The sequence below is a fragment of the Nicotiana tabacum genome, chromosome 7 (assembly GCF_000715075.1).
Source record: "Nicotiana tabacum cultivar K326 chromosome 7, ASM71507v2, whole genome shotgun sequence".
NCBI lineage: Eukaryota > Viridiplantae > Streptophyta > Magnoliopsida > Solanales > Solanaceae > Nicotiana > Nicotiana tabacum.
The window spans coordinates 166147431-166219519 of record NC_134086.1 but is presented as its reverse complement, the minus strand read 5'-3'; the positions used below and the strand labels follow the sequence as shown (position 1 = coordinate 166219519).

Genomic DNA, 72089 nt, shown 5'->3' with positions numbered 1-72089 from the left:
AAGCAATGTAAGTATTGCTAGCTTCTAAGAGTAGAGTATCTTTGGAAGCTCGTTCATTACATAATGTACAATCGGAATCGTGCAAAAGAAGAAAAGGGATAGCCTCACATACCTTGTATATACTTCCCCAATCACAAGCTATGAAATTGTCACAACTCCTTAGTCTACAATAAGAGAAACGATACTATCGTTATCATTTAAGCGTCATAACTATTATGTATCGACCACAACCTATTTTACGTTGAAATGGACATCACCTCCCCTATATATATGACTTCGCACCATTCAAAACAATCACCAAACAGCCCAAACAACATCAATAATAAATATATTGAGCCTCCCAAAATAGTCCACGCACAACCTAATTACACCATACATACGACGACTACCGTAGTCGTGTTAAACGACCCGGAAATGTTACGAATAACTATCAGCCCACAACCCTACATATATATGGAATTTCTTCACACCCTTCCACCTCCAAAACTCCACAAAATAGTAGTAAAACACGCAGCCCAATAGCAACACAAAACAGTCCACAAAACAGTCCGCTACAAGTGAATAACTCGAACTCACGGCTTCCGATCACCGTCCCGTGAGTTCTTACATGTATAGAACGAATTACCATGAATTCACAGCAGAGAAAAATATATGAAAAATGGCAGTAACGTACCTTACTTGTTGGATAACTCAGCCCTTCCCTTGGTTCTTCAAACTCTAGGTTTTACCTTCAAATAGAACTTGAAAGAGAGGGAAAATCGATTAGGGTTTGTGTGGGATTTTTGGGGAGGAGTTGCAGGGGTTAACTTTGGTTTTGAGGGTCTGAAATATGGATGAAATAACTGAATTCATAACCCCTTAAAAGTCCTCTCTTGGCCGACTTAGGTCTTTTAATTTTGTCCTATCATTTTGGCAAGTAGGTGATGCACCTACTTGTCATCTACCAATCTGCGCAGCTTGCGAAAATATGAATATCTCTATACTCCGAGATCGTATTGACAAACGGTTTAATGCGTTGGAAACTAGACTCATAGATATTTAATTTGATGGGTAGATCACCCCGTAATTCCTTGTAAATTAGGAGAAAAGCTTAGAAACATGTAACCTACTGTTTAAGTAAAATTATGAACCTAAGTTGCGACAACGTTTGTCGTCTTTTGTTTCATAACTCGTTTGATTCAAGACTTATGATACTGATATTATATTATTCAAATACCTTAATACATGACCTCTTGAGTGTATTAAGAACCTCTAGGTTTACCTGAAAATACGAGTTACAACATCCTTGATTCGTTTAACTTCTAATACTTATTAATCACCCTTATACACCCTTGTATCACTTAAGACCAATAGGATTAACTTCTTATCATCTCAAAGGTAATTCCTTCTTGGATTTATGTTAACTAATATATGGCATGAACTAACGCGTGTGGATATAGGTTGTAACAGAAATACATGGAATACAACGAGATACATTGAAATACAATGGAAAAAAAAGACAATGAATACAATGAAATACATGGAAATACAACGAGATACATTGAAATATATTAACAGAAAATTCAAGTTGCTCAGCCCTAAACTCTGTCGTCTTTGTTCAAGAACAAACCCTAATTTCCGGCGGATCCGCCATCGAGCAATGGTGGTAGAATAAGGATTCTGTTAAAGCTTGAATCTTGTATTGAAGATGACGGAAGTTGAGAACCTCGAGTTTATCCAATATTAGAACTCTTCTTTCTCCAGAAAATGAACCTCGAGAAGATGACGACGTCGAGCAATGGTGGCAGAATAAGGATTCTTCTTTCTCCAATATTAACATACCTATAGCTTTACTAATTTAAGACTTGCCGCAGTTAATTAAAATGACGACTAATTCTGAAGAAACCAAATTGAGCATGAAGCTTTTGATCGACACCAAGGCTCCTAGTGCTATCTGTCCAAATTGTCGAAACCATATCCCAAAAGACATCAAAGAGCATTATTGTCGCACCTCCTTTTTACAACCCCGCGAAGGGCGTAGGAGTTTTTTCCAATTAAAGGACAATCGAAACAGGATTTATTTATTTATTTCAGAGTCGCCACTTGGGAGATTTAGGGTGTCCCAAGTCACCAATTTTAATCCCGAATCGAGGAAAAGAATGACTCCATATTACAGTCCGCGAACCAGAAATCCGGATAAGGAATTCTGTTAACCCGGGAGAAGGTGTTCGGCATTCCCGAGTTCCGTGGTTCTAGCACGGTCGCTAAATTGTCATATTTGGCTTATTTATCTGATTTTAATACAATTATGAACCGATGTGCCAATTTTAACTCTTTACCACTTTATTATTATTATTATTTTTTTAAAAAAAAAAATTGTGAACATTGTTTAAAACATGTCTTTGGATTACGTCACATGAAATGCACCCGCAATCCGGAACACATTTTTATTCAATGTTTTAGGATTTAGATTTGGGTCGCATGAAATGCGCATCCGAGTTTAAGAAGGTAAAATTAATTAAATCGCGCCTAAAGAGTCTAGCGTATCATTATTTTGGGTAGGGCCGTGAAATTTGCTAAAACGGCTCCTCCCTAATTCTAAGCGATTAAATGTACATTTATTGAGGGCCCCGCAATCTATACATTTCATTAAGCGAGGCTCATCTCATTTATTTGGACAAATCTTAAAACGACTACATTTTTCTATAAAAATGAGTCTCTAAAATAAAGAAAGAAAATCCTAATTTATTACTAGCTTTTTATTATTTTAAGAAGACATGACATGCTAATTGCTTGATTAATACAAATATTGATGAAAAAGGAATTTCACTCTTAATTTCGAAATTATAAATAAAATAAAAATTCAACAACTAATATTCAAAATAAACAAATATAGCTAGATTAAAACTCAGCATTGTTATTTTTTTTAAAAAAAAATTATTGAGATTAATTATTCACAATCATTTGAAACTAGATTTAACCATAATTACTAAAGCTTATTAGAAAGTTTATTAGACTTAAACGTTCTCTTAATCTTGCTTAAGCTCAAGTCAAGCCTTAATGCCTAATTTACGATGTTTAATTTAAATTCGTGTCTTAGCTAAATTTAGCTACTTGTTCATGATCAACCTATAATCTTGAAGCCGTCATAACTAGTGAATTAACCTATTTTGCCGAACTGATTTATTACAGACTAACTTATGATATTATTTTCTTATTTCAGTTATTTTTAGTAATTCATGAGATAGCTTAAATACAATCAACAAAAGGAACAAAGAAATAAAAACGAAATTAAAACTTCAAATTTTCATTAATCATATGTATTCACGCTTCATATTTCGGATTACAATAAACAGCTTTTCAGTTATGTACCTGATATTGGAAGCAAAAGAAAATGAATATGAGAATCAGCAGCAGCAGTAAAATCAATACAACACAGCAACAATAGCCCAGCAACAGTAACAACCCAGTAACAGACCGGTGGAGTAGTAATCCAAAAAAAAAACAACAAATAATTCTGATTTCAAACAACAAAAGAAAACAGAATATTTTTTTTAGTTTTTTTTTTTATATTTGAAAGCTTAAATATTTTTCGGAATTTTCTATCTCTTAAATGTTCAGCCCTTTTCTCTCTCTTATTTTTCAGATTTGTTTCTCTCTCCCGTTTTTTTTTCTGTCTGTGTATTTCTCCTCTCCTCCCTTTTTATTCTGATTTCAAGACTTCTTATAACCCCTCTCATAAAATCTTTCCATTAATTAAAATCAACTCATTTTCTCTACCAAACCCATTATCTTCCCACTCATTCTCATTACATTAAATAACATATCACACCACCCCATTTCATTTTGTCCCCCATGCCTTATTTAAAATAATGCAAGATTCCCCTTTAAATTAAATCTTGTCCCCCTTTTATATTAAATAATCATATCACAACCCACCCCATTTCATTTTGTCCCCCATGCTTCAAATAAACAATTACAAAATGTACAATTCCTAAACTACCCCTTCCGACCTTACTGAAATTACCAAACTACCCCTGAACGTATTACAAATTTACCAAACTACCCATCAGCTATAACACATCAATTAATCAAACTTAACCAAAATATAGACAATATGATCAATTTCTAACAATGTTCAAACAACAATATGAACACGGATGAACATCATAACAACAATATCACATGAACATGATTTTAACAACATTTCAACAACAAATCACATGAACACAAATTGAACAACCAAGAACAACTAAAATTTGATTGAACAATATTTTAGCAACAAACAATCCTATTTTCGGATTCAACAACAACAACAAACAAAGTATGAAGATTTCTAAATTCAATCATATTGAACTTAAAATCAACTCTAGCAACATTACAACAAACAATTCTTATATTAAACTTTAAACAAGATTATGAGAACAATTCAAGCAATAATCATAAATGGTAAACAAGAAATCAAACTATACAAAATTCGGGTTCAAGATCAATCAAACAAAGTATGAACATGAATGAATCTATTTTAAGACAACAAACATGACGGATTAAACGATTAAAACAATATATTCCTTTAATACAACTAAATTCTTTAAACAAATAACAAGATCAACGAAGAAACAATTATGAACTTAAACTTGAACTTAACAATATTAACAATTTCTAACAATACATAAACACATGAAACAAATTGAAGAAATAGTTGATTAAATTTCAATTTGAATCTAACAAACATCAAACTAACAAATACTTACTTAAACAATAATACAAACATGAAATAAACATGAAAACAACTAATTAAACTTCTATTTTGAAATCTGAAAATTAATTTTAACAAAGCACATGAACATGAACAAACTAGAAAAATAATTTCAACGATGAACAACGAACAAAACAAGAATTGAATTCTTTAACGATTTTGGATCCGGAAAATATCAAACAAAAATATGGACAAAAATAAAACTCAAAAACAACTAACCGGAGATGAATCAACGACGAACTTTGATTGTAAACAAATCTGTCCGAGAACGAATCTCGCACCAAGATAACTTGACGTCGAAGACGACTACGAACGGACGACCAAAGAAGGTGGTCGTTTGGCATCGTTTAAAACGAAGAATGGCAGCCCGCCACAAGCAGAAGGCAGCAACAGCAACACTGCTGGAGCAGCAGCACGAAACAGTGGCAGCAGCGGTGTCGGAGAAGATGCAACGGCAGCCATGGGAGCTCGAGTTCGAGCTCGATGAAGCTCGTCCATGGCTGGACGCGGCGGGCAGCAGTTGTGGTGGTTTGTTTGGACGACACAGCAGCAACATGAAGGATGAAAAACGCAGCAGCAGCAGTGTTGGAGAAGAAGAAAACGCAACAGCAGGAGGAGAAGCAACTACGGGCAACAATGGTGGCGTAGAAGTTGCTCGACGAACTTGAAAAACGCAGCCATGGCAGCGAGGGGATGTCGTGGGGGTGAAAGTGGTTGTGTTGTGTGTGTGTTGACGTGAGGGGGGCAGGGGTGTGAGAGGGGAAGGTCTGCCATGGGAGGAAGGGATGTGAGCTTGAGGAAGAAGAAGAAGATAGGAGGGGGGGGGGGATGGTTTAGATTTTTAGGGTTTTCTTCTCTTATTTTTTTTTGTTTTGTTTTTGTTTTGTAAAAATGAAAGACAAATGGGGTTTGAGTCTTTTGGGTTATGGACTGGGTCGACCCAGTTCGAAATGGACTGGGTCGTAGGGAAGATTGGGCCAATTTTTGGGCCGTGGCTTGAAATTGAAGAAGAGGCCTAATTCCGACTTTCTTTATATTTTTGCTTTCTTTTCTTCTTTTATTTCTCTAAAACTAAATTATAAAAATACTTAAACTATTATTAATAATTAAATTAAGTTATAAAAGCGCAAATTAACTCCCAATAACAATTAACGCACAATTAAGTATTAATTAAGCATAAAATTGTATATTTGGACATTAAATGCTAAAAATGCAAACGATGTTTATTTTTGTAATTTTTTAATTTTTGTAAAACAAATTTAATTACTAAAAACTATAGAATTAAATCCTACATGCAAAATGCGACATATTTTTGTATTTTTTATTAATTTATCAAATAAACACGCACAGACAAATACAAATAATTATTCAAAATATCACAAAATATCACAAAATTGCACACCAAAGAAAAATCATTTTATTTTTTGATTTTTTGGGAGTAATTCTCATATAGGGCAAAAATCACGTGCTTACAGCTGCCCCTCTTTGCCCGGAGACACGAAGAGTTTTCGTGCAAAGATAAAGCGAGCGATTTTTGCCCATCCGAGTACTCCGTGTGAAGCATTTTTTGAAAAAGATTTGACCGAACCTTTGCTTCAAAGGTTTCCTACATATCCTGGGCTAAACAGGAATCAGGTCAATGTAGTTCGGGAAGTTTTTGGTAGCTGGGACTACCGTGGGACTGCGATGTTACTGTTGTTGCATGCTGTTATCACTGCTTACCGATCTCCTTGTTACACCGTGCTTAAAAGAAAACAAGAAGCTAGGCTAGACTAAAATTTGTTCTTGTTGCCTTGCTTTCTTGTCGGCTTGTGTTTCCTCCGGTGCTTTTCTTCCGATGCTTTTCTTCCTTTTGACACATGGACTTGAGTTTATGCTGGGACCTCTTGTTGCAACCTTCTGCTTCCCGGTGCTGGGGATTTTATTGTTTACTGCTGGGGATTCCTGTTGTAACCTTCCGCCTTCTGGTGGGGTTACTGATTCCAAACTCTGTAATACAAGACTAAAAAGTTGCTTCAATGAAAAATTATGAAATGTATGCCCGCATTATACTGGTGGGCGACCTAGAGCTGAAAGTATTCCCGCATTTTACTGGAGGGCGACCTAGAACATGAATGTATTCCCGCATTTTACTGGTGGACGACCTAGAACTGAAATGTATTCCCACATTTTACTGGTGGGCGACCTAGAACTGAAATGTATTCCCGCATTTTACTGGTGGGCGACCTAGAACAGAAAGTATTCCCGCATTTTACTGGTGGGCGACCTAGAACTGAAATGTATTCCCGCATTTTACTGGTGGGCGACCTAGAACTTAAAAGTATTCCCGCATTCTACTGGTGGGCGACCTAGAACTTAAAAGTATTCCCGCATTCTACTGGTGGGCGACCTAGAACTGAAATGTATTCCCGCATTTTACTGGTGGGCGACCTAGAACAGAAAGTATTCCCGCATTTTACTGGTGGGCGACCTAGAACTGAAATGTATTCCCGCATTTTACTGGTGGGCGACCTAGAACTGAAATGTATTCCCGCATTCTACTGGTGGGCGACCTAGAACTGAAATGTATTCCCGCATTTTACTGGTGGGCGACCTAGAACTGAAATGTATTCCCGCATTCTACTGGTGGGCGACCTAGAACTGAAATGTATTCCCGCATTTTACTGGTGGGCGACCTAGAACTGAAATGTATTCCCGCATTTTACTGGTGGGCGACCTAGAACTGAAATGTATTCCCGCATTCTACTGGTGGGCGACCTAGAACTGAAATGTATTCCCGCATTTTACTGGTGGGCGACCTAGAACTGAAATGTATTCCCGCATTCTACTGGTGGGCGACCTAGAACTGAAATGTATTCCCGCATTTTACTGGTGGGCGACCTAGAACTGAAAGTAAAAGGACAGAAATGTATGCCTCTATTATATGGGCGGGCTCCCAACTTCAATGCTAACTTAGGAGGAAATGCGTCTCCTATGGGTAAACTAAACTAGGAGGAAATGCGTCTCCTATGGGTAAAAGTAAATTTAGGAGGAAATACGTCTCCTATGGGCAAACTAAACTTAGGAGGAAATGCGTCTCCTATGGGTAAACTAAACTTAGGAGGAAATGCGTCTCCTATGGGTAAAACTAAACTTAGCAGGAAATGCGTCTCCTGTGGGTAAAACTAAACTTAGGAGGAAATGCGTCTCATGTGGGTAAAAGTAAATTTAGGAGGAAATGCGTCTCCTATGGGTAAACTAAACTTAGGAGGAAATGCGTCTCCTATGGGTAAACTAAACTTAGGAGGAAATGCGTCTCCTATGGGTAAAAGTAAATTTAGGAGGAAATGCGTCTCCTATGGGTAAACTAAACTTAGGAGGAAATGCGTCTCCTATGGGTAAACTAAACTTAGGAGGAAATGCGTCTCCTATGGGTAAACTAAACTTAGGAGGAAATGCGTCTCCTATGGGTAAAACTAAACTTAGGAGGAAATGCGTCTCCTATGGGTGAAACTAACTTAGGAAGTGCGTCTCCTATTGGCAGAACTAGACTTAGGAAGTGCGTCTCCTATTGGCAAAGGCGTGGAATGTATTCCCTTGTTATACAGGTGGGCGCCTAAAATATGCAATGGACAGACAAGAAAAGTATTCCTTTTGTTATTCAGGTGGGCGCCTGGCTTCAACAACTTTGAAAATAAAATCCTATTCGAGGGCGGATGAACCCAAAATATCCTATTCGAGGGCGGATGAACCCAAAATATCCTATTTGAGGGCGGATGAACCCAAAATATCCTATTCGAGGGCGGATGAACCCAAAATATCCTATTCGAGGGCGGATGAACCCAAAATATCCTATTCAAGGGCGGATGAACCGAAAATATCCTATTTGAGGGCGGATGAACCCAAAATATCCTTAAGACTTGAAAATGTCTTACCTCGAATACTTGCTGGGGATAACACTGTTGGGGAATTATTTACTTACCTGTTGGGGGGGTAAAATGTTATCAGTTGGGGATAACGCTGTCGAGGATAACACTGTTGGGGGATTCTGATTCTTTCAGAACTAGTGCTTCACTGAGCTCAAGTTTCATCCCTTTGCTGGGGAACAACTTCCTCCATAGAACTTATTATGTTGGGGGCAACACTGGTTCTAAGACCACTTCCCTTGAGACTGACGTTATCTTTATTCTTTCCCGCATGGGTACCTGATTTCCAGAAAATTTTCTAAGCGGAAGGAAAATTTTCTGCCCCAGTTTGATAATATCCCTTACGGCATGCATTTCTGGCATCAATGCCATTTCCTTTACCTGTTTCAAATCAAACAAAATTTATTAGTTTAAAACATGGTGGTTGGTTGTGATACCCCTACTGGGATGACTTTTCCCTTTCTCCTTCCTTGCTCTGCGTTCCACAGCTTGTTGGGGATGATATTATGTGCTGGGGATAATCCCTTCCTGCTGGGGATATCCGTCTTCTTTTGTGACATAACTCGGAAGCTGACATTTCCCCGACCTTTTAGTCCTAGTATGAATTTCCCAAATCATGCTCATTGCTCTCCTTGATTTGCCCACTGGCTTTGGCCTTGAGGTTTATAACTTTGGTTTTGGCAAGGATATCCCTTTTGACACTCGTCAATCCTTTTGTCAATTCCCTTTTGCTGGGGATATTTTCTTGACACTGGCCTCGCGCTTGTTCCTCGCTGACTACACCATTTGGATGCACTAGTCAGATCTCATTTTGTATAATTGGGAAGCTGATGACATATTTTGAAGTCAATTCACACTTGTTATGACCAGACAGACTCTATTGGGGAGTTTTTCTATGAAAGGAGAAAGATAAAAGAAACAAAATAAAAGACAAAGGAAATGATGACTCTTTTACAAAAGAAACTATAAATAAAAACCTATCAAACGCAGATACCGACTCTAATGGCCATGACATACGTATGTGGCCTATCCTCTACCGTCAATCATCTTTCAAGATCTTCAATTGGCGATTCCCCATTGGATTCTTAATCTTATTCGACTTGTAGTGCCCAAAGGGTTTTCACTATCAAGTCTCTCTCATTTTTTGTTCTTCTCTCAGCTTTCATCGCCTTATGGTGCCTGTGAAGGTTTTCACCGATATGACTCTCTCATTTGTATCACTTTCCAGCTGGGGATTTGGAGTGTTGTCGGTATGACTCTCTCTGCTGGAGATTAGAGTCCTTTCTGCTGTGGAACAGAATGTTATGTTCGCCGGTAAGACTCTCATTTGTCTGATTTGGCATCTTTTGAAGACTGGTCAGAAGGTCTTTCTTTGGACCGTAATGTGGGTTTTGGATAGGGCTAGAAAAAAAGGGTATTAAAGGCTCAAAAATGCATTAATTCTGGGTTATTAGTTACAACTTTCGGAACTAGATTTATTTACCACAAACGCAACTTTTTCCCCAGTTTCTTGCTTGGGGATATTTTACTTGATTGATTTATATTTTTTCAAAATTATGACCGAGCCGTGAAGCGCCTACGTATCCTCTTTGAGGAATCAGGTCAAACGTAGTTCCCAATTCCTCTTTTTTCATTTGACTTTCTTTTTTTTTTTTATCACTTTTCTTTTCTTTTCTTTTTCGTTTTGTTGTTTTCTTTTCTTCTTTTTTTTTCTTTCTTTTTTCTTCCTTTTTTTTTCATGTTTTCATACCATGCTCGCGTTTTCTAGTCGTTTTTACTGATTCCGAACGAGGGGTATGAAAGAAAAATAAGTAAGGCTCAAAAAGGGGTAACGAAGGATAAAGTGTTTAGGTAGCAGAACAAAATGCCTTCGTCATTCCAGTCTTCAAAACATGCCAAATGCAAACAACACAACAAACAATAGATTTATAGTCTCTTCCGACGGTGCTGGGCTTGACAATTATGTTAAACAATTGCTTTTCCCTTTGTTATTTCTAAAACATCGTTGAGCGACACTCTCATTATCATGAATGACCCTCACGCCAATTTGGCGAATCTTGATTTTAACGGTTTTCTTTGTGTTTAACTTGCCCCAGTTCCACATGACTCGGGCTTCAAATAATCCCAAACCATTCTTATTTCCTTTAAATGGTCTGATCGCCTTTCCAGGGTTTTACGATTAACTTTTAAGGTTTGGCCCAAACTGTGTGCGCATGTCATGTCACTAGAATCGGCACTGAACAAAAATGATAAAAGGCCTAAACAAAGAGATGACTGGAAATAAAGAAAGACCGTATTTTGTATTAGACTACCGGTGAAATGGTTTAAATAACAAAACAAACAAAACAATCCAGAACAAAATCCTAAAACAAACTGGACAAGACAATATCCGACTTATAACCCTAATAATCCGAACAACATAAATGTCAACAAAATAAGCCACCACAAGCTTCTCTCTTGTTAACCAAGGAACAGAGCGTCCTTCCACTTTATGAAGACTGGCATCTTAGCCACTGAGCTTTGCATCGATACTACCAAGACCATTACCAGCTTCAATATCATCAACATCCGTCGGCAAGTTCTCGAGGGGGCTCGAGTGCACCATGTCACTGTTATTAATCACAACCCGCCCTTCTTGGATCATTTTCTCTACTTCCCTTCTCCAACTATGACAACTCTCAATGTTGTGCCCTATGACATTGGAGTGGTAGGCGCATCGCGTTGCCGGATCAAAGCTCCTTGCAAGTGGATTTGGAGTACATGCGGGGAGTGGCTCAATCAAGCCAGCATGCTTTAGCCTTTCAAACAGACTTGCATAAGATACTCCGATAGGGGTGAGAGCCTTTCCTTGTTTCAACAACCTTTCGTTCCTAAATGCTTGATTGGGCCGGAAACCTGATCCAGGGGGCTTCCGGTAGGCTTGTGAGGGTGGATAGGCCTTCTGTGGAGCTGGGTATTTGGAAAGTGAAGCCCATCTTTGGGAACCTCGTGGAGAGAAGTAGCATCGGGGAGGGGAGTAGCGTGGGCGAGTGATGGAGCTACTTGGGTAGCTAGGAAAACTGTCATAAGTGGGTTGGGATGGAGAGTATGGGGGATGGGTAATGCCAGAGTTTGAAAAGCTTGGCGGTGGTGGGGGTGGTGCTTTCCCAGTTATCCATGCTTGATACATGTCTGCCACATGTTGTCTCAGCATTTTCACTTCTTCTACCAACCCGTTGTTCTGTTCGACCAATTGTTGTCGGTCATCAGTACCGACCCATCCTGTTCTGAGGTTCTGTGTCATTTGCTTTGCAGGGAGGAGTTACCACAACCAACCACTTTTCTATATATGAACACAGCAAAGGGAAGCCAGCATGTTAGTGTCAGGGCATTTGACAGATAATCATATATTAGAGATGCAATGCACCTAAGCAGTTAAACTGTTCTATCAGAAATGCGACGCACTTGCGCTTTCCTTTATTTTTCTTTCTTCCTTTTTTTTTTCTTTCAGTGGTGGTCGAATCTTATAGAGATTGCCTACGTATCATGACCCCGCATGAATCAGACCTTGCGTAGTTCGGACCAATAAAAGATAAGCAATACTAATCATTTTTTTTTCAATTTTCATATTGGGTTTCAAAGGTTTAAAAATGACCTACAAACTTGAAAATCAAACGACCCACATATTATAATCAAAAGTTTTACAAACTCCAAAACAAACGGCCAGCTTCCTTTCTCCGTTTGACAAATGCAACCAAACGGTTATTTTTGCAAATGTAACCCCTTCCAAATTTTGAGGCCGGAGAGGATTATTTTATGACACTTTACACACTTGTCCGTTCTTTTACGAAAATAGCCTTTCGACAACTAAAAGATACTCTGAGGCTATTTCGACAAGAACGGTTTAAGACGCGGCCGAAGCTGGCTCGGCTTATTATGACAAAATTCAAACGGTATTCACCTAACCGCCGACTATTTTTTTTTTTTTTTCAAATTACAATAAAAACCTGGTGTTGCAAACACGGCCCTTCAGCGCCTCGGGGACGAAGATTTTTAAGGATGTGTGGGTCAACTAGACCAAAATCCTAAACATGACCCAAAAGGTGGTTGTTTATGCAAAGTCGGCCTTCTGGCGTCCCATTCGGGAACATTCGGCTATGTCTTGATAAAACAACGTCACCCGACTTCTTTATGACTCTTAAAATTTGACATATTTTTTTTGGCTATTTTGTTTTAGCAAAAAGTGGAGGCTGGACACTGCCCGACTTATTTATGAAAAAAAAATTAAAATTTTGACATGTTTTTTATTGGTTTTTGGCTATTTTAGCAAAAATGGGGGTTGGACCCAACGAGGGTTGCCTACGTATCTCACATCCGGTGAGAATCAAACTGGCGTAGTTCGGGTATCGTGAATAAGTAAATGAACTAATATTTTTTTTATTGGAACTGTGAAAGAACTGCTCAAAGGAAGTATATATATATATATTTTTTTGATTGATTTCTTTTTGAAAGAAAAACTCGTAAAAATTCCTTTTCTTTTGATTTGAACTTTGAGAATTTCAAAAGTAAAAGGAAGTTTTTTTTTCGAATTTCCATTTGTCTTTTTTTTTATTCTAAAGAAAAAAAATATTTTTGGAATTTTACTTTTGATAAAAGAAATGCTTCTAAAAAATATTTTTTTGAATTTTGAATTTTCTTTTCAATTTTGAAAGAGGAATCAAAATATTTTCGGATTTTTTTCTTAAAAGAAAACATTTTTATTATTTTTGTTTTATCAACAATGGAAAATAAAGATATTTATATTATTTTTTGCAAGACATATTTTTTGGAATTTTATTTTGAATTTTCTTGGCAAGACAAATACTCTTTGCAACAAATAAAGATATATATATCTTTTGGAAATAAAAAAAACTTTTCGGATTTATATATATATATATATTTGCGACAAATAATGAAAGACCTTTTTTTTTTTTTGCATTTTCATAAGCAAATAAAATAAAATAAAAACCATTTTAAAAATAAGACTCTTTTTTTTATTTTCATTTTCTATTTTTCCTTTGCTTTTAATAAAACAAACTAATAAAACATTTTTTTTTCATTTTCTCAAAATTTCGGCAGAGTTTTGATAGTTATTTGGGCATTGGTTTTTTTTTCAAAAATAAACAGTCAATTCCCTAACCGCTATTTTTTTTTCAATTTTAAAATATTATTCATGATATTCAAAAGTCAGTCAACACACAAATCCGGATCAAATAAATGCGCAAGTAGCAGCAAGTAAGATGCATCAGGATGGTCATTTTTTTGGTACACCTGTCCTAGACAGACCCAACCCCTGTGTTGAGTCTCCAAAGTCAAATGCACGTGATGCAAACAATCGCTCCTACTAGGGATCCGGCATGAAGCTGAGTTATTCTAAGTGAAAAAACCTGAGGCATATTGATCTAGCCCTGGCTTACCCAAACGGACAGTTTGAGCCGAAGCGGGGGCAACGTACCGGGAGCACGAAAGTCTACCCGGCCTAGTTACTTGTCCCAACTTCGTCTTATTTGGTATGACTTTAACAGAAAGGTGGGCCACGCGCACGTGTGCACCATAAATTTAGAAGACTCAGAAAGAAGGGGGTTTCGTAGCAGTTGTATATATTCATAATTCAAATAATATTAAAGCGGTAAAAGTGTCATTTAGCACATTGGGCATATATCATGTAAAAAAAATCAGATAATAAATAAAGCCAACTATAACAATTATTTTAAGCTCGAATTCTTGAACCCTGAACCAGTGGTTCTGGGTCTAGTCCCCAGCAGAGTCGCCAAAGCTGTCGCACCTCCTTTTTACAACCCCGCGAAGGGCGTAGGAGTTTTTTCCAATTAAAGGACAATCGAAACAGGATTTATTTATTTATTTCAGAGTCGCCACTTGGGAGATTTAGGGTGTCCCAAGTCACCAATTTTAATCCCGAATCGAGGAAAAGAATGACTCCATATTACAGTCCGCGAACCAGAAATCCGGATAAGGAATTCTGTTAACCCGGGAGAAGGTGTTAGGCATTCCCGAGTACCGTGGTTCTAGCACGGTCGCTAAATTGTCATATTTGGCTTATTTATCTGATTTTAATACAATTATGAACCGATGTGCCAATTTTAACTCTTTACCACTTTATTATTATTATTATTTTTTTTAAAAAAAATTGTGAACATTGTTTAAAACATGTCTTTGGATTACGTCACATGAAATGCACCCGCAATCCGGAACACATTTTTATTCAATGTTTTAGGATTTAGATTTGGGTCGCATGAAATGCGCATCCGAGTTTAAGAAGGTAAAATTAATTAAATCGCGCCTAAAGAGTCTAGCGTATCATTATTTTGGGTAGGGCCGTGAAATTTGCTAAAACGGCTCCTCCCTAATTCTAAGCGATTAAATGTACATTTATTGAGGGCCCCGCAATCTATACATTTCATTAAGCGAGGCTCATCTCATTTATTTGGACAAATCTTAAAACGACTACATTTTTCTATAAAAATGAGTCTCTAAAATAAAGAAAGAAAATCCTAATTTATTACTAGCTTTTTATTATTTTAAGAAGACATGACATGCTAATTGCTTGATTAATACAAATATTGATGAAAAAGGAATTTCACTCTTAATTTCGAAATTATAAATAAAATAAAAATTCAACAACTAATATTCAAAATAAACAAATATAGCTAGATTAAAACTCAGCATTGTTATTTTTTTAAAAAAAATTATTGAGATTAATTATTCACAATCATTTGAAACTAGATTTAACCATAATTACTAAAGCTTATTAGAAAGTTTATTAGACTTAAACGTTCTCTTAATCTTGCTTAAGCTCAAGTCAAGCCTTAATGCCTAATTTACGATGTTTAATTTAAATTCGTGTCTTAGCTAAATTTAGCTACTTGTTCATGATCAACCTATAATCTTGAAGCCTTCATAACTAGTGAATTAACCTATTTTGCCGAACTGATTTATTACAGACTAACTTATGATATTATTTTCTTATTTCAGTTATTTTTAGTAATTCATGAGATAGCTTAAATACAATCAACAAAAGGAACAAAGAAATAAAAACGAAATTAAAACTTCAAATTTTCATTCTTCATATGTATTCACGCTTCATATTTCGGATTACAATAAACATCTTTTCAGTTGTGTACCTGATATTGGAAGCAAAAGAAAATGAATATGAGAATCAGCAGCAGCAGTAAAATCAATACAACACAGCAACAATAGCCCAGCAACAGTAACAACCCAGTAACAGACCGGTGGAGTAGTAATCCAAAAAAAAAAAACTTCCAGCTTTTATGAAACAACAATTAATTCTGATTTCAAACAACAAAAGAAAACAGAATATTTTTTTTTAGTTTTTTTTATATTTGAAAGCTTAAATATTTTTCGGAATTTTCTATCTCTTAAATGTTCAACCCTTTTCTCTCTCTTATTTTTCAGATTTGTTTCTCTCTCCCGTTTTTTTTTCTGCCTGTGTATTTCTCCTCTCCTCCCTTTTTATTCTGATTTCAAGACTTCTTATAACCCCTCTCATAAAATCTTTCCATTAATTAAAATCAACCCATTTTCTCTACCAAACCCATTATCTTCCCACTCATTCTCATTACATTAAATAACATATCACACCACCCCATTTCATTTTGTCCCCCATGGCTTATTTAAAATAATGCAAGATTCCCCTTTAAATTAAATCTTGTCCCCCTTTATATTAAATAATCATATCACAACCCACCCCATTTCATTTTGTCCCCCATGCTTCAAATAAACAATTACAAAATGTACAATTCCTAAACTACCCCTTCCGACCTTACTGAAATTACCAAACTACCCCTGAACGTATTACAAATTTACCAAACTACCCATCAGCTATAACACATCAATTAATCAAACTTAACCAAAATATAGACAATATGATCAATTTCTAACAATGTTCAAACAACAATATGAACACGGATGAACATCATAACAACAATATCACATGAACATGATTTTAACAACATTTCAACAACAAATCACATGAACACAAATTGAACAACCAAGAACAACTAAAATTTGATTGAACAATATTTTAGCAACAAACAATCCTATTTTCGGATTCAACAACAACAACAAACAAAGTATGAAGATTTCTAAATTCAATCATATTGAACTTAAAATCAACTCTAGCAACATTACAACAAACAATTCTTATATTAAACTTTAAACAAGATTATGAGAACAATTCAAGCAATAATCATAAATGGTAAACAAGAAATCAAACTATACAAAATTCGGATTCAAGATCATCCAAACAAAGTATGAACATGAATGAATCTATTTTAAGACAACAAACATGACGGATTAAACGATTAAAACAATATATTCTTTTAATACAACTAAATTCTTTAAACAAATAACAAGATCGACGAAGAAACAATTATGAACTTAAACTTGAACTTAACAATATTAACAATTTCTAACAATACATAAACACATGAAACAAATTGAAGAAATAGTTGATTAAATTTCAATTTGAATCTAACAAACATCAAACTAACAAATACTTACTTAAACAATAATACAAACATGAAATAAACATGAAAACAACTAATTAAACTTCTATTTTGAAATCTGAAAATTAATTTTAACAAAGCACATGAACATGAACAAACTAGAAAAATAATTTCAACGATGAACAACGAACAAAACAAGAATTGAATTCTTTAACGATTTTGGATCCGGAAAATATCAAACAAAAATATGGACAAAAATAAAACTCAAAAACAACTAACCGGAGATGAATCAACGACGAACTTTGATTGTAAACAAATCTGTCCGAGAACGAATCTCGCACCAAGATAACTTGACGTCGAAGACGACTACGAACGGACGACCAAAGAAGGTGGTCGTTTGGCATCGTTTAAAACGAAGAATGGCAGCCCGCCACAAGCAGAAGGCAGCAGCAGCAACACTGCTGGAGCAGCAGCACGAAACAGTGGCAGCAGCGGTGTCGGAGAAGATGCAACGGCAGCCATGGGAGCTCGAGTTCGAGCTCGATGAAGCTCGTCCATGGCTGGACGCGGCGGGCAGCAGTTGTGGTGGTTTGTTTGGACGACACAGCAGCAACATGAAGGATGAAAAACGCAGCAGCAGCAGTGTTGGAGAAGAAGAAAACGCAACAGCAGGAGGAGAAGCAACTACGGGCAACAATGGTGGCGTAGAAGTTGCTCGACGAACTTGAAAAACGCAGCCATGGCAGCGAGGGGATGTCGTGGGGGTGAGAGTGGTTGTGTTGTGTGTGTGTTGACGTGAGGGGGGCAGGGGTGTGAGGGAGGAAGGTCTGCCATGGGAGGAAGGGATGTGAGCTTGAGGAAGAAGAAGAAGATAGGAGAGGGGGGGGCGGATGGTTTAGATTTTTAGGGTTTTCTTCTCTTATTTTTTTTTGTTTTGTTTTTGTTTTGTAAAAATGATAGACAAATGGGGTTTGAGTCTTTTGGGTTATGGACTGGGTCGACCCAGTTCGAAATGGACTGGGTCGTAGGGAAGATTGGGCCAATTTTTGGGCCTGTGGCTTGAAATTGAAGAAGAGGCCTAATTCTGACTTTCTTTATATTTTTGCTTTATTTTCTTCTTTTATTTCTCTAAAACTAAATTATAAAAATACTTAAACTATTATTAAGAATTAAATTAAGTTATAAAAGCGCAAATTAACTCCCAATAACAATTAACGCACAATTAAGTATTAATTAAGCATAAAATTGTATATTTGGACATTAAATGCTAAAAATGCAAACGATGTTTATTTTTGTAATTTTTTAATTTTTGTAAAACAAATTTAATTACTAAAAACTATAGAATTAAATCCTACATGCAAAATGCGACATATTTTTGTATTTTTTATTAATTTATCAAATAAACACGCACAGACAAATACAAATAATTATTCAAAATATCACAAAATTGCACACCAAAGAAAAATAATTTTATTTTTTGATTTTTTGGGAGTAATTCTCATATAGGGCAAAAATCACGTGCTTACAGCTGCCCCTCTTTGCCCGGAGACACGAAGATTTTTCGTGCAAAGATAAAGCGAGCGATTTTTGCCCATCCGAGTACTCCGTGTGAAGCATTTTTTGAAAAAGATTTGACCGAACCTTTGCTTCAAAGGTTTCCTACATATCCTGGGCTAAACAGGAATCAGGTCAATGTAGTTCGGGAAGTTTTTGGTAGCTGGGACTACCGTGGGACTGCGATGTTACTGTTGTTGCATGCTGTTATCACTGCTTACCGATCTCCTTGTTACACCGTGCTTAAAAGAAAACAAGAAGCTAGGCTAGACTAAAATTTGTTCTTGTTGCCTTGCTTTCTTGTCGGCTTGTGTTTCCTCCGGTGCTTTTCTTCCGATGCTTTTCTTCCTTTTGACACATGGACTTGAGTTTATGCTGGGACCTCTTGTTGCAACCTTCTGCTTCCCGGTGCTGGGGATTTTATTGTTTACTGCTGGGGATTCCTGTTGTAACCTTCCGCCTTCTGGTGGGGTTACTGATTCCAAACTCTGTAATACAAGACTAAAAAGTTGCTTCAATGCAAAATTATGAAATGTATGCCCGCATTATACTGGTGGGCGACCTAGAGCTGAAAGTATTCCCGCATTTTACTGGTGGGCGACCTAGAACATGAATGTATTCCCGCATTTTACTGGTGGACGACCTAGAACTGAAATGTATTCCCATATTTTACTGGTGGGCGACCTAGAACTGAAATGTATTCCCGCATTTTACTGGTGGGCGACCTAGAACAGAAAGTATTCCCGCATTTTACTGGTGGGCGACCTAGAACTGAAATGTATTCCCGCATTATACTGGTGGGCGACCTAGAACTTAAAAGTATTCCCGTATTCTACTGGTGGTCGACCTAGAACTGAAATGTATTCCCGCATTTTACTGGTGGGCGACCTAGAACTGAAATGTATTCCCGTATTTTACTGGTGGGCGACCTAGAACAGAAAGTATTCCCGCATTTTACTGGTGGGCGACCTAGAACTGAAATGTATTCCCGCATTTTACTGGTGGGCGACCTAGAACAGAAAGTATTCCCGCATTATACTGGTGGGCGACCTAGAACTTAAAAGTATTCCCGCATTCTACTGGTGGGCGACCTAGAACTGAAATGTATTCCCGCATTTTACTGGTGGGCGACCTAGAACAGAAAGTATTCCCGCATTTTACTGGTGGGCGACCTAGAACTGAAATGTATTCCCGCATTCTACTGGTGGGCGACCTAGAACTGAAATGTATTCCCGCATTTTACTGGTGGGCGACCTAGAACTGAAATGTATTCCCGCATTCTACTGGTGGGCGACCTAGAACTGAAATGTATTCCCGCATTTTACTGGTGGGCGACCTAGAACTGAAATGTATTCCCGCATTTTACTGGTGGGCGACCTAGAACTGAAATGTATTCCCGCATTCTACTGGTGGGCGACCTAGAACTGAAATGTATTCCCGCATTTTACTGGTGGGCGACCTAGAACTGAAATGTATTCCCGCATTCTACTGGTGGGCGACCTAGAACTGAAATGTATTCCCGCATTTTACTGGTGGGCGACCTAGAACTAAAAGTAAAAGGACAGAAATGTATGCCTCTATTATATGGGCGGGCTCCCAACTTCAATGCTAACTTAGGAGGAAATGCGTCTCCTATGGGTAAACTAAACTAGGAGGAAATGCGTCTCCTATGGGTAAAAGTAAATTTAGGAGGAAATACGTCTCCTATGGGCAAACTAAACTTAGGAGGAAATGCGTCTCCTATGGGTAAACTAAACTTAGGAGGAAATGCGTCTCCTGTGGGTAAAACTAAACTTAGGAGGAAATGCGTCTCCTGTGGGTAAAAGTAAATTTAGGAGGAAATGTATCTCCTATGGGTAAACTAAACTTAGGAGGAAATGCGTCTCCTATGGGTAAACTAAACTTAGGAGGAAATGCGTCTCCTATGGGTAAACTAAACTTAGGAGGAAATGCGTCTCCTATGGGTAAAAGTAAATTTAGGAGGAAATGCGTCTCCTATGGGTAAACTAAACTTAGGAGGAAATGCGTCTCCTATGGGTAAACTAAACTTAGGAGGAAATGCGTCTCCTATGGGTAAAACTAAACTTAGGAGGAAATGCGTCTCCTATGGGTGAAACTAACTTAGGAAGTGCGTCTCCTATTGGCAGAACTAGACTTAGGAAGTGCGTCTCCTATTGGCAAAGGCGTGGAATGTATTCCCTTGTTATACTGGTGGGCGCCTAAAATATGCAATGGACAGACAAGAAAAGTATTCCTTTTGTTATTCAGGTGGGCGTCTGGCTTCAACAACAACTTTGAAAATAAAATCCTATTCGAGGGCGGATGAACCCAAAATATCCTATTCGAGGGCGGATGAACCCAAAATATCCTATTCGAGGGCGGATGAACCCAAAATATCCTATTCGAGGGCGGATGAACCCAAAATATCCTATTCGAGGGCAGATGAACCCAAAATATCCTGTTCGAGGGCGGATGAACCCAAAATATCCTATTCAAGGGCGGATAAACCCAAAATATCCTATTTGAGGGCGGATGAAGTAATCCCAAAAACAAAAGCTTTAAGCTTTAAATGAAATAACAACCATTAATACTAATTTCAAACAACAAAAGAAAACAGAATATATTTTTTTAGTTTTTTTTTTTTATATTTGAAAGCTTAAATATTTTTCGGAATTTTCTATCTCTTAAATGTTCAACCCTTTTCTCTCTCTTATTTTTCAGATTTGTTTCTCTCTCCCGTTTTTTTTTCTGCCTGTGTATTTCTCCTCTCCTCCCTTTTTATTCTGATTTCAAGACTTCTTATAACCCCTCTCATAAAATCTTTCCATTAATTAAAATCAACCCATTTTCTCTACCAAACCCATTATCTTCCCACTCATTCTCATTACATTAAATAACATATCACACCACCCCATTTCATTTTGTCCCCCATGCCTTATTTAAAATAATGCAAGATTCCCCTTTAAATTAAATCTTGTCCCCCCTTTATATTAAATAATCATATCACAACCCACCCCATTTCATTTTGTCCCCCATGCTTCAAATAAACAATTACAAAATGTACAATTCCTAAACTACCCCTTCCGACCTTACTGAAATTACCAAACTACCCCTGAACGTATTACAAATTTACCAAACTACCCATCAGCTATAACACATCAATTAATCAAACTTAACCAAAATATAGACAATATGATCAATTTCTAACAATGTTCAAACAACAATATGAACACGGATGAACATCATAACAACAATATCACATGAACATGATTTTAACAACATTTCAACAACAAATCACATGAACACAAATTGAACAACCAAGAACAACTAAAATTTGATTGAACAATATTTTAGCAACAAACAATCCTATTTTCGGATTCAACAACAACAACAAACAAAGTATGAAGATTTCTAAATTCAATCATATTGAACTTAAAATCAACTCTAGCAACATTACAACAAACAATTCTTATATTAAACTTTAAACAAGATTATGAGAACAATTCAAGCAATAATCATAAATGGTAAACAAGAAATCAAACTATACAAAATTCGGATTCAAGATCATCCAAACAAAGTATGAACATGAATGAATCTATTTTAAGACAACAAACATGACGGATTAAACGATTAAAACAATATATTCTTTTAATACAACTAAATTCTTTAAACAAATAACAAGATCGACGAAGAAACAATTATGAACTTAAACTTGAACTTAACAATATTAACAATTTCTAACAATACATAAACACATGAAACAAATTGAAGAAATAGTTGATTAAATTTCAATTTGAATCTAACAAACATCAAACTAACAAATACTTACTTAAACAATAATACAAACATGAAATAAACATGAAAACAACTAATTAAACTTCTATTTTGAAATCTGAAAATTAATTTTAACAAAGCACATGAACATGAACAAACTAGAAAAATAATTTCAACGATGAACAACGAACAAAACAAGAATTGAATTCTTTAACGATTTTGGATCCGGAAAATATCAAACAAAAATATGGACAAAAATAAAACTCAAAAACAACTAACCGGAGATGAATCAACGACGAACTTTGATTGTAAACAAATCTGTCCGAGAACGAATCTCGCACCAAGATAACTTGACGTCGAAGACGACTACGAACGGACGACCAAAGAAGGTGGTCGTTTGGCATCGTTTAAAACGAAGAATGGCAGCCCGCCACAAGCAGAAGGCAGCAGCAGCAACACTGCTGGAGCAGCAGCACGAAACAGTGGCAGCAGCGGTGTCGGAGAAGATGCAACGGCAGCCATGGGAGCTCGAGTTCGAGCTCGATGAAGCTCGTCCATGGCTGGACGCGGCGGGCAGCAGTTGTGGTGGTTTGTTTGGACGACACAGCAGCAACATGAAGGATGAAAAACGCAGCAGCAGCAGTGTTGGAGAAGAAGAAAACGCAACAGCAGGAGGAGAAGCAACTACGGGCAACAATGGTGGCGTAGAAGTTGCTCGACGAACTTGAAAAACGCAGCCATGGCAGCGAGGGGATGTCGTGGGGGTGAGAGTGGTTGTGTTGTGTGTGTGTTGACGTGAGGGGGGCAGGGGTGTGAGGGAGGAAGGTCTGCCATGGGAGGAAGGGATGTGAGCTTGAGGAAGAAGAAGAAGATAGGAGAGGGGGGGGGGGGGCGGATGGTTTAGATTTTTAGGGTTTTCTTCTCTTATTTTTTTTTTGTTTTGTTTTTGTTTTGTAAAAATGATAGACAAATGGGGTTTGAGTCTTTTGGGTTATGGACTGGGTCGACCCAGTTCGAAATGGACTGGGTCGTAGGGAAGATTGGGCCAATTTTTGGGCCTGTGGCTTGAAATTGAAGAAGAGGCCTAATTCTGACTTTCTTTATATTTTTGCTTTATTTTCTTCTTTTATTTCTCTAAAACTAAATTATAAAAATACTTAAACTATTATTAAGAATTAAATTAAGTTATAAAAGCGCAAATTAACTCCCAATAACAATTAACGCACAATTAAGTATTAATTAAGCATAAAATTGTATATTTGGACATTAAATGCTAAAAATGCAAACGATGTTTATTTTTGTAATTTTTTAATTTTTGTAAAACAAATTTAATTACTAAAAACTATAGAATTAAATCCTACATGCAAAATGCGACATATTTTTGTATTTTTTATTAATTTATCAAATAAACACGCACAGACAAATACAAATAATTATTCAAAATATCACAAAATTGCACACCAAAGAAAAATAATTTTATTTTTTGATTTTTTGGGAGTAATTCTCATATAGGGCAAAAATCACGTGCTTACAGCTGCCCCTCTTTGCCCGGAGACACGAAGATTTTTCGTGCAAAGATAAAGCGAGCGATTTTTGCCCATCCGAGTACTCCGTGTGAAGCATTTTTTGAAAAAGATTTGACCGAACCTTTGCTTCAAAGGTTTCCTACATATCCTGGGCTAAACAGGAATCAGGTCAATGTAGTTCGGGAAGTTTTTGGTAGCTGGGACTACCGTGGGACTGCGATGTTACTGTTGTTGCATGCTGTTATCACTGCTTACCGATCTCCTTGTTACACCGTGCTTAAAAGAAAACAAGAAGCTAGGCTAGACTAAAATTTGTTCTTGTTGCCTTGCTTTCTTGTCGGCTTGTGTTTCCTCCGGTGCTTTTCTTCCGATGCTTTTCTTCCTTTTGACACATGGACTTGAGTTTATGCTGGGACCTCTTGTTGCAACCTTCTGCTTCCCGGTGCTGGGGATTTTATTGTTTACTGCTGGGGATTCCTGTTGTAACCTTCCGCCTTCTGGTGGGGTTACTGATTCCAAACTCTGTAATACAAGACTAAAAAGTTGCTTCAATGCAAAATTATGAAATGTATGCCCGCATTATACTGGTGGGCGACCTAGAGCTGAAAGTATTCCCGCATTTTACTGGTGGGCGACCTAGAACATGAATGTATTCCCGCATTTTACTGGTGGACGACCTAGAACTGAAATGTATTCCCATATTTTACTGGTGGGCGACCTAGAACTGAAATGTATTCCCGCATTTTACTGGTGGGCGACCTAGAACAGAAAGTATTCCCGCATTTTACTGGTGGGCGACCTAGAACTGAAATGTATTCCCGCATTATACTGGTGGGCGACCTAGAACTTAAAAGTATTCCCGTATTCTACTGGTGGTCGACCTAGAACTGAAATGTATTCCCGCATTTTACTGGTGGGCGACCTAGAACTGAAATGTATTCCCGTATTTTACTGGTGGGCGACCTAGAACAGAAAGTATTCCCGCATTTTACTGGTGGGCGACCTAGAACTGAAATGTATTCCCGCATTTTACTGGTGGGCGACCTAGAACAGAAAGTATTCCCGCATTATACTGGTGGGCGACCTAGAACTTAAAAGTATTCCCGCATTCTACTGGTGGGCGACCTAGAACTGAAATGTATTCCCGCATTTTACTGGTGGGCGACCTAGAACAGAAAGTATTCCCGCATTTTACTGGTGGGCGACCTAGAACTGAAATGTATTCCCGCATTTTACTGGTGGGCGACCTAGAACTGAAATGTATTCCCGCATTCTACTGGTGGGCGACCTAGAACTGAAATGTATTCCCGCATTTTACTGGTGGGCGACCTAGAACTGAAATGTATTCCCGCATTCTACTGGTGGGCGACCTAGAACTGAAATGTATTCCCGCATTTTACTGGTGGGCGACCTAGAACTGAAATGTATTCCCGCATTTTACTGGTGGGCGACCTAGAACTGAAATGTATTCCCGCATTCTACTGGTGGGCGACCTAGAACTGAAATGTATTCCCGCATTTTACTGGTGGGCGACCTAGAACTGAAATGTATTCCCGCATTCTACTGGTGGGCGACCTAGAACTGAAATGTATTCCCGCATTTTACTGGTGGGCGACCTAGAACTAAAAGTAAAAGGACAGAAATGTATGCCTCTATTATATGGGCGGGCTCCCAACTTCAATGCTAACTTAGGAGGAAATGCGTCTCCTATGGGTAAACTAAACTAGGAGGAAATGCGTCTCCTATGGGTAAAAGTAAATTTAGGAGGAAATACGTCTCCTATGGGCAAACTAAACTTAGGAGGAAATGCGTCTCCTATGGGTAAACTAAACTTAGGAGGAAATGCGTCTCCTATGGGTAAAACTAAACTTAGCAGGAAATGCGTCTCCTGTGGGTAAAACTAAACTTAGGAGGAAATGCGTCTCCTGTGGGTAAAAGTAAATTTAGGAGGAAATGTATCTCCTATGGGTAAACTAAACTTAGGAGGAAATGCGTCTTCTATGGGTAAACTAAACTTAGGAGGAAATGCGTCTCCTATGGGTAAAAGTAAAGTTAGGAGGAAATGCGTCTCCTATGGGTAAACTAAACTTAGGAGGAAATGCGTCTCCTATGGGTAAACTAAACTTAGGAGGAAATGCGTCTCCTATGGGTAAACTAAACTTAGGAGGAAATGCGTCTCCTATGGGTAAAACTAAACTTAGGAGGAAATGCGTCTCCTATGGGTGAAACTAACTTAGGAAGTGCGTCTCCTATTGGCAGAACTAGACTTAGGAAGTGCGTCTCCTATTGGCAAAGGCGTGGAATGTATTCCCTTGTTATACTGGTGGGCGCCTAAAATATGCAATGGACAGACAAGAAAAGTATTCCTTTTGTTATTCAGGTGGGCGTCTGGCTTCAACAACAACTTTGAAAATAAAATCCTATTCGAGGGCGGATGAACCCAAAATATCCTATTCGAGGGCGGATGAACCCAAAATATCCTATTCGAGGGCGGATGAACCCAAAATATCCTATTCGAGGGCGGATGAACCCAAAATATCCTATTCGAGGGCGGATGAACCCAAAATATCCTGTTCGAGGGCGGATGAACCCAAAATATCCTATTCAAGGGCGGATGAACCCAAAATATCCTATTTGAGGGCGGATGAAGTAATCCCAAAAACAAAAGCTTTAAGCTTTAAATGAAATAACAACCATTAATACTAATTTCAAACAACAAAAGAAAACAGAATATTTTTTTTTAGTTTTTTTTTTTATATTTGAAAGCTTAAATATTTTTCGGAATTTTCTATCTCTTAAATGTTCAACCCTTTTCTCTCTCTTATTTTTCAGATTTGTTTCTCTCTCCCGTTTTTTTTTCTGCCTGTGTATTTCTCCTCTCCTCCCTTTTTATTCTGATTTCAAGACTTCTTATAACCCCTCTCATAAAATCTTTCCATTAATTAAAATCAACCCATTTTCTCTACCAAACCCATTATCTTCCCACTCATTCTCATTACATTAAATAACATATCACACCACCCCATTTCATTTTGTCCCCCATGCCTTATTTAAAATAATGCAAGATTCCCCTTTAAATTAAATCTTGTCCCCCCTTTATATTAAATAATCATATCACAACCCACCCCATTTCATTTTGTCCCCCATGCTTCAAATAAACAATTACAAAATGTACAATTCCTAAACTACCCCTTCCGACCTTACTGAAATTACCAAACTACCCCTGAACGTATTACAAATTTACCAAACTACCCATCAGCTATAACACATCAATTAATCAAACTTAACCAAAATATAGACAATATGATCAATTTCTAACAATGTTCAAACAACAATATGAACACGGATGAACATCATAACAACAATATCACATGAACATGATTTTAACAACATTTCAACAACAAATCACATGAACACAAATTGAACAACCAAGAACAACTAAAATTTGATTGAACAATATTTTAGCAACAAACAATCCTATTTTCGGATTCAACAACAACAACAAACAAAGTATGAAGATTTCTAAATTCAATCATATTGAACTTAAAATCAACTCTAGCAACATTACAACAAACAATTCTTATATTAAACTTTAAACAAGATTATGAGAACAATTCAAGCAATAATCATAAATGGTAAACAAGAAATCAAACTATATAAAATTCGGATTCAAGATCATCCAAACAAAGTATGAACATGAATGAATCTATTTTAAGACAACAAACATGACGGATTAAACGATTAAAACAATATATTCCTTTAATACAACTAAATTCTTTAAACAAATAACAAGATCGACGAAGAAACAATTATGAACTTAAACTTGAACTTAACAATATTAACAATTTCTAACAATACATAAACACATGAAACAAATTGAAGAAATAGTTGATTAAATTTCAATTTGAATCTAACAAACATCAAACTAACAAATACTTACTTAAACAATAATACAAACATGAAATAAACATGAAAACAACTAATTAAACTTCTATTTTGAAATCTGAAAATTAATTTTAACAAAGCACATGAACATGAACAAACTAGAAAAATAATTTCAACGATGAACAACGAACAAAACAAGAATTGAATTCTTTAACGATTTTGGATCCGGAAAATATCAAACAAAAATATGGACAAAAATAAAACTCAAAAACAACTAACCGGAGATGAATCAACGACGAACTTTGATTGTAAACAAATCTGTCCGAGAACGAATCTCGCACCAAGATAACTTGACGTCGAAGACGACTACGAACGGACGACCAAAGAAGGTGGTCGTTTGGCATCGTTTAAAACGAAGAATGGAAGCCCGCCACAAGCAGAAGGCAGCAGCAGCAACACTGCTGGAGCAGCAGCACGAAACAGTGGCAGCAGCGGTGTCGGAGAAGATGCAACGACAGCCATGGGAGCTCGAGTTCGAGCTCGATGAAGCTCGTCCATGGCTGGACGCGGCGGGCAGCAGTTGTGGTGGTTTGTTTGGACGACACAGCAGCAACATGAAGGATGAAAAACGCAGCAGCAGCAGTGTTGGAGAAGAAGAAAACGCAACAGCAGGAGGAGAAGCAACTACGGGCAACAATGGTGGCGTAGAAGTTGCTCGACGAACTTGAAAAACGCAGTCATGGCAGCGAGGGGATGTCATGGGGGTGAGAGTGGTTGTGTTGTGTGTGTGTTGACGTGAGGGGGGCAGGGGTGTGAGGGGGGAAGGTCTACCATGGGAGGAAGGGATGTGAGCTTGAGGAAGAAGAAGAAGAAGATAGGAGAGGGGGGGGGGGGCGGATGGTTTAGATTTTTAGGGTTTTCTTCTCTTATTTTTTTTTGTTTTGTTTTTGTTTTGTAAAAATGAAAGACAAATGGGGTTTGAGTCTTTTGAGTTATGGACTGGGTCGACCCAGTTCGAAATGGACTGGGTCGTAGGAAAGATTGGGCCAATTTTTGGGCCTGTGGCTTGAAATTGAAGAAGAGGCCTAATTCCGACTTTCTTTATATTTTTGCTTTCTTTTCTTCCTTTATTTCTCTAAAACTAAATTATAAAAATACTTAAACTATTATTAAGAATTAAATTAAGTTATAAAAGCGCAAATTAACTCCCAATAACAATTAACTCACAATTAAGTATTAATTAAGCATAAAATTGTATATTTGGACATTAAATGCTAAAAATGCAAACGATGATTATTTTTGTAATTTGTTAATTTTTGTAAAACAAATTTAATTACTAAAAACTATAGAATTAAATCCTACATGCAAAATGCGACATATTTTTGTATTTTTTATTAATTTATCAAATAAACACGCACAGACAAATACAAATAATTATTCAAAATATCACAAAATATCACAAAATTGCACACCAAAGAAAAATCATTTTATTTTTGGATTTTTTGGGAGTAATTCTCATATAGGGCAAAAATCACGTGCTTACAGCTGCCCCTCTTTGCCCGGAGACACGAAGAGTTTTCGTGCAAAGATAAAGCGAGCGATTTTTGCCCATCCGAGTACTCCGTGTGAAGCATTTTTTGAAAAAGATTTGACCGAACCTTTGCTTCAAAGGTTTCCTACATATCCTGGGCTAAACAGGAATCAGGTCAATGTAGTTCGGGAAGTTTTTGGTAGCTGGGACTACCGTGGGACTGCGATGTTACTGTTGTTGCATGCAGTTATCACTGCTTACCGATCTCCTTGTTACACCGTGCTTAAAAGAAAACAAGAAGCTAGGCTAGACTAAAATTTGTTCTTGTTGCCTTGCTTTCTTGTCGGCTTGTGTTTCCTCCGGTGCTTTTCTTCCGATGCTTTTCTTCCTTTTGACACATGGACTTGAGTTTATGCTGGGACCTCTTGTTGCAACCTTCTGCTTCCCGGTGCTGGGGATTTTATTGTTTACTGCTGGGGATTCCTGTTGTAACCTTCCGCCTTCTGGTGGGGTTACTGATTCCAAACTCTGTAATACAAGACTAAAAAGTTGCTTCAATGAAAAATTATGAAATGTATGCCCGCATTATACTGGTGGGCGACCTAGAGCTGAAAGTATTCCCGCATTTTACTGGAGGGCGACCTAGAACATGAATGTATTCCCGCATTTTACTGGTGGACGACCTAGAACTGAAATGTATTCCCACATTTTACTGGTGGGCGACCTAGAACTGAAATGTATTCCCGCATTTTACTGGTGGGCGACCTAGAACAGAAAGTATTCCCGCATTTTACTGGTGGGCGACCTAGAACTGAAATGTATTCCCGCATTATACTGGTGGGCGACCTAGAACTTAAAAGTATTCCCGCATTCTACTGGTGGGCGACCTAGAACTGAAATGTATTCCCGCATTTTACTGGTGGGCGACCTAGAACTGAAATGTATTCCCGCATTTTACTGGTGGGCGACCTAGAACAGAAAGTATTCCCGCATTTTACTGGTGGGCGACCTAGAACTGAAATGTATTCCCGCATTTTACTGGTGGGCGACCTAGAACAGAAAGTATTCCCGCATTATACTGGTGGGCGACCTAGAACTTAAAAGTATTCCCGCATTCTACTGGTGGGCGACCTAGAACTGAAATGTATTCCCGCATTTTACTGGTGGGCGACCTAGAACAGAAAGTATTCCCGCATTTTACTGGTGGGCGACCTAGAACTGAAATGTATTCCCGCATTTTACTGGTGGGCGACCTAGAACTGAAATGTATTCCCGCATTCTACTGGTGGGCGACCTAGAACTGAAATGTATTCCCGCATTTTACTGGTGGGCGACCTAGAACTGAAATGTATTCCCGCATTCTACTGGTGGGCGACCTAGAACTGAAATGTATTCCCGCATTTTACTGGTGGGCGACCTAGAACTGAAATGTATTCCCGCATTTTACTGGTGGGCGACCTAGAACTGAAATGTATTCCCGCATTCTACTGGTGGGCGACCTAGAACTGAAATGTATTCCCGCATTTTACTGGTGGGCGACCTAGAACTGAAATGTATTCCCGCATTCTACTGGTGGGCGACCTAGAACTGAAATGTATTCCCGCATTTTACTGGTGGGCGACCTAGAACTGAAAGTAAAAGGACAGAAATGTATGCCTCTATTATATGGGCGGGCTCCCAACTTCAATGCTAACTTAGGAGGAAATGCGTCTCCTATGGGTAAACTAAACTAGGAGGAAATGCGTCTCCTATGGGTAAAAGTAAATTTAGGAGGAAATACGTCTCCTATGGGCAAACTAAACTTAGGAGGAAATGTGTCTCCTATGGGTAAACTAAACTTAGGAGGAAATGCGTCTCCTATGGGTAAAACTAAACTTAGCAGGAAATGCGTCTCCTGTGGGTAAAACTAAACTTAGGAGGAAATGCGTCTCATGTGGGTAAAAGTAAATTTAGGAGGAAATGCGTCTCCTATGGGTAAACTAAACTTAGGAGGAAATGCGTCTTCTATGGGTAAACTAAACTTAGGAGGAAATGCGTCTCCTATGGGTAAAAGTAAATTTAGGAGGAAATGCGTCTCCTATGGGTAAACTAAACTTAGGAGGAAATGTGTCTCCTATGGGTAAACTAAACTTAGGAGGAAATGCGTCTCCTATGGGTAAACTAAACTTAGGAGGAAATGCGTCTCCTATGGGTAAAACTAAACTTAGGAGGAAATGTGTCTCCTATGGGTGAAACTAACTTAGGAAGTGCGTCTCCTATTGGCAGAACTAGACTTAGGAAGTGCGTCTCCTATTGGCAAAGGCGTGGAATGTATTCCCTTGTTATACAGGTGGGCGCCTAAAATATGCAATGGACAGACAAGAAAAGTATTCCTTTTGTTATTCAGGTGGGCGCCTGGCTTCAACAACAACTTTGAAAATAAAATCCTATTCGAGGACGGATGAACCCAAAATATCCTATTCGAGGGCGGATGAACCCAAAATATCCTATTCGAGGGCGGATGAACCCAAAATATCCTATTCAAGGGCAGATGAACCCAAAATATCCTGTTCGAGGGCGGATGAACCCAAAATATCCTATTCAAGGGCGGATGAACCCAAAATATCCTATTTGAGGGCGGATGAACCCAAAATATCCTTAAGACTTGAAAATGTCTTACCTCGAATACTTGCTGGGGATAACACTGTTGGGGAATTATTTACTTACCTGTTGGGGGGTAAAATGTTATCAGTTGGGGATAATGCTGTCGAGGATAACACTGTTGGGGGATTCTGATTCTTTCAGAACTAGTGCTTCACTGAGCTCAAGTTTCATCCCTTTGCTGGGGAACAACTTCCTCCATAGAACTTATTATGTTGGGGGCAACACTGGTTCTAAGACCACTTCCCTTGAGACTGGTGTTATCTTTATTCTTTCCCGCATGGGTACCTGACTTCCAGAAAATTTTCTAAGCGGAAGGAAAATTTTCTGCCCCAGTTTGATAATATCCCTTGCGGCATGCATTTCTGGCATCAATGCCATTTCCTTTACCTGTTTCAAATCAAACAAAATTTGTTAGTTTAAAACATGGTGGTTGGTTGTGATACCCCTACTGGGATGACTTTTCCCTTTCTCCTTCCTTGCTCTGTGTTCCACAGCTTGTTGGGGATGATATTATGTGCTGGGGATAATCCCTTCCTGCTGGGGATATCCGTCTTCTTTTGTGACATAACTCGGAAGCTGACATTTCCCCGACCTTTTAGTCCTAGTATGAATTTCCCAAATCATGCTCATTGCTCTCCTTGATTTGCCCACTGGCTTTGGCCTTGAGGTTTATAACTTTGGTTTTGGCAAGGATATCCCTTTTGACACTCGTCAATCCTTTTGTCAATTCCCTTTTGCTGGGGATATTTTCTTGACACTGGCCTCGCGCTTGTTCCTCGCTGACTACACCATTTGGATGCACTAGTCAGATCTCATTTTGTATAATTGGGAAGCTGATGACATATTTTGAAGTCAATTCACACTTGTTATGACCAGACAGACTCTATTGGGGAGTTTTTCTATGAAAGGAGAAAGATAAAAGAAACAAAATAAAAGACAAAGGAAATGATGACTCTTTTACAAAAGAAACTATAAATAAAAACCTATCAAACGCAGATACCGACTCTAATGGCCATGACATGCGTATGTGGCCTATCCTCTACCGTCAATCATCTTTCAAGATCTTCAATTGGCGATTCCCCATTGGATTCTTAATCTTATTCGACTTGTAGTGCCCAAAGGGTTTTCACTATCAAGTCTCTCTCATTTTTTGTTCTTCTCTCAGCTTTCATCGCCTTATGGTGCCTGTGAAAGTTTTCACCGATATGACTCTCTCATTTGTATCACTTTCCAGCTGGGGATTTGGAGTGTTGTCGGTATGACTCTCTCTGCTGGAGATTAGAGTCCTTTCTGCTGTGGAACAGAATGTTATGTTCGCCGGTAAGACTCTCATTTGTCTGATTTGGCTTCTTTTGAAGACTGGTCAGAAGGTCTTTCTTTGGACCGTAATGTGGGTTTTGGATAGGGCTAGAAAAAAAGGGTATTAAAGGCTCAAAAATGCATTAATTCTGGGTTATTAGTTACAACTTTCGGAACTAGATTTATTTACCACAAACGCAACTTTTGCCCCAGTTTCTTGCTTGGGGATATTTTACTTGATTGATTTATATTTTTTCAAAATTATGACCGAGCCGTGAAGCGCCTACGTATCCTCTTTGAGGAATCAGGTCAAACGTAGTTCCCAATTCCTCTTTTTTCATTTGACTTTCTTTTTTTTTTTTATCACTTTTCTTTTCTTTTCTTTTTCGTTTTGTTGTTTTCTTTTCTTCTTTTTTTTTTCTTACTTTTTTTTCATGTTTTCATGCCATGCTCGCGTTTTCTAGTCGTTTTTACTGATTCCGAACGAGGGGTATGAAAGAAAAATAAGTAAGGCTCAAAAAGGGGTAACGAAGGATAAAGTGTTTAGGTAGCAGAACAAAATGCCTTCGTCATTCCAGTATTCAAAACATGCCAAATGCAAACAACACAACAAACAATAGATTTATAGTCTCTTCCGACGGTGCTGGGCTTGACAATTATGTTAAACAATTGCTTTTCCCTTTGTTATTTCTAAAACATCGTTGAGCGACACTCTCATTATCATGAATGACCCTCACGCCAATTTGGCGGATGGTTTAGATTTTTAGGGTTTTCTTCTCTTATTTTTTTTTTTTTTTTGTTTTTGTTTTGTAAAAATGAAAGACAAATGGGGTTTAAGTCTTTTGGGTTATGGACTGGGTCGACCCAGTTCGAAATGGACTGGGTCGTAGGGAAGATTGGGCCAATTTTTGGGCCTGTGGCTTGAAATTGAAGAAGAGGCCTAATTCCGACTTTCTTTATATTTTTGCTTTCTTTTCTTCTTTTATTTCTCTAAAACTAAATTATAAAAATACTTAAACTATTATTAAGAATTAAATTAAGTTATAAAAGCGCAAATTAACTCCCAATAACAATTAACGCACAATTAAGTATTAATTAAGCATAAAATTGTATATTTGGACATTAAATGCTAAAAATGCAAACGATGTTTATTTTTGTAATTTTTTAATTTTTGTAAAACAAATTTAATTACTAAAAACTATAGAATTAAATCCTACATGTAAAATGCGACATATTTTTGTATTTTTTATTAATTTATCAAATAAACACGCACAGACAAATACAAATAATTATCACAAAATATCACAAAATTGCACACCAAAGAAAAATCATTTTATTTTTGGATTTTTTGGGAGTAATTCTCATATAGGGCTAAAATCACGTGCTTACAACATATATGCATGCTCCGATAGAATTGGAGAAATTGGGATCGGAGAGAACATAGGTGATGTGGGTGAGAGAAATTTTGAGATTTAGCATCGTGTTTTTTGGGAATGGGGGAAGAGAATGGCATGTATCAAAGTAGAGAGAGAAAGAAAATAGTGTAACTTAATAGCGTATTTAGTGGCTTAGGGTTAAGAGGTAACCAAAATTAGATATTTTGCTATAAACATTAAAATGTATCTATAGAATATAATTTTTTTAAAAGGTATTTATTTAAAATAAATAAGGTGTTAACCTTTGTTATTGGGGGTAAAAATTCCTTCTTTAAAATCATGTTCAGTCAAATATTACCATATAAAATGACACTACTAGAAAACTGCCAAAAAACGTCCAGGAATACTGATCGAAAATAGTCAAAAATCTTGAAAAATCGACTACTTTCCGACCGACTTTAATCCGTCCAAATAAGGTTGGTTGGTAACGAGTAGTGACTGAAGTCGGTCGCAAATTCCGGTCGATAGTGGTCGGTTTATTCAACCAAAAATTGACCAAATTAACTGACACATGTTCTAGAAAAACTAAAGATACCGAACGAAGGATGTCGGTATATTGAAAAATAATTTTGATTTATTTTTTAATTTAGTGACCGATATCGGTCGATATATTAATTTTACATCTTATTTGAAAATGAAATACCGACCGAAATCGGTCGGTAAATTTTTAGTCCTGGAGATTTCACGTTGCAGATACCGACCAATCTCGGTTGGTATTTTAATTTTTTGGGATTTTAATATTGAAATTTCTGACTGATTTCGATCGGTATGCGATCCAGAATACTGCTGATTTTAAGCTACAATACCTACCAATAACAACCTATAATGGCAGCATTGCATTGATGTCATTCAACCACATCCAATAACAACAATAACAATAATAAAATAATTTAATAATAAAACAATTTAATAGCAAAATACTATCAACAACATTTATAGAGTTGCAACAATATATTCCAACAAACTATTCACAAGTTTAAGACTTCACATAGCAATACACACCAATATATTTGAATTCTTTCACCTATATGGTTTATCCATTATCTTTCTACTTTTTAATTGAACCCGATACATATGGTTTGTTTAAAATAAAATAAAAAATTAAGTGCTTGGTTCAGGACTTAGAGTTTAAACATGATCGGGTTTCTCTCTGTATAGTTTGGAGCAAACGCAAATTACTTGGCAAAAGCAATACAGCAAAGGGTGCAAACTGCCACCACTCCAACTCATCGACAACTCTTGATTTCTTTTTCACTTAGTACAATTGGCTTATCATTTGTGGCAATTATCATGAGAATAAACCACTTGGTACCTAGCCAACTCACCCACTTCACTCAAAAGAAGGAAAAAACACATACAATAGTTGGTATTACTCTTTTCTAAAGTTCAGTATTGACAATAATAATTATAATTATAATATGATCTATCTCAATTTACAAACAATGATATAATCAATATTTAGGCGAAATTGTGATTTCTTTGTTGTTTTCACCTCAATTCCTTTGTATAATTAACATAGTACTGTACTTGATTTCTAAATTACTTCAAATTAATGTGACATGACCGCGACTCCTAAAATGAAGGTAAAAACGTTTATCACGTAAGTCGACCCCTGAATCAACTGAATCTGTTCCTTAACTGATTACAAACACGTGGTGTATCAAACTATTGGAATAATATAAAAAATTAAAAAGGAAAAAATCCTTTAAAATGTGGAAGTTACGTGACTCATTAGTGTATGACTCAGGGACTTCAATAGTAGTAGGTAGTGTTTATCCATTCAAATATAATTCTTATCCCCTTATAATTATTAACCCAGAAATATTAAACCCTTTGAATTTCACTTTTGCAAATAAACTAGAAGATATCACAAATAGCAGATGTTTTACCAATTGAGTTTCTCGTTCAACTCCAATACAACAAAAAAGCAAAGCTAATTGCGTGAGCTCTGAATCAGCAAAGAGTAGTATACGGCATATTTACTCATACACCAGATATACACTTCACCAAGATTGGAATACAGTATAAGGAATCCCTTTTGCCCTTCTCAACTCATTCCTTTACACAATTGAATTCCCTCCTTGCCATTCACTTTATTCTATTTTCTCTTGCTTTACTTTCTTTTTTCGAATAATTTGTATCGTGTTAATTTGTATGCACCTTGACTATTTCATCGATATCATTTACTTTCACTAACACATTTTTCAGGTCACTCTGCATTTTATTTTTTTCACTGAGCAAGTACGTAGTTCTAAGATATTAATTAAGTTAATATGTGTAATACCATATATGCACCGACTGGATATGAACTTAACAAATACTTGTATAGTTACGTACCTTTAACATACCCTAGCTACTAAGCTAGGCTGTTAAGATAATTATTTAAATCGATATCTTATGTGTAGTATTAGTTTGGCTTTTAGCTATTTCTCTAAGATGTGTACATTTCGTTTCTTGCATCGGGAATTACTGACTGATTCCCGGGGAAAAGGTAAACAAAAGTAAAGTTAATGACTTGTCAGAATGCGAGAACAAAAGAGTTGCGTTTCTAAGTTTTAGACGTATTTATCATGTGTTTATTATTAAGATTTCATTCACCGAATCGCTGGTGTATTAATTGGTTAATTTGACCCTATTGTTTTCCGTACTATAGCCAGTAATTCTCAACAAATGACATGAATCTTTCATTTGTTTCTCCGAATTAACTGAATGAGTAGTTAGTGGCAGTCTTTCGTGGTTCTTTTTAAGCGTAATTATAGTAGTAATTCTGAACATGGCAAGTTTTACCAACTCAAATTGTAAGTTGCTTAACATTATTGGCTTTCCCGGTTATTCCTTTCTGTACTGTATTGTTAAAACAACAACTTGTTAGCAAGGATAAGCACTCTTGATAATTTCTTTTCCCTACCCCACTATATTAATTCCGTACGGGGAGTCAATTCCATTAAGATGAAAGTAACTTTGACTCCTTGAGTAAACTTTGGGCCTTTGCCTGTCAAGGCCCAAGGGTATAGGTAGCAAACGTGCAAGGCCACCAAATCAATCTAGAATTGCAGCCAATTCTATCTAAATTCACAAATTAATCATGGGGCTCAAAATTTTGGGTCAGCAATAGTGGAAGTTTACTTTCTGTTGTAGCAGGGAAATTTTAATTTGTGTCTTATATAACTGACACTAGTTGTATGAGACATTTTTTTTTTGTCTCACAGTTTTGTCGACCCAGATTTTTGTAAACCCAGAAATGTAAGATTGGGGTCCACAAATTTGTGAGACAAAAAAGACCCTCACACAACTAATCAAGCCCCCGTTTCATTTGTCAATGATAAGCACATATCATGAGTCTCAAATATCCCAGCAAAGTCTCTGCCTTCGTCCTCATCAATCACCCTGCAAGAAAGAGTATTTTGAACTAGGGCCGTGCACGGATCGGATTTAGTACATTTCGGCTTTCGGATTTCAGATTCTAGAAAATGCAATTCCATTTGAATTATATTGGATCGGATCGGATTTTAAAGTTTGGATCGGATCGGGTTTCATATTGTATTATGCCTCAAAATTGCAAACTAATATGTATATTTTCTTTGTAAAAGAGGCAATACATTAAGAAAAATTCATGTTTATGCAATTATGAGAGTATTATGGTGCCAATATAGCTAAATCTAGTCATTGTAAAGGTAATAACTTGGAGAAAAATGTAAAGAAAGTACTGACTATCCGAAATTAAAGTGTAGTATTTATACATTGCATAATAATTTCGGATTTCGAATTTCAGATCGGATCGGATTATAATATACCAATACGCATCCGATCTGAAATCCGAAATTTTAATAAACACAATCCGAAATCCGATCCAATCCGAAATTGAATGGATCGGTTCGGATTTCGAATATCCGATCCGAATGAACAGTCCTACTTTGAACTCAACAAGCAACAAAGAAAGGGTGAACGCATTTGAGAAACGAGTATGTTTTCTATATTCTTTTACATCTTGCATACTCTTCCTTCATGTTTCTCACGATGATATTGGTGACCAGAACTATTGACGAGATACTTGCCCAGCCTAGAGGTACGAGTAGAGCTGCTGTACCAGGTGCTCAAGCAGCTTCGTCTGGGTTTTGGTGACTGAAATGTTAGTGACCATGCTGGGGAATATATTTTTTTTTTTTTAAAAAAAAAGCTTTTCCAATATACTTTATGAATGAAAGGCTGTTAACCCGGGCTTTGGTTGTATCCCAAAAGCTAAAGAAAAATCTCTAAGCAACCTGGCTTGAGCTTGAAGATAATGGAAGTTTTCAGATACTGTACGCAGGTTTATGAAAAGCAATGTCCAGAATGCAGATGGGCTGTACTAGTGAGATCACTTGATATGAATGTATACCACGCATTATGAAAAGCAATGTCCACTGGATAATTCAAGGTTTCCACTGGATGGCACTTCCAATATTTAGGTTTATGCGCTCTTAAAGTTACATGCAACATTGACCTGCTCTTTCCCACTGTAGTCCTTTGATTTTTTAGCGTCGCAAGAATGTATTCTCTGAACTGGCATTCAATCCTGATATAGATGTTTCTCAAAAATAAAAGCTATGCGCACAGCAATTTGGGTAACAAATATAGGTTGATAGTCAAAATCTGTTCCCATTCCTGGACTATTTGAACCCAGAGCGGTTTAGAAACAAAGGCCATTACGCCTATTGCTCCATTTTCCAGATTTAGGATCAACACAAGCGGGTCAGCAAATGAGACTACGGAGTCGAAAAGGTACAATTGCTAACTGGATAATTACAAATTTATAACTGTTCTCCAGAATTTCCCGCTAGAGAAATGAGTCCTGGAAGTCAAATTGAAATATTAAGTACATAAGAGTTTTTTTGTTTTCTAAAGTATGATAAACTAGTCAACTCGAGAGGATCGAGGAGGAGCTTCTGAAATAGTTTTCAAGTGGTAGGATTCGGCAAAACCTTTGGCTTTGGCTTCACTTCAACTTCATTTACGCTGCGGACAATTATGGCATCTGGCTCGTGGCTGCAAGGGTAAATCGTAGTTTAAGTCTTAATGGCTAAGTGAAATATGGAGTAACGAGTTAAAAAATTTCACAATAAAAGAGCCTGATAAGATGAGTTCATCCTTACGGCTTTTCTCCCTCTTCAAATGTATAACTTGATGCTACAGCCAAGAGTCTACCATCTCTGCTAAATGACAATGCTGCAATGCTTGAAGGATATTTAGGGTACTGCAGTTGGACCAGTAAAGACAATCAGCATATCAGTTAGTCAGATACAGAGTGATAGAGATCAAAAGCATGTTAACAATTATTTACCTGATATAGCCTCTTTTTGTTATTACCATCCCAGACATTAACATAACCATCACAACCCCCAGTGGCGAAAGTACCATAGCTGCAGTTCACATGCAAAGGGTTAGCCAAGAATATTATGATCAAGTCAACAGCGCGAATCAAAAACATGTATCACTCATCAAAATGTCGACGAACCAAACAAACAAACTCAAGGAAATTTATTTTCACAAAACAGGAAGTAATCAAATTCGAAATTACCAGATAGAACATGAAATGTTAGTAATAACAGACAACATTGCTGAAGTACTTAGTTAGCTACTCCAGTACAGAGGTTAATTGTAAAACTTCAGATATTTTAGGTAGACTGCTTATTCAGAAATTTCATAATTGAAGGCAGTGATGGTTCAGATGAGATTTATCATAAGAAGCATCAGCCATTGTTCAGTCTCAAGCATGCTAATAAAAACAATTTCATCTCTACTTTCATTAAGAAGCTTGGTCCACTGGAGAAAGTATACATACATGTAGTTCTCCACTTTCTATGCAGGTATTTGTCAATATATTTCAAAATAATATTAAATGCATTTGCTGAATGTGAAATGATTCCATTTATTTCCACAGGAATAATTAAAGTTGAGGCAAAGTTGGAACTCACATTGGGTGAAACGCAATTGCATTTACAGGGTAGACTATGTCCCTTCCAGCTTCAGTTTTCCGATGACATTTAAATGCATATCTGCACAGAAAATCATTATATATCAGTACATGCCAAACAGTGACAAATTATCCGCCTAGTTCACTGCAGAATCGCCTCATATCCACAGGTTTTGGAAAAACATTGGTGCATGGTTCACCATTTTTATTTCCAATTTCAGGAAAGACTAAATGTCTGTACCTCGTCATTCAACCGTTTGAACATACAAATGGCCACATAAAAATTCATACTATCTTAGAAGAAGAAAGCATTACAGCAGAAGTAACAACACATGAAGGTTTCTATTTCCCGTTCAATTTCCCTCGACTGCAGAATGGAACTCTGTTTGTACAGACTGGGGCATGGTTCACCATTTTTATTTTCAATTTCAGGATGACTGGGTGTCTGAGTCTCGTCAACCTTTGAATATACAAGTGGCCACATAAAAATTCACTGTTTATTGATAACGTAATGAATGGCCACATAAAAATTCATATCTTAGAAGAAGAAACAATACAGCAAAAGTAACAACATGTGAAGGTTTTATTTCCCATTCAATTTCCCGTGATAGTAGAATGGATCTCTGTGGTAAAAATTCTCTTCTATAGCTTCTTTCTATTTGGTAGCGGAGACAGGTGTCAATTTCTAAATTAACACCTTTTTTAATTCTATGTTTTAGGTATAAAGTGCCAACTAGAATATGCAACTACACAGGTTTAGGAATGTTGGTAAGTGCCAAGAAAAACCAAGAAAACTAAAATAGCGATCTCTTGAAAAGAATTACAATATGGATAAAGATTGTTAGGAAAAGTACATACTTCTTCGACTGACCGGCCTCAGAGAGATCAAAAAATTCCATCGCTACCCGGCCTTCAACAGAACTTAGAGCATAACCTGCAAATTCCTCTTACAGTGAGAACGGCTAGGCAATGCATCAAAGATATTAGAAAATCGATGATAACACAAATCTTAAACTGAATCTAATTTTGTGTCGAAGCTCTAGCATTCAATAACCAACGAGTTAATTTCTTAATGCCAAAGATTTACAACAAAACTTCATCTGCCATTAAGTATGCTTCAAATATTCAATACTATTCATTATGGAAGACTTCAGAGATTATTTATGCATCATTACGCTTTACATACAAATAGCAATGTAAATATGTTTCCGTGATAAATTTCATTTAGGATTCTCCAGACGTTTAGTTGACTGAATCAGATTAGCTCATTTACGAAGAACACCAGATATTTCGGAACTGCAAGTATAGATGAGTGATTTACAGTTGAAGCCTCACAGAGCTATAATAATTTTATTGACTACTAAGATCAAGAAAACACAATAATTGATACATCTAGTGCCTGTTCATTAATTTGACTTGAAAATCTTAAACAACAGAAGGAGGACTTTAATTAGTCACCTTGAATTGAAGATGTTCTGCATTCCTTTCTATTGTCGTACGAAATACAGCTTATGAAACAGATTCAATGGGTTTCCATTTTTCCTTTCACTAATTTAATTCAAAAAAGGTCCTTGACATCAAGGCATTACTTGAAAATTTTGAGTTGTGTTAATTGATAATCGAGTCAAAATATGCAGAAACTGGACAGAGTCCAATATTGAACCACTAGAGTTCCACAAGAGAGCAGAAAATAGAGACTAAGAAATAAACCTGTTCCGTTGGGATAACATCGCACACATCTCGTTTGATATTTCAAGGAAGATTCCCTGCGTTGTTCAGGTTGAGACATGTTCCGCAAGTCATAGACATTTACATGTCTTCCAGCAGTTGCTACTACTAAACGGTTCCCAACAAGGGAAAGAGAATAAACACGCTCTGGTTGTGTATACGTTCCAACAAGAGTACGTTCCTGTCCACTTGCACCTCTAGGATCCCAGCATTTCAAGGTTTTGTCCCAGCTGCCAGTTATCACTTGTCCTGCACCACAGAAGAAAGTCACATAATTCTATTGGGTTTGAAAGTGTACTGACTGTGAGTTGAAATAATAGAACACCACGTTGAGAGTTCCAATCAACATTTTATAGGATTCACACAGTCATCATGGACTAAGACTCATGGTTTGGACCATATTATACTAAGTAATGCATGAGAATGAGATTGACATTTGACCTCAACAGTGACAGATGTAAAATATGCATTAGTATGAGCGATAATGATATTTTACAGGAACTTCTACAAAGTCACAAATGGATTGTCACGTATAAAATGTTTGACATTTCAGCTGAAATACAACATGGCAAAAAAAGAGTCCAAGCAAATGAACTGCTTAAGAAATTCACACAGAAAGTAAATAATGGTTCAGAGTTCTATTTCGTAGCTTTACAACGTGGAACATAACATTCAACGCATTCAGATGTATAAGAATTGACTTGGAGAAAAATAAGCAACAATAAGAAACTTAGACAGCCAATCAGAAATTCTACAAGTGTCACGAGTATCTAAACTGACCAGTTGCATATGAGTAATCAATGCAGCGAACTGGTGCATCATGCCTTCCCAGGATATCCTCTCTTCCATAGTTGAACACAAGCCTAAAGTAGGGGAAAACATTTTCAACCGGTCAATGTCAAAATACTAGTAAATAAGAAATAACATTAAATATATGAGTGTACAATGACTAATTCTCAAACTACGATATCCATTTACGACCTTCGCACAAAATGATGATAATTATCATCAGGAAGTCATTTGAAAATGAAAAGGTCATATCCATCATCTAATTTCCAACATTATCACAGTTTTTCATCTCCTAATTATTTTCACCAACCAGAGAACCTAAAAATTAGCATAGAGCACTGAATCAAAGAAAAAGGCAATAGAGTACTATTCCAATTCGTCTAACCAGGATAATGCAGCAATGCACCGAATCCACACACTAGGTTAAATAAAAAATCACAACATCAAATTACCTTCTAACGGTATTATCAGCACTAGCACTGAATCCAGATGAATCATCGTGGAAGCAACAATCGAGCACTGGACCTCCGTGCATGAACTCTCCTCTCAACGCATTCGCACTCGCATCGTACAAACGAACCGTCTAACAAAACGCAAAGCAACTAAACTTAAAAAATCACACTAAAACAAACTAAGATCTAATAACCAAAAAAAATAAATAGATACAAATTAGAAATCGAATGAATTAGTCGAAATTTATGTCAAATGAGCTTAGGGATACAGAAAAGGGAGAGTGAATAACCTTATCCCAAGAGGAAACTAAAAGGTGATCGCTGTGATTGGAGAAACGGAGGTTGGATATGCCGTCCTTGGGCGGGCTTGCGAGCTCTCTTCCGGCAGACTGCGGCACCGCCGTCATGATATCGCTGTCGTTTGCTGATTTAAAAGAGAGGTAGAGGTTGCGAGAGCGTATGGAGTGTGTGACTAGGGTTTCACAGAGAGTGGAGGGAGGGGGAGAGAGAGAGTTTTTGAAAAATGAAAAAGTCACATGAATGCTTCCAGATTTTGAATTCAAATTGGGGCCAGATTGGGAGTAAGGAGTACTGATTGTTTTGGGGTTTTTAAATTTTGGCAAAAGAATTTTATAGAGCTTAAAAAGCGGGGTAGGGCCTAACGTCTTTTCCGTTTTGCTGCACTAGAGGAACTGAAGTACTCAAACGTGTCAAACACCAAAATATTTAATTTTGTTATTAGTTGGTAATTGAAAATTAGTCAAACAATCTGCTTGACTTGAAGGTTTTGCAATGTACTCCTAACCTACCATTTTAAAAAAAAAAAAAACTAGCAAAACAAACATGGCCATTTTAAATTTCTAAAAAATATTTTAAGAAGATGATCGACAAAATACCACATTAATAATTTAAGCTAGCGTTTGTCCATAGATTCCCAAATTTATTTTGAAAATTTTGATTTGGGTGAAATTTGGTTTGAAGATGAAAATGCGTTTGGACATACGTTTTCAAAACATAATTCCCAAATTTATTTTGGAAAAACATGTATATTATTAGCGCCTGTAAATATTTTGGCCCAAAACCAGCTATTGAGCAAGTTTTGGGATTTAGGATTTTTCCAAAATATAGGCAAAATTTATGGTCAAACATGTGTTTGCCAAATAAACCTAAATTTATTTTGGCAAAATCTATGGCCAAACGGGTCCTAAGTAGGCGTTTGGCCATAAATTTCTAATATTTTTCCCTTTATTTGAAATTTATGAAGTTGAAGTTGAAATGGAGTAGTTACAGTAGTATTTGGTTATACTCTTCGCAAAGGAGAGAAAAGAGTACTTTATGAAATTTATGAAGATGTAGTTGGAAAATAGGTATAGAGCATTTTTCCAAATTTGGAATCTAACCCCAAGTCGGATTTGAAAATTTTATATGATTTTGAAGTAAAGTATAAGTTATTCCCGAAAGAATTGTCTGTTTGACCAAGCTTCTCCAAGTTTAAAAGTACTTTTTTCAAAAAAAAAAAAATCAAAGTTGAAGTGTTTGGCCAAGCTTTTAGAAGAAAAAAAATGCTTTTGAGGAAAAGCAGAAGCAATATTGGAGAAGCAGAAAAAATAGGGTCTTTCCATAAGCACATTTTTGAGAAAAATACACTTAGAAGCACTTTTTAAAAGTTTGACCAAACACAAATTGTTGCTTAGAAGTGTTTTTCAAATTAATTAGTCAAACACAAATGTTTTTCACCAAAAGTACTTTTGAAAAAGACATTTTTGAAAGAAAGAAAATACTTCTCAAAATAAACTGATTTTTCCAGCTTGGACAAACGGGCTATAAGTGAATAAATTCATGGCCAAACAACTCCTAAGTTAGTCATTTCATGAGCTATTGAAGTGTTTTATGGAATTCTGGAGGTCGGAGCCATCTCTCTCAACTAAAGGTAGCAATTGCCAAAAATATTAAAAGGATAAAAATATAAAGACATGTAATTGATGCATTCTCAGCGTATATTTTCGAACTTTTACGGCAAGTATGCCTTTTTCTTGATTCAGCAGCGGTGGATCTAGAATTTTGAATTTCTGGGAGCTTAATTGTTTTTGACGAAAAGTTATTGCACATTATATAAGTACACAGCTATTTTAATACGACAGTGAAAAAAATTAATAAGAAAACTCAAATTTAATATTATGGACATCATGAATCTGTGTTGCATTGAGAATGCAATTGGATGAAAGAAAAAAAGTTTAGTGGATCTTTCTTTAAGAAGAATTTTTTTCTTTGCTATAGAGAGTTAGGTAAAACAAAAATAAAAATAAAAAGTTAAAACTAAAGGTCAGCATGCAAAAGCGAAATTAAAAAAAAGTAGTAGTGGGTTAAGAAAGTGTGCTTGAAAAATAAAAATAAAAAGATCTAATTTATTGAGGGAAATATTTTTATTTAAAAAAAAAAAAAAACAGGAAGAAAGTAGCCTAGAATATAAGAAAAAAGAAACAGTTTGCCTGGTTAAAAGTACACCAGACTAGGATTCAGTTTCGAACTCCCGCACTTTAACATAATTAAGCTTCCAGCATCCATTCTTAACCAAAGCACCCACTAAGGTTTTTGTTTTATTGTGTGCTTTCTGACATTTTATATCCACTTCGTTAAGTTTTCTATGGAACTATACCTACTCCAATTTAAGGTTAATGGGTGCTTAAACATCCAAAATTCATATATAGGTCTGCTCCTATGATTCAGAATATGGAAAAAGTTATGGAATAATTGGATTGATACATTGTTTCTATTTGCTTTTAAATTAATATGAAAAACGTACTTCACAACTATGACTATGAATCTACTAGGTTGGAAAAAAAAGGATTAAGACACTAACATTCAATTTCATGCCATGTAATTCTAATAATAATGTATTAACTAGTGAATTGTATCATTAAGCGTTGTAGCAAGTTAAGATGAATTTCGTTTGACAATAAATACTTTATGCTTTTAAAATTATTTTTTTTACCGTTTCCTTGTAACATGTCTAATTTTTTATCAAAAGATTGTGATGAACTTGATAAGGTTTATTTATGTGAATGTTTGAAACAACTAAAAGATAAATGGATTGTCTTGTCATTTTGTTTTAAAACTTACTTAATGAAAGAAACAAGTAAAAATTGCATGTGACGCCCTATTTGGTCGTTCCTTTTTAACTTGTAGCCGCTTTGTTTTTCTGTTTGTACTCACACCTGTTTTTTTGTTAAAAGCCTTTTAAAAAGACTATTTTGCCCTTCTTTATTAAAAGACTATTTTCTCTCCAAATATACGTTAGTCCTCTACTGCCTCTGTCTCTCTCTCCCGTCATTCGCATTTTTCGATTTGTTCTTCTCTAAAATCAGACGGTTTTCGTCGTTGTTTTTGATTTTTCAATTGTTTGTTCCCCAATAACATTACGTATAATCACAATTACATTGCATTAACTTTCTGGGTTTTATTTTAGTATAATTTTTACGATTTAATTTCTGGTTTTGGTTTTGATAGTTATGTGTTTATGATAAAATAGTTTCCTAGGGTTTAGTTTTATTAGTGCATTAGTTTTACTTTTACGATTGTGTTTTTATGTTTTTTGAACGTGTGTTTGTGTTTTTGATGAAAATTCTAAATTCTTCAGTGTTTGGAGACGTCGAAATTTTTAAAAATTTTGAGAGTTAAATAGATGATACAATTAAAGTGTGAAGTTTATAATACTTCAATGATACCTTGGTTTTAGGAGCTGAAGTTTTGTTTAGTGTTTTGTATTTTTTGTTATATTTTTTATGAACTTCAGCATTATTTTGGAATTGAATTTATGCTTTGTTTTTTGTAAAAACTACAACATATTTTTTATGAATGTTTTGTTTTGTGACTGGTGAACTTCAGCTCTAGGAGCTGAAGTTTTTATTTTGTAACTAGTGAACTTCATAGTTTTTGTTTTGTAATTGATGAATTTCAGCTCTAAGAGCTGAAATTTTTGTTTTGTAACTGGTGAACTTCAGCTCTAGGAACTGAAGTTTTTGTAACTAGTGAACTTCAGCCTTCTTAGAGCTGAAGTTTTACCTTATTTTTTTGATAATGTTCTAATGTTATTTTTTGTATCTTTTACTTTTTTTTAATAGATGGCACCTAAAGCAGCTAAAGCATCTAAAGATCCGAAAACACCTAAACCACCTATAATACCCCCAGGTCCTTTAGTCCCTGTTGTTCCACCTACAAAACCAGGGGATAGATATTATTAGTTTGGAGATTGGTTTAACTGTCGTGGTTACTGGAAGGGGAACCACAATTTGAAGAGTTTAATTGCAAGTTTCTTGACTCCTGCACAGCGGGATAAGCTTAATAATGGTACATTTATATATATTATGGCTATGGAGAATTTCAAATGCAGCATGAAGTTGGTTCATTATTTGTGTCTTTCTCGAATGTTCACCAATGATCGAGACTCCATTAGTTTCAAGATTTTTGGCCATGATGTTTCCTTCACCCTTGAAGACTTTCACATTATGTGCGATTTGCGGATCACAACACATAATATTGAAAAAATAATTAATCGAGAGAGCACTATTCTGAAGTGCTATTTTGGGAAGTCTAAGGGTGTGACCTTGAAGGATATTCGAGATTTTATGACTCGGAATGCAATTCCAAAAATGTTGTGAATTTCAGACACGTATGCGAGAGTGATGAAGATGCTGTGAAGCTTATGGAAATTCTTGTTGTGGAGTCTATTTTGTTTGAAAAAAGACTGAATCATCTGTGCTGGAGGAGTATGCAGTTATTGTTGAAAATGATAAGGCTTGTGCTGAATATCCTTGGGTTAATGTGTGTTATGAGAAGCTCATTTACTCACTGAAACATGCCTTGGACAAGCAGAATAAATTTCGTTCAACTGAGTATAAAGTTGGTGGATATCCATTTCCGTTATGTGCTTGGTTCTATGAGCGCTTTCCAGATCTTCGAGAGAAGTATTTAAGAGAGGATGAGTACCTTGATACCCCTCAGGTTCGATATCTGCCACTATCAGGAGTTGCGTCGTGCACTGTGCTCACAGAGTAGTGCTCTGCTAAGACAAGCCACCTAAGCACTGCATTATTACCCCTTTCATGTACCAGCACATGGGACGACCCCTATACGGACCTAACTTGTTTCTTGACCGTTTATGTCTTTCTTCCTTCTTTTATAACCTTGTGCATTAATTGTGAGCTATTCATCTTCAAATTGTAGTACGTACATAGATATTGAATTAAAAAGAAAGTATTTAAATAAAGAGTTAAATATCACATTTTTCATTTGAAAATATTTCGTTCAAAAGCACTGAATATCTGAAATAAAGGGAATTCAAGAATAGCCTAACTTTTTAGTTAGGGGTAGGTAACTATGAAAAAGAACAATATGAGAGCATGTTTGGATATTAGAAATTTTTTCTTTTATTTCCGATTTTTTGTACTTTTTTCCGAGATCAGCGTTTGGTCATAAAATTTTCAATTATATAAATTTATTGGAGGAACGGGTAGTTGTTGCAGCATTATATATTCTGGAGCAGCTGTAATGTTAGAAGGTTGTTACTCATTGTCTACTTCCATTATTGGTTGTCCTAGTTCATGTTGATAATCAGCAAAAGGTTCTGAATCTATTGCATATGCAAGAGATTGTTTGAATGTTGTATTTCTTCGATGACGAAATGTCAATTCTTGTAGGCTGAAACAGTTGTAAGCAAATGTATACAGGTACTAAGTTCTTCATCTGAAGTTACAAGCATTCCTTTGCTTGTATTTAGTTTGATATCAAACCATACTTTTAGTGAATACCTGCTTGAATCAATATTTGTAACTTCACTAATTTTCTTCAGAAAAGTATTGAATGATATTTGCTTATTAAGCAGAACAAGTTTTGTATCATGATCAAGTATTTGAAATCATGAGTCCACCTCCCATTGAAAGTAATAACAACGCAAATCAAACTCATCCTGCAGCGGCATGTTTAGTGACAAGTATTAGGAAAGTGAACAGAAGAATTTAATTATGAAACTCATAAAAAATGTAAGCACATTGAAGCTGAAGTTAAGCAAATGTACTAGAATATTTTCAACTTGTTTATAGTGAAGTTTTCGAAAAAAAGCTCATGAAGAAGGCGATTAATGCTGGACAAGACTAGAGCATAAACTAAATTTAACTTCAGCATGCAGGAGAAAATTACATAGTGCAGGAGGAAAACTTTTAGATTGTTTGTCCTGACGTTTTTACAAATGAACTAAATCACTTCAGCATCTTCTGCTGAAGTTTTTTTAAAAAAAGATGTACGACAAAAACTTCAGCTTATTAAGTGCTGAATTTTTTAGAAATAAACTAAATAACTTCAGCATATTTGGCTGAAGTTTTTTAAAAAAACTGTCTGACAAAATTAATGAATCCAGGGACAAAAACTTTAGCTTATTAAATTCTAAAGTTTTAGAAATGAACAAAATAACTTCAGCACATTGGGCTTAAGTTTTAGCAAATAAATTAAATAAACTTCAGCATGTTTCAACATTAATTGCATAGTATACATGAGTAAACGTAACAAAAACAATTGAAGTAGTAATTATATTGTATTAGGGGTATGTGTTAGTGTAATAATTACATTCCTATCACATTTATGCACGCTTTTTATTAGATGTTTAAAATTCTTCTTTGCCTTTTTATATACTATGCAGAAGTTTTTTTCGCCTATATAAGTACGCTATGCCTTCTGAGTTTATTCACTCAAACACATACATTTTAGCAGATAAAATACAAAAAGAATAAAATGGATGATGTCATCAGGCAAATAGTTAACGAAATTAAGCAAAACATCATAGAGGTGTTTGAGTTGAAGCTGGATGAGGTGATAGAGAAGTACGACACAGAGCTGGAAGAAATCAATAACAAGCTTGATACGCTTGTAATGCTGGCCAAATTTGATAATCTTGATGATGAAAACGCTCGTCCATCGTCCAGTAACGACAACGATGACGATATGGATGATTATTTTTTTTATTTTTTTGGATGATCCTTTTAGTTAAAGGTTTATTATGTTATTTCCTTTATATGTAATTTTAATTTATCGTTTTATTTTTTAATGAAAAATTCTGTTTTTGTTTTAAGTTTTTATGCGTTTTTTTAATATTAATTCTCTTTAAACTCGAAAAATAACAAAGCAAATGAGTTAAATAACTTCAGTACGAATTAACAAAAACTCATTCGAAAATTACATATTGCAGGACAAAATATTAAGTATGTTTTAGCAAATGAACTAAAAAACTTCAGCATACTAAAAATGTTTTATATATTCCGAAAAACTTAAGCATTTTTTGGTATGAAGTTTTTTCAAAAAATCATAATAAAATACATAGTGCAGGAGAAAAACTTCAACTCGTTTTGCTGAAGTTTTTAAGAATGAATTAAAAAACTTCAGCATATGTAATTTTAATTTATGTTTATTTTATTTAATGAAAAATGATGTTTTTGTTTTATTGTTTTTGTGCGTTTTTTTAATATTAATCCCTTTTAAACTTAGATACAGAGGAAATTAACTAAATAACTTCAGTAGGCATTAATAAAAACTCATTAAAAAATTACATATTGCAGGACAAAATATTAAGCATGTTTTAGCAAATGAACTAAAAAACTTCAGCATACTAAAAACTATATGACAATTTTTTTTACATATTTCGGAAAACTTAAGCATTTTTTAGTATGAAGTTTTTCCAAAAAATTATAATTAAATTCATAGTGCAGGAGGAATACTTCAGCTCATTTTGCTGAAGTTTTCAAGAAATGAACTAAAAAACTTCAGCATTTTCCTGAAGTTTTTAAAGATGAACTAAGAACTCTGAAGTTTCGTGCAATATTAAATTTTAATTTATGTTTTATTTTTATCCAATGCAGAAGGAAAACTTCAGCTCGTTTTGCTGAAGTTTTTAATGATTAACTAAAAAACTTCAACACATTATGCTGAAGTTTTTGTGCAATATGTAATTTTAATTTATGTTTTATTTTTTACCCAATGGAGGAGGAAAATTTCAGCTCGTTTTGCTGAAGTTTTTAAAGATGAACTAAAAAACTTCATCATCCTATGCTGAAGTTTTTGTGCAATATTAAATTTTAATTTATGTTTTATTTTTACCCAGTGCAGCTATGTTTCAGCTCGTTTTCCTGAAGTTTTTACATATAAACTAAATAACTCCAACTTAATTACACTACAAGACAAATACTTTAGCATATGTAAAAACTCAGCTTGTTTAGCAAATAAACCAAAAACTTCCGCATATTATGCAGTGAAAAGTTTCAGCATATTTGAATTTGTCGAATTAGAATGTTAGAATTCAACGTGAAACAAATTTAGAATGCAAACTTAGCATATTAGTGAAGAGTTCATGTTTCATCCGTCAAACAACTTCAATAAATCAATCCGAAACTTATATTCAAGTGTGAAACATATATCTTGAAATCAATCAGTTTCAATAACTATTTTGAATTCTGAAGATGAATTTGAATACTTACAATGTATTTTGTAATTTTGAATTTGGAATTTGAATCTCGTTCAAATCTGGTTTGCGAGAGGCGATCTGAGGAGAGACGGAGTGATGGAGGAGAAACGTAAATTAATTTATGCGTGATGCATTTTTTATGTTTTGAAAGGGGTATAATGGTCATATTATTACAGATTTTTTGTTAGTTGGCTACGAAATCAACAGTTTTTAAAAATAGGATACATATAAAGGTGACATAAATATAGGGTATGACTGCAAATCGCCCGAGAAACAATCATCAAAGTAGTCACACTATATTAAAATTATGACATTTTATTAATTGAGCAATTAACTATGCTGGACTAATATAAAATATATATTTTAAAAAGTGGACATATATTTTGTGTAATCAATGGAAACAATCTATGTATTAGACTAATGAGTCTGAATATTAGTTTTCAATTTTAAACTTACCAAAAATCTTATTTTGAAAGTGGCCAACTTCTAAATACAAAGCCTCAAAAGTTGTCTATTAGTGTAAATCAGCCCAAACTTTGGGTTGAAAAAAGCCCGTCAAGGGTACCATAAGAAAGCCCAACATCGAGCCCACACTGCACAGATCCAGTAACCAGCTCCAGCGTCATCAGACCAATCACAACTCCCAAACATCTAACGGATCTGTGAACCTTTCTAAACTAAACATAAATCTGAAGTTATTTCCGCTACACACGCTTGAGCCTGAGTCTCTGAATTTTGCTTTTGATTTGTGAATTGTGAATTCGATTTCTCCAAATTGTAAACCCTAATAATTCATTCTTTATCAAATCCGCGATCTTCAACTCATCTATATCACTGCTACTTTAGCCACTGCAATGGTGGTTTGCAAATGTCGAAAGGTATTAACTCTCTCTCTCTCTCTCTCTCTCTCGCGCGCGCGCGATAGACGAGTTGCTCGTTAAGATGATCAAACAATTTGTAACTGTGCGGAAAATATTAGCACTCGATGAAATTCAGACAAAAGTGCGTTCTAAAAAAATTGATTCGGATCGGATGCTTATAGTTGTTATTTACATTGCACATTGTTCATTTTACTGAATTTCAGCTAGTATTTTTGTTAATTTATATATGGATTGGTTAGATTTATCAAGGAGGGCGGTAAAAACGTGTAATTTACTGATAGTTGCATGCTTCATGGCCATTGAGGACTTTGAGTCGTGATGTTTTTGTATGATTAATTGATTTGTCAATGTGTTGGCTTGCAGGCTACTAAGCTGTACTGTTTTGTGCACAAAGTCCCTGTTTGTGGAGAATGCATATGCTTTCCCGAGCATCGTATATGCGTGGTATTGTATTTTCCTATTTTTACTATCGTCTTTGACCATATTAAGTTGCTTTAGTATTGGAAGCCAATTGCTTACAGTTACTTGTGCCAAGCTTACATCTGTATTTCCATTTGTATACGTGTGAATTGTATTTATTGGTGATCTGATAGTAGGATGAGTGATAGAACCTTTGTTCAGATGATTACACTGATATCTGTATACATCAGAGGATCAGACAACCATATCTTTCAATTTTCGATCCTAAAAAGGAAGTTGTCTGGAACTCTGGAATCATTAAATGCGAGATCCTTTTTATTTGATAGCATATGTTTGGTTAATCTTCAATGACCAGTTATATCATGAAATAAGCTGTTTGAGAAATTAGTTTGAAGGGGTCAGAAGGATCTAATACAATCAATCTTCTCATTAAGTTTTAACGATTTTGATCAAAGTCAGTACTATTTGCTGATTGAGTAGTCATTCTGACTTTATGATGTAATTGGCGATGTTGATCTTTTCGCTTAATCCACTAACAAAGTTCATGAGATCAAGATATACACATCGCTGTTCACTTTTTTGTAGTAGTCAGGTATTGTGCACTAATGTTTATGAGACCTGATGACTTTTATGTTCTTACTTTCTTCTTGGAATCTAGATTATGCTATCTACCTTCCTGCATTGTTTCAATTCAATTTTTATTTTCTATAACATTCTTGTTGGGCTGTTGGAGGTCTGCTTGCTTTCTTCTGTCTTCCATCATTTTGTATTTCCTTTAAGAAATCCCAATTTCAGATCCGCACCTATTCAGAGTGGGTCATAGATGGAGAGTATGATTGGCCTCCAAAATGCTGCAGTTGTCGCTCTGTGCTTGAAGAGGAAACTGATGCTGGGACTACTCGGTTGGGTTGCTTGCGTATGTAATCTTGCTAATCCGTTGCGATATATAAAATGTCTTCCCTTAATAAGTTGATAACTTTTCTTACAGTATAAGTTACTCCTGTGGTTGCTTTTGCAGATGTAATACATACAAATTGCTTGGTTTCACATATAAAATCGTTTCCTCCACACACTGCTCCAGCTGGCTATGTGTGTCCTTCATGTTCAACTTCGGTACAGTCTGCTATCCACAATTATCATTCAATTTATTTTATGTTGATCTTGTGCATTAGAAATTGATTGTCAAGAAAGTTCTCCAGAAGAAATGGCTGGATCGAGGGCCCGCAGGGCTTTGGTCTAGTGGTAAGAGCGCAACTTGTGATGTGTGGGTTAGGCGCACGTCATGGGTTTGAATCCTCCCGTAGAAAAAAACCTGGTATTTAAGTGGAGAAGGGTAGAGGGGCAGGCCCATTATCTACCAAGTTTGAACCTTGTGCCTTTGGTCCTCAGGGATTTCTTGGTTATAAAAAAAAAAGATGATTACTTAAAAATTTGTTAAAAAACAACCATTTTGACATCATTAGAAATGTCCACTTTGGATATATTGGCATCAATGCTTAGTGGTGTTTTGAACTTTTGATTTGCTCTGATGCATTATCTTTTTTTCTTAGTCACGTGCTCTGGTGTATTATCTTAAGCTTAATTTAGCTATATTAGTTTCTCAATCACGATTCATGTCCAGGAGGTGCTTTGTTAATGCAGATATGGCCTCCTAAAAGTGTTAAAGATTCAGGATCACGCTTTCATACAAAGTTGAAAGAAGCTATTATGCAGGTAGTGTGTTGTCAGTTGCAAGCAAGTGCCTTTATCCACTTTGGGTCATTTATTTATTGGATAGTTTTCTTTATCATGACTATGGAGGTGCTTCTCTTTGTTGCTTGATTTGAGAATATTATAAGATGTTAATTGGATCATCATGTAAATGAAGAATAGGATCTTGGCCCATGCATACTTCAATCTCCTCTTTAACTATGCCAAACTTCGTAAATGATTCTAGTAATGAATGTTTATGATTTTGTGTCTGTGCTTCTTTGAGGTGAAGAAAATCACATGGAAGTAGCTTATGCCTTGTTGTGGACTATATAGATGCATCAAACAACCTGGTAATGGATTTGATCCGGACCATCATAATGCTGCTTAAACAACCTCCTTTTGATCTAGTTGGCTCCTTAAGGATCTTTCTCAACTTCTAATTGTCTCCTTGTTGAAGTGCACATTTGCAAGGTTGTGACAGCTAAGGTGATTTTTTACCGAGATGATGGCTGTTAAGCAATCAAAGCGTGATTTTATTTCTCCTTCACCAATTGAAATTCGGAGGATGTTTCCTTGTTACTGTGTTTACTTTCTGGTCTAGGGGGTTTGTTTTAACAGTTGCATATAACGATAGTTAGTTGTCTTGATAACATTTGGCACAGAGTAGTATCAGGTATCAAATAGGTTTTATTTTCTGAAGCATGTTAACCTCTTAATAAGGGTTGACAAATAATAGAGTGATAAATGCATGGTGGCTTTTGATTAGACAGGCACTGTCCTGCTGATGAAATGCACTTCATATATTATTTAAGTGGTTAAGGAAAACTGTCTTATGAAGAAGTCACATTTAAGTTGAAGTATAAACTGTGCTTGTCTCTTTAATTTTATCCATCCATACCCTCTCGTTATTAACTTAATTTTCAGCTCTCTTTTGTTTTTCTTTTAAAATAATATATCTCTTTTTTGAACAATTTCTTAAGCGCACCCAGTGTGTTTTGACATTTGTGTGACTTGAAATTTTTACCATGCAAAATATTTTACTTCGGAGAACTACTTTAGGTCATTTTTCAATATTTGGTTGGCATAGAGGTAGGTTGTATGGTACGTGGATGGTAAGTGGTGAGTATTAAAGGGTTTCAACAACAATGTTTGTGTGTTGGTTGAAGTAAGTGACATGGATTTAGACCTTATATTTGATTAGCCCATAAATATTACAAGTCATTTTCTCACGTCATTGTTAGATTAAAACATCTTTAACAATTTACCTCAACCGAATATTGGAAAATTGAACTTTCTAGCTTATCTTGGTTTTCCTGGAATATACTCTCCACATTTCACCATATGTAGTACTAACTTCTTCATGTATGAAAATTCAAATTATATTCTGTTATATCTCTGTACCATCATATTCATTTGCTTTCATGTGAACTTTCTATCTTCTGCAAACCAGATTGTGATTGTAGTAAGGATCACACTTCAATTTATTGTCCATTAGCTGATTGTAACTTGTTAGATGAATTAACCAGTTGTGAATCCAGTGGCAGTCAAGGCCATACTGACCTTTTGCTGCTTTGCAGACTGGCCTGGAGAAGAATTTGTTTGGAAACCATCCAGTGACTCTGCCAGGAACAGAGCCTCGAGGTCCTCCACCGGCTTTTGCTTCTGATCCATTGAAGCATGTTTCAGCTGCTGGAAATTCTGAAGGATTAGCTGCAATTGCCGCAGGTTCTTCCAAACCCGCAAGCATGGACATTGTGGAGATAGATGGTCCCACTTCAGCACCTTCATCTATGTCTAATCACGAGTCCAATTTCATGAAAAGCACAAGTCCTTCTGGTGTAAGCAATTTTATTTCATGTTGCAAGCTGCGTATTACATACATCAGATTTTGATTTTGTGTGTTGTTTTGGGTTTTTCTTGCATCTTGTTCACAATGACACTCCTCGCAGCCTGGAGCCACCACACGAAAGACCGCAGTGCAAGTAGAAAGGCAAAACTCTGAAATTTCGTACTTTGCTGATGATGAAGATGGAAACCGGAAAAAGTACACGAAGAGAGGTGAGCTCTCTTCCTTTTCATAATGTGTATATTTTTCCTACGTGAGCTCCCATGGGTCAAATGAAAGAAAAAAATTTCCATTGCTATTTGCAACTAATACTTTTTCCTATGCCCTTATTGTTGCTTGTATTTTTCTTGGATAGCACTTGGTATTTCCGAAATCATATCTAATGGTCTCAATTTGAAACTATTGGGACTTTTCTGAAAAGTGGGAAGTACAATTAACTACCTATTTGTTCTCTCTATTTCTTGGAGCTTTTCTTGTCGATGGAGGGAATGCAATTAGATTTCCCTCCGTTTGAAACCATTAATTATATTCATGCAAGTCGTGTTGTGATTTTGAGAGTTGTCGAACTAATTCTTTGAAAGAGAAATGAGGTGTACCTCCAAATGCACAAGTCCGTCTGTGCCACAATGTGATTGAATGTGTTAAAAGGGATCAGTTGAACCTAAAATCACTCAGAGTAAAGTTGTTTGAGAAGACCTATAATCTGTCAGAGTCCATATGATCTTAGCAAAGAACATTATCAATATAAATGATATCAACTAGTTGGGTTTTAAGTTTAGTCGTTGTGGTGCGATTACATTAAGTCTGGTACTTGTTGGGAGTCCTTTAATTTAGATAAAGAGTTGTATGTTAGTGTAAGGGTAAGCATGAGCGAATTGTCAGCTTTAAAGATAACATCACCTGTCTTGAAAGATAAATTACCGAGTATATAAATGAGACGAACCCGAATAGAGCGGATTAGATATATATGATTCATGTAGCCGACCCAACTGGTGTAGTAGTTGTCAAACTAATGTCTTTTATCAACAGGTTCATTTCGTCATAAGTTTCTGAGATCATTGCTCCCATTTTGGTCGAGTTCCTTACCAACACTACCAGTAACTGCACCACCACGAAAAGATGCATCAAATACTGATGAAGTCACTGAAGGTCGTCAGCGCCATCATAAGTCTTCAAGAATGGATCCAAGAAAACTCCTCCTCATTATAGCAATCATGTAATGCTAACTCTGATTCTTGGTTTCCCCATTTTATTGCTCCCTTTCTTGATCAAATTTATTCTGTTGAATTCTGCTTCTTTACTGTACATAGCTGACACCCTAAGCTTACCTATAGATTCAGGTCAAAGCTAGTTGTCAGATGAAAACGTAAAGGTTGTTTATGTTCATTATTATCATTATCGTTAGTTTAGTTTTTGGTAGACATGAAACTTCTCTACTTTCTTCTTACGTTCAGGGCTTGCATGGCAACCATGGCTATCCTGTACTATAGAATTGCTCAGAGTGGTCTAGATGAGGAGCTGCCTGATAATGAATAGTGGTAAGTTTATGGCCATAAAGTCATTGGTTGCCTGAGTTATGGCTATACATCAGTTATCAACAGGACCGACAGAGTTGCTTATTCTTCTGCTGCTTGTACGCGCTCAGTCTTTGTTGTCATCATGTCACTGTTTTGGGTGGAACACAGAATTCTTGGTTGCCTGTGATTTATAGAGAACTTGTCTTGTGACAACGATTAATGCCTTCCCAGCTCTCCTGTACCTCATTGATAACCTTCTCTCTCTCCTCACATTTCTTTTTCTTGTTTGTTTTGTTAGTTACTTCTGTTTGAAATTTAAATGGAGTAACATAGTGAAATGAAATAATATCACCTCTTCTCATTGTTATCAATTAGATTGTGTTAATGACTTTGAAATTGATGAAATCATGTGAAGAATATGTAGAATCTGATTTAACAAGGATATGCAAGCCTGAGATCGTTACTATCATTTCTATCAGAAACGATAGACACTTCTCTATCATGATACTGACGGAAATATGTCAAGAAATGTTTTTGATATTTTGGAAAAAGTATGTAGAGATGTTTTTAGTCTTTTCTGCAGACCTGGACTCTCACATTAATAGGAACATTCTCGTCCCAGGAGAAAACTTCTTTAGCAAAGCTTCATGCATGTTATTTGAAGGTTAAGGAATTTTTTTCTATTACTTGCATCAATAATAAACTTCCTCTTCTAGGGTGTACTTGAGCTTCAAGATTACACTCCTGATAACTGTATAATGCTCTTTTCTTGTTCAACTTTCAAAGTTTCAATCATGTCAATAATGCCTGTTTGTAACCACAAGTCAACCGAATATGACATTGAATACACAGCCAGCTTTCATATGTGCAGTTATATTTTGCTCCAGGGCTGACATGAGCCCTCTCACTGCCACTCCCCCTCCGGAGGAAAAAACAAACTGTTGAACGGGGTGGGACTGGGGGTGCCGGGATGGGGTGAGCTCTTGCAACTTAAGGGGAAGAGAGAGAAATGCGAATACAGAGAATGTCAGTAACGTGCCATACAATACAAATATGCATTATTTAGTACTTTAGTTCACTAGTTCATTCTGTAGAAGCAGGGAACTGAGAACTAAACTTTATCTGTTACAGGAAATGGATTTAATTGTTCGTTTCGTTAGTCTGGATTTTTTTTTTCTACCCCTTGAGCTATAGCTGATGCTGATACTTCATTTTCTCTACCCCTTGAGCTAGGCTATTAGGTCCCATCTTGGGGTAAGGCAGTCATTTCAATTTTCACAAGGCATCTTACCCAAGAGTTCCAGTCCAGAGCAAAAAAACTACCAATATTAACCTTACTTATAAAATGCTATCAAATTTGGTCATAAAACCCCTTTCTATTACAAAGGCCAACGCGTCCTTCTCTGCTTCTTTGCTTCTTTTCCACTTCCCAACCATTTACTATTTAGACTTCCAAAACTAGTTGACAGGCATGAGACCTCATTGTTTTTTGAAATGGTTTTGTTAGGGGGCATATAGATTAAATTCTCTAATTTAGATATACAACAATCCTCGCGGAGAATTCAGTTTTTGGTAAAAATAGCACGGTATATTCAGTTTTCGGACCGGTCATTCAAAAATAGCCAGCGTTTATGAAATCAATGAAAAATAGCCACTATTTTGCTGCAATAGAGACTGGTCCAGCATAATATATTGGAGTTCGGTGCACTTGTGTATGAACTCCAGCATATTATGCTGGACCGGTATACTTTGCTGACTCCAGTACTAGTGTACTTATGCTGGAACTCCATCATATTATGTTGGAGTTCCAGCATACTTATCCTGGAACTCCAGTATAATATGCTGTAGTTCAAACATACTTATGCTGGAACTCCAGTATAATATACTAGCGTATTTTCCGGATTTTGAACAGTGTTTTCTCTCAGATTTATCTTTACATGAAAAGTGGCTAAATTTCAATTACTTTTGAAATTGGGCTATTTTTGAACAATCAGTTGTAAATCTGGCTATTTTTTAATTTCTCCCCAGTTATTGTTGACCTTTTGTTTTAGAGCATTTGGTTCTCATCTTATATATTATTTGGGCCTTAGAATCGTTCTACTATTTGGGCCTTAGAGGATTCTTGGGTTATTATCACTTTTAGCCCGCGCCAGAAACTATTTAAATTTGGTAGCTGAAAAAACGTATAAAATTTGTATAATTTTTTTTATATAACATACAAAATGTACATATATACAAAAAAAAAAATATTTTTTCGGCTATTATTTTGAGAACGGCTATACAATATCATTTTTCAAGATTCTTGGGAGGAGAACTGTAGGAGCTCCCCCCCCCCAAAAAAAAAGAAAAAAGAAAGGAATCTTACGGAAATATCCCAAATAAGTCCTAACTACCAATCTCTACCAATGAATCATAGACATACCAAAATTAGCCACGCACAAATAAAAATTAAAGATCCAAACATATAAGCATTTTTCTCTACAAGAATCACACATAAAGATCTCTTTTATATTATTAGCGTGATCAACAATATTAGATGCAAGACGGAAAGGAAATTTCATGGATGAGGTAGCAAACAAGGTGATGAAATATTAAAAAATATATACAAGATTCCAAAAATCTAAGCAAAATTAATATTTTTTAATGGGTATGGTTTAAATTCATTGAAATATATAGATGAGTCAATATACAAAATTTGAGGAAGATTGGAGGTGATTTGGACTGATTTGGTATCACGCATGTATCTCACATATAGGTATACATGGATATACATGTAGTACACTTTTGATACAAATATGATACATATGTGATACGCAGTGTGATACACATATCATCTTTTTTCATATTCATCTTCTACTTCGAATTTTCAATTCAAACCACCTCAAAACTCTACCAAATCATCTCAAAACTGAGATGTAAACTCCATAAGATGTATCCAATCAATTCCAACAACACCCATTAAAAAGAAAGTAAAAAAGTAATATTTTTTTGGCTACAAATAATTAATTGGCTAATATTAATAATATTTTATGAATTGACTAATTTCTCTATTTTTTTTCTTCGTGAACCTATACCACTTACCCAACCAAGCAGTAGATGAGCAGCAAAGTTCCTATTTGGTGTTAAATAATCATAGGGAAAACTACCCTCTATAACCCCTCAAAATTTTAATAGCCCATGTTTTGTCCTACTTACAAAAAATGCCCATTCGGCCCAAAAGTATTGCATATAGTAACCGAAAGGAATGAGTATGACAACATAAGCACCTGTAGCTTAGTGGATAGAGCGTCTGTCTCCTAAGATGAAGGTCGAAGGTTCGACCCCTGACTGGCGCAATATATAATAATTTATTTTGCAATGTATAAATATTGTATCCTAAGTACGACAGTGTATATTGAGCCTATTTCGAGTGTGCTTGTGTATCTAAAGTGTATATATTTGTGTACCCCAAATGTATTTTGTATCGTGAATGTATAATCTGTCTGAACAATGTATCAAATGTGTATTTTCTAATATGTAAACATAGTGTATATAAATTATATACAATTTTGTATGTGTAATGTGTGCACACTGTGTATTTGGAGTGTATCATGTATTTTTGTATAATGACAGTCTTTTTTATATATATTTTGTATAGTTTCATCTATTTTGTATATATTTTGTATAGTTATATCTATTTTGTATATTTTTTGTATAGTGACAGTCTATTTTGTATATTTTTTGTATAGTGACAACCTATTGTATATAAATTGTACAATAAGAGTCTATTTTGTATATTTTACGAATAGTGACAACCTATTTTCTATGTACCTTCCACTACCTTTCTCCCTTGTACGGTTGTACCCTACCATTTTTTATGTAGTGATAGTCTTTCTTGTATATATTTTGTATTGTGACATCTATTTTGTATAGTGATATCTATTTTGTATAATGATAGTGTATTTAGTATATAAATTATATAATGATAGTCTATTTTGTATATTTTTTTGTATAAAGGCAGTCTATTTGTATATCTTGTATATAGTGACAATCATTTTTGTATATTGAATGACAACACATTTGTAATTGATGAGATGCTCTTACTGTGATTTTTAATTATTTATTATTTGTTAGTCTAGGAATTGTAACAAATGGAGTATACTCTACGGATGTTATGTTTGAACTTACATAGTATTATATAAATAAAAAATTTAGTTTCTCAAAAAAAAAATAATATACTCCACAATTCTTAAAAGGAAAGATGCAAAACAAGCAAAAACTGAAAATTGATTATTCTTTTTTGGCAACTAAAAATTTTCATTATCAATGGAGTAATGTATAGTAAAATGACCCGACATGTATAGCGATTTTTTCCCTGTATAACCATATCTTGAATAAAAATAAAATTCTATTAAGTGCATGTAATATCAATCTTACTATTGAAACTATCAAATTGAGAAAAAAAATTCCTGACAACATCTTGTCAGAAAATTAAATTCAAAAGTCTCCAACCAGTTCATCAACCAAAAGTAAATGAAAAAGTCATTAACATTTTCTAGTGGCGATCTTTTTCTTCATGAAAAGAGCTGAACTCTGATATATAATGCTTGTTGTCGATTTTTTTTAATCTCTTTTCAATAAATTCTTCCGTCGAAATTTTAGTAGTGTACTCACTTGCACGCAAAAAAGCTGAAAAAGGGAAAGGGTGTGCCGATCTTTAAGTTTTTGGCTAGCTATGATAATTAATTTTTGGCTTCAAACTGCATAATAGATTTTTGGGCTAGTGTTTGTCAAAAGTTTCAGCCGAATGGCTAAAAGTGAAATTGTCGTAGAGTGTCAATATGGACCGGTCCAGCCCACACGGCCTTGTCATTTGATGGGTTGGGCTGGATTAGCCTATCATTTTGACGGGCCTTAAAATAGTCAACGGTATAGCCAGTTTTTGGACTGGTCATTCAAAAATAACCAGCGTTTACCAAGTTAATAAAAAATAGCCACTATTTTGCTGCAGCAGAGACCGGTCCAGCAAAATATACTGGAGTTTGGTGCACCTGTGTATGAACTCCAACATATTATACTGGAATGGTATACTACTTGCTGGCTCCAATATAATATACTGGAGACTGGAGCACCGATGCTCCAAACTCCAGTATATTATGCTGGACCGATATACTTGCTGGAACTCCAGTGTATTATGTTGGAGTTCTAGTGTACTTATGATGGAACTCCATCATATTATGCTGGAGTTCCAGCATACTTATATTGGAATTCCAGTATAATATGCTGACGTATTTTCCAGGTTTTGAACAGTGTTTTCGCTCAGATTTATCTTTACATGAAAAATGGCTAAATTTCGATTACTTTTGAAACTGAGCTATTTTTGAACGACCAATTATAAATCTGGCTATTTTTGAATTTCACCCGTCAACCTAACATTACATGGGTCGTAGGTCCCCGAGGACCTCACCATTTTCTAAAAATATTTATCACATTTAAAAGTTAAGTTTTGAGTTATGACCTCCAAATATGACTTAAATTAACTTGAGCAAAGTCCTTTTCTTTGTGATAAATATTTAGCTCTTCTTTGTTTTTCCTTAGGTAAAAATACTACCTGTTCTACTTGAGCAAGTTCGGTCCTCCTAATGAACTCAAATTTATTTTATATATATGGTGGAAGAGTATTAATATGATGCATGAGAAAACGCGTAATTACACTTAAGATTGAATACAAATAATATGTGTGTATATATATATCCTAGCACAATCAATTAGTAGTTAAAAATTAAAAGTAAATTAGATTAGAAGTTGCACCCTCTCAAAAGGTAAAGAGGCCGAAAGAAACTCTGAAAAAATTTAGGGTAGCCTCGTCGCATGAGACATGAACGTCCCTTTGATCTAACACATCTTTGAAAAGTCTACTCGAATTTCCAATGAGTTTTCAGATTATAATGGTTTCTTCTTTTAATTACTGGTGTATTTTAATATGTTATATTTCTTCTATTTGAACAATTGTGGTATAAGTTAATTCCGGAATCAAAAAGATTGTACCGAGATAATTTTATCCATGGTCACTGAACTTTTGTGTTTGTGTATTTGTTATCCATTTTTTTTTTTGTTACGTAAAAATCATTCAACTTTGTGTTCATTACACAAAAGTCACTTTTCTTTCTTTTGTTACACAAAAATCATTTTACTTTGCTTTAGTTATCACAAAAGTCACATTTTTACTTAAAAAGTCTATTATGCCCTTGATATTATATAAACCTTCATATTTATGTAATACCTTCTATATTATATACTATATAATATATTTTATTTATAAATAAAATAACTTTATATTATTTTATTTATTATTTTTATAATATATTCGTATATTTAATTTTTTCTAACTTTAATTTTTAAGATATATTAGTAGCGTTATAAAATAACTTTTTTCAGCAATTCTTTTTTTGAATTTAATTGACCGACCAAAGTTATTCAGAACCTTCAAAATACCGACCACACGTTAATGGTCGCGTTTGGACGGTTATTGGCCCTTACCGACCACCTTTGATCGATTTTTTTGGACTTTTTTTCCCAAACTTCTAGTAGTATAATTTTTCAAATAACCAATTTCCAAGGTAAATCCCCAAGAAAATATCTCCAGCTAAATTTGCATGTGGAGTTACCTTCCTTCAGATTAATATATGATTTTTTCATCATTTTCTTTGTTTGTTTACTTGCGAATTTTCTCACAAAAATGTACTTGCCGATTTATTTCTCTACTAATATATATTAAAGTTACTAACAAATTTAATAACGCTATTAATATATTTGAAAATTAACGTTAAGAAAAAATTAAATATACGAATATATTATAAAAATAATAAATAAAATAATATTAAGTTATTTTATTTATAAGTAAAATACATAGTTAAAAATATATTATTTAGTATATAATATAGAAGGTATTACATAAATATGAAGGTTTATAACTTTATATAATATCAGGGGCATAATAGACTTTTCAAGTAAAAATGTGACTTTTGTGATAACTAAAGCAAAGTAAAATAATTTTAGTGTAACAAAAGAAAGAAAATTGACTTTTGTGTAGTAAACACAAAGTTGAATGATTTTTACGTAACTTTTGGATAACAAACACAAAAGTTCAATGATCATGGATAAAATTAACTCGATTGTACCAGACATGGGATAAAATAATCGGGTGAACATAAATTACCTAATATAACCAATTCTATCATACTTACATTCTAATATTACCAATCTTTTGCTGGTTATTCGTTTTTCTTTCTAAAATTCAGATGGATGACTGTTATATGCTGGTTACCAACCTTGTTTTGAACAATTCAGTAATATAATCAATAATCATCCATGCCTCCATCTCATATTCATGGCAAATTGATCGATCTTAACATACTAATAAATACAATTGTAAAAGTACAATTCGTGGTTAAAAACATAAACATGGAATTCAAAATCCATCAGATTTGTAGGTAAGAAGTGGACTGAAAAAAAATATTCCATGTGGACTAAATAAAATACCACATCAGATTTGTAGGTCAGAAGTTTCACACAAATCCAATAGAGTGAACTTTTCAAGTGATATTGGTAAAGATAAGTGACGTTTTTGTCACAAATAAAAGAAAAATGACTTTACTAACTATTTTTCAGATGTTCAGTGATCCTCTGGGTAATCGATTCCAGAATATCTATACAGAGGATAATGGGAAAACAAGTGAAAATACTCCTTTTATGAAAATAAAATATTATGATTGTGGATTGTAGTAATAATTTGTTCAAATTATTTTCAAAATTCTATTGGTCTCTTAGTAATGTTTTTTTTTTGTTGCCTTATTGGTCTCTTATCTTCCAACAAAACTTTCTTCCAGCGACTAAGGCTTTCAAATGTATTCTCAAGATAAAGAAAATAAATGATATTCCAAGATTAATAAATACAATTATTGTAAGCTTATTCATGCAAGTTGATTGATTTTTTCTATTCTGACCATTTGGAGCCTTTGGTTTGATTCAATGTGCATAACACGGAAAAAGAGTACTAAAAATCTCCAGCTCACTTGGAAATATTCATACTCGTTGGGTTTCGAAAAATTTCCCACTAAATTGTTTTTTAGAAGAGGAAGAAATAATTAATGCACTAGGTTAAAGAAACAAACTACGAACTATGGACATATTTGCAGACGTGCAGGCCACCACTCAATTTGATTTTGTTGGTTGTAGCAATTTTTGTTTTAATTCTTCTTGTTGATAGAGAAAAATAGTTTTTATTTTCGAGCATATATTTTGACTAACAGAACGAACTTCAACTAATGATAGATTTTCTCATAATTCACGCTAATTGGAACATACTTTAATTAGTAATTACTGCTAAAGTTTGTATCTTGATCAAACAATTACGTGTGAAAATGTGATAATTAATTAACCAATGGATTCATTATGTGAAAAATCACTTAGATATATTTGCGAACTAATAATTGGAAGAGGCCATATATACGTTATAATGATAATGATAATATAATGTATTTATTTCGTATTTATTTATATTTAGAAAAAGAGATGCAAACTAAAAGTTTCTTTCTTCCACGTACAAATCTAAATGTCCCATGGACTGGTTGGTCGTATAAGGTCCCCAACAGATACAAAACTCTCTTATTCTTTCCGTTTTTCCACTTCCCTTCAATCTAGAGAATTCATAATATTTTAATCAGTTAAACTCCTGCGGTGGGCTTTTCATTTAATAAAATATAGAAAACGGAAATAGTACTCGTTCATAAATGTATTATGCATGTTTTTTTTATTAGTATGATCGTAATTGGGTATGAAGGAATATTTAAGTAGATCGTGCAACGGTAGGCACCCGGCAGTCATTTTAGAAATGTAATATTCGAAAATGTTCAAAATAGGAACTTTAAACAACTGTAAAGTGTAAAGTTATTTTCGTGTGACCTATGATTCATTGGTTCTTGTCGTGAAAACAGTCAATAATAATTGCGTTAGGATCAGAGGCAGATGTAGATAGTTGATTACAGGTTCAATTAAACCCATTATTTTCCATGCGGAGCAAAAATTTATATGTAAAAATTCCTTAAAATTATAAAAATAGTAGATATGAACCCATAACTTTAAAAATATAATGAGTTCAATGTTAATATCTTAAAAATTGAACCCATAAAATATAAGTTCTGGATCTGCCTCTAGTTAGGATAAACCGTCTATATCACACCCTTGAAGTGCGACCCTTCTCGAACATATAAACGTGAGATTCTTTGTGCATCGGACCGGAAAAAAAAGGTTCAAAATTAGTGGAGGAGAAGGTCTCCGTGTAGGACTGGTGGTTCGACGCGTGTTGAAGCGTTAACACCGCCGGGAATCTCTGGGGTTGAAGTCCCAAATAAGTCATTAGTGGACGTTGTTCAAAAGATACTTTGGGTTAATGATCCTTTGATTCTCGGTATAAGTTCTAATCATTTTTTTTGGTTGAAGAGCCATGATTCAGTTTCCATCTTAATTTCAGATTAGTGCATCCCAAGAGGTAAGACAACATATATTAGTAATTTTTTTTGGGTTTTTATTCGGTGTCCGGTATCCGTATTGGGCCCAACTAAATCCGGATTCGCGCTGGAAAGTCCCATATTGGGGATAAAGCGCTCCCTAACAAAGGCAACTCCATACACAAGGTTCGAAACCAAGACTTTTGGTTAAGAATGAATGAGTATTTACCCCTCCACACACATGTACACACGCACACATCTAATGCCCTTTGGATAAAATTCGATTAAGACTGTTCTGGCGTCTTTAATTCTTTTTTAAAATTCATAACAGCTATAGTTGATATAATTTTAATTATGATTCTTTGGCATTATTTATCATATCGAGATAATGACAAGTCATAATCTGATTGATTAGCTACATTCTTATTAAAAATTCTTTACTCCGACAACATTTATAACTTAAATATCAACCAAAAAAAAAAAAAAACCTCACATTCCTAATCAGGAAAAAGATAGGTCCACCAGTTAGCCAGCTATTGTTTAGTAATTTGCAAACGTAAGCAGACATAGAATTAGGTCAGTCGATATTCTGCACCAACAACGTTGCTAGCTAGCTTATTAGATCCATTAAATTAAACTATTGACTTCACTTTAGCTATTGCAAGAAAGATTTTCCTTATTTGTATCGTTATATGTATATGTCGGAAATAACCTCTTTATGTCTTTGGTGGGGTAAGATATGCGTATACACTACTCTCCCCAGATCCTCACCTGTAAAATTTTACCGGGTTGTTGTTGTATTATCATTATATCTATGTAATCTCCTAATTCGTCTGTTTCTTATTGAAATCCTCTGCTGCATTTCACCCAAGCCAAGCAAACAGTATGTAAAAAATACATCAACCAAATAAAGGCTAATTATTTTTGTGGAATTTCTGCACCAGATCCAAGTTATCTAAAGTTTTAAAATCCGGATTAACAAAATATGCCAACTTCTCCATAATACTGGATAATTTTAGATGTGACTTGCATCATCTCAGATTTAGTAGATTATCGGATTAAGACATGTTGTTATTGGTCTATTTTCACAAGATCGCTGGCCGCTGAGTGTCATTAAAAGTCCAATTTTTAGAACTTTGTATGAAAATGTGTCCAAAAACATTTTATACGATAATGTGTCTGAAGAAGATTGTTTTGGAGGAGACAGGAGCTAAGCTGGAAGACTTTATGTCAAATACCAGATAGCATCATGATCTATGTTTTTTTTTAATGATGTCATTTTCATTTAGTTAACTCTATTATGCTTAATAAACGAATGAAAAAGACCCGCACGTAGTCCTCTAGAATGCCAGATATGATTCTGCAGTATCTATATTTCACCAGATCTCATTTCCATCTTCACCTAACTTGGTGTTTAATTAGTTGATAGTAACAGTTTATCCTTTTCTCAATGATTTGAAACTATATTCCAAATCATTGTTTAATATTGATTTCAAGTGTTTTTTTAAAAGCTTCTGAGTGGTTCTATTATGTTGTCCATAATTGCTTGAACCAAGTCTCTCTTTGTTGGTGTTGGCCCATTCTGAACAAATAATTGTTAGTTAAATGAGCTGGGGCTTATTCTAATTATTAAATTTACTCCTAATATTGCATTTTAGATGATATTCTTTCCCTTTTAGTCTGTTTCTGAAAGAATGACACGTTTCTAATATTCGAAACCTTATAACTTTAAACTTCCATTTGACTCTTAACACACTCTTATGGTCATAAAAATGTCATAACATGCTTAAGGCTGCAAAGTTCCAAGGATACTTGTGGTCTGTGGCAAAAGTCTTTAGTTGTTTCCTCAAACTTCGTGTCGTGTTAAACACTGTAATATAAAACGAAACTGATGGAGTATAGCTACCAAGCAGGGACGTATGTAGCGTCGATGCGGGACATAAATTTATGTGTAAAATCTACTAAAATTACAATAAATAGTAGATTTGAACCTATAGCTTTAAAAATATAATGAGTTCAATGCTAAAAATTTTAAAGGCTGAACCCATAAGGTTTAAATCCCGGATCCGCCTCTGTACCAGATATTAATTGAAATACAGTACCAAACAAAGTCAACATAGACATTCCTACATTTGTGTTGTTATATGGGTGGGAATATGCTTATATATATATAATTACTATATGGTATATGCCTCTAATCCCAACTATTTAAAAGCATTAACCAAATCAGCACATCTCCAACTCCTCTACTTGTCAGCAAAATTATGGAACCTGTGGGAGCCATATTGTCTGAAGGGGAATGGAGTTCCTTGAGTGGAACATGTTCTACTGAGGAAGCTGATTTCATGGCACAGTTGTTTGGTAACTGTCCAAATGAGCTACCTAACAGTTCTAACATTCGACTTCCCAATTTTTGGACAAGTCATGATCAATCAAGCATGAATGTAGGAGGATTAACTAACCAGGTTCCAATGTATAATTCTTTAGACGAGACTAAAAATACTATGTACGGTTTTTCACAAGGAAGTAGTGATAATAGTGGTGGTAGTGGCATTCATTTTCCCCATTTTCACGCGACGTTGCTGACAAATGATAGTGTTAAAGATAAAATGAGTTACCCTTCTCATCAGGTGGCTCCTAACAATGTAATCGAGGCGGATGCAATTGACTTTTTGAACAAAGAAGTATGCAATGAAAGCATAGAATCAGGTGAAAATATGCCTGAATCTGATCTTCATGGAAAAGGCTTGCAGCTAGGAAGAGAATATGATCAAATGCAAGTTCGCGAACAAGATCATAAAATGGACAGTTCATCAGAGAGCTCTAAGAAAAGATCGCGGTTGCCTGTTAATGATGTGAGTGTTAATATCTGAACTTGTAATGTTTCATCTTGTTATTAATTAGTTTCTGAATATATTTCTGATATCTAATATAGGTGCCGAAGAACAAGAGAAGCGTAAAGCCAAAGAAGAATATGAAGAGTAATGCTGATGATGAGATTGGAAATAAGGAAAACCATAGTAATGTGCTTCACAGGCAGAGCTCATTTAGTTGCTGCTCTGAAGATGAATCTAATGTTTCTAATTATGAGTTATATGGATTGGCTTCGAGCGATAACTCAAAAGGAGTTTCTGCTCCCCTCAACTCAAATGGTAAATCCAGAGCCAGTAGGGGCTCAGCAACTGATCCCCAGAGTCTATATGCAAGGGTAAGCATCAGCTGTTAGTCGCTAATAAGATTTTTTCTTGTAGTGAAAGTGTTTATTAATCTGGTACTATATGACTAAATTAGGATAATTTTTTCTCTTATTACAGAAAAGAAGAGAAAGAATTAATGAGAGATTGAGGATCTTGCAAAGTCTCGTCCCTAACGGAACAAAGGTATGTGGAGTAGTCGTACTCATTGAAACTGCATCAATAATGTTCATGTAATTAATCTGCTACGAAAATTTGAATCTGATAAGCAAGATAATCATGATATATAGGTTGATATTAGCACTATGCTTGAAGAGGCAGTCCAGTATGTCAAATTTTTGCAACTCCAAATCAAGGTAAGATATGTTTCACAAAATATTTAGGTTGCAGGTTCAATTGAGCTCATTTATTTCAGCTCAAATGCTATAATATAATAATAAATGTTGTGACATTTATTCTTAATTTATTTTCTTTAGATCCTGATTCTTTTTATTTGGATGTTGCAGCTCTTGAGCTCTGATGATCTATGGATGTATTCTCCCATTGCATACAACGGAATGGACCTTGGACTTGACCTGAAGATTGGCACTCCAAATTCATAAATTTAAACTAAAGCTCAAGGCATGGTTGTGGTATATTAGTGGATTGAGAGCATTATCATACACGTACGCGATGGCAAATTATTGCCACTTTTATAATTTGCTATTTAACCCTTAACTAAAACACTTTGGCTATTATTCTGTTATCCATGACTTACTAATCATTCTAATAATCAAAGATTTAAGTGTAATAATTTTCTCTCTGGCTGCCACCACAACATGATGGAGG

At 35.4% G+C, this 72089-nt stretch overlaps 3 protein-coding genes across 3 annotated transcripts in view; 2 read left to right on the top strand and 1 right to left on the bottom strand.

Moving 5' to 3' along the window:
• Positions 1 to 39547: 39547 nt before the first annotated feature.
• LOC107810550 (mitotic checkpoint protein BUB3.1) lies at positions 39548 to 44295 on the bottom strand. The gene is made up of 9 exons (XM_016635345.2): positions 44008 to 44295; positions 43718 to 43848; positions 43257 to 43339; positions 42459 to 42725; positions 41607 to 41682; positions 40750 to 40830; positions 40116 to 40194; positions 39928 to 40028; positions 39548 to 39820 (listed from the first exon to the last, which is right to left on the bottom strand). The coding sequence occupies exons 1-9, from the start codon at positions 44122 to 44124 to the stop codon at positions 39733 to 39735; spliced, it is 1023 nt and encodes a 340-aa protein (XP_016490831.1). The 5' UTR covers positions 44125 to 44295; the 3' UTR covers positions 39548 to 39732.
• Positions 44296 to 52885: 8590 nt separating this feature from the next.
• LOC107810549 (uncharacterized) lies at positions 52886 to 58950 on the top strand. The gene is made up of 9 exons (XM_016635344.2): positions 52886 to 53101; positions 53468 to 53548; positions 54320 to 54440; positions 54543 to 54637; positions 55166 to 55237; positions 56794 to 57054; positions 57166 to 57274; positions 58092 to 58278; positions 58517 to 58950. The coding sequence occupies exons 1-9, from the start codon at positions 53078 to 53080 to the stop codon at positions 58596 to 58598; spliced, it is 1032 nt and encodes a 343-aa protein (XP_016490830.1). The 5' UTR covers positions 52886 to 53077; the 3' UTR covers positions 58599 to 58950.
• An 11381-nt stretch (positions 58951 to 70331) lies between these two features.
• Positions 70332 to 72089, top strand: part of LOC107810548 (transcription factor bHLH84-like) — a 1842-nt gene continuing 84 nt past the window's right edge. Inside the window, exons 1-5 of the mRNA XM_016635343.2 lie at positions 70332 to 70922; positions 71003 to 71275; positions 71382 to 71447; positions 71552 to 71617; positions 71768 to 72089. The exon at positions 71768 to 72089 is cut by the window's right edge and continues 84 nt beyond it. Of these exons, the coding sequence (XP_016490829.1) occupies positions 70332 to 70922; positions 71003 to 71275; positions 71382 to 71447; positions 71552 to 71617; positions 71768 to 71863 (1092 nt within the window). The 3' untranslated portion in view covers positions 71864 to 72089. The remainder of the gene's footprint in view (positions 70923 to 71002; positions 71276 to 71381; positions 71448 to 71551; positions 71618 to 71767) is intronic.

Coding starts and splice junctions, on each gene's coding strand:
- LOC107810550 (XM_016635345.2), bottom strand. CDS start 44,124: ATGACGGCGGTGCCGCAGTCTGCCGGAAGAGAGCTCGCAAGCCCGCCC. Junction 40,831..41,606: donor GAGGCCGGTCAGTCGAAGAA/GTATGTACTTTT, acceptor TTTTCTGTGCAG/ATATGCATTTAAATGTCATC. Junction 40,029..40,115: donor ACAAAAAGAGGCTATATCAG/GTAAATAATTGT, acceptor GTCCAACTGCAG/TACCCTAAATATCCTTCAAG.
- LOC107810549 (XM_016635344.2), top strand. CDS start 53,078: ATGGTGGTTTGCAAATGTCGAAAG. Junction 57,275..58,091: donor GAAAAAGTACACGAAGAGAG/GTGAGCTCTCTT, acceptor TTTTATCAACAG/GTTCATTTCGTCATAAGTTT. Junction 58,279..58,516: donor CTCCTCATTATAGCAATCAT/GTAATGCTAACT, acceptor TCTTACGTTCAG/GGCTTGCATGGCAACCATGG.